The sequence below is a fragment of the Eublepharis macularius genome, chromosome 12, assembly GCF_028583425.1.
Source record: "Eublepharis macularius isolate TG4126 chromosome 12, MPM_Emac_v1.0, whole genome shotgun sequence".
NCBI classification, from domain to species: domain Eukaryota; kingdom Metazoa; phylum Chordata; class Lepidosauria; order Squamata; family Eublepharidae; genus Eublepharis; species Eublepharis macularius.
The window spans coordinates 78,665,778-78,726,725 of NC_072801.1; the positions used below are offsets into that span (position 1 = coordinate 78,665,778).

The window sequence follows — 60,948 nt, forward strand, 5'->3', positions numbered from 1 at the left end:
CACCCCCTTTGTCTCTTCTTCTTCTCTGCAGTCAAAGCCAGGGGCCAACCAAGGCAAGCAGGGCCAGGGCTCCGGTTCTGGAGAGCAGATGCTGCCCCGTGCAGCATGCCAGGACTCCAGACTGCAGGCGGAAAGGGGTGAAGCTGCATTGTCCGAACTTCCCCCTTTTGCACAAGAGGCTGTGCCTTGCCCCCTGCTCTTGCATCTGACCTTGGCTTGCAGTTTGCTGAGCCATAAGCCACACCCCTCCTCCAAGGGAACCCAGGCATCCTAGCTGCCAGCCCACCTCTCTTTCCCAGATCCTGCAGCATGGCCAGCCCAGAGCCAGGGGTGTGTGTGTTTTGTTTTTCGGGGGGGGGGGACTAGAAAAGAAAAGCCCTTCCTCTCCAAGAAGGAGCTCAGGGTCAGGGCATCTTCCTTGGCACAGTGTGCTGCTTGTCGCTGGGCAACAAGTTGCCATGGTTACCGTTACTGTTGCCCAGGGCGATGGCCAGCGATAGGAACACCTCCCCGTGGGGTGTGGTGGTCGTGAATAGAGATGTAACATTTCTGCAAAAAAATGGAAGGCTTGTGGGAAATTTTCCTTTATTTCCCCCCTCTTTTCTCCCCTCCCCCACTCTTCCTGGGTTTGGGGGGGGGGAGTACATTGATGGTAATTTAAAATATTTGGAGTATTTGCTTGCCTATCCACCTCAAGCCAGGTTATATCTTTAAGGCTCAGAAATAATATCTAAAACCAACCTCTCTTGACATTCTAATGTGTACAGAGAGAGCTCTCCGTGTTTGCAGAGAGGCCGGGGAGGAATTAATGTATTCATGACTTTATTGGGAGAGAAAATGTCTCGTTTTTCAACACCCCCTGTTCCTCTCCCCCCACTCACCCCCCAGCATTTTCAATGTTTCCTTACCAGGCTGGGTAGGGGGAATTAAAACAAAAGAAAAAAGGCTCCTCTCCGTGTGGGAGGGGGAACCCCAAAACAAAGCAAAAAGGCAAAAATAAAAAAAGCTTTGGAAGTTCTTTCGTCCTTTCTGCTTTTCTCCACAGGCGCTCATATCCCTTGTGGAAGGGGATGCAAAGGAGGGGAGCGGTTGGTTCCCTTAGCTTTATTCCTCTCCCAGCCCTCTCCTCGCCTCCCTTCCTGTACAAAATCCTCCATCAATCTGCACCCCCCTTCCTCATAATGAATCCTCCACCCCTCACATTGTTGTTTTTTTTTGAAGCAAGGAATCTCACCTCAGTCCTTTAAAGATAAATGAACAAACCTCACAATTAAGCCTTTTGGAACAGGAAAGAATTATACAGGCAATTGCAGGAGACGGTTCCATGGGTCAGACGGCGCGTCATTCGATGCAGGGTGGGTCCACAGTCAGCAAATGTGTGTCTCCATGGGCATGGGGGGGGAGAGAACAGGCCCCCCTCCACAGGAACCTTGTCCACAAGTTACAGTGAATGCACATACAATCTGTGCTCAGTGTACACTTCTTCTTTGTATGCACGTTGAGTGATTCTCATAAGGTAGGTTAGGCTGGATAGCCCAGGTGAGCCTGACCTCGGCAGATCTCAGAAGCTAATCAGGGTCGGCCTTGGTTAGTAATTGGATGGGAGACCTCCAAAGATATAACCTGGCTTGAGGTGGATAGGCAAGCAGGGCTGCAGAGGCAGGCAATGGCAAACCACCTCGGTTAGTTTCTTGCCATGGAAACCCCTCCAGGGGTTGCCATGAGTCAGCTGTGACATGAGGGCACTCTCCACCACCAGGTTAGGTTGAGAAGGTGTGACTGGCCCAATGTCACCCAGCGAGCTTCCACTGCAGAGTGCAGATTCGAACCTGGGTCTTCCCGATCCTAGCCCGATACACTAACCACCATACCACAGCGGCTCTCTTCCAGGAGCTTGGCCGATTCCAGATGACTAATCTTAAGTCGCTTCATGCCGCCCTCTTCCGGATCGCGACGGGGAAAATGTGAAATATCGCGTTTCCTCGCGCGAGTTTTGCGCGATGACGCGCAAAACTCGCGCGAGGAAACGCGATATTTCGCATTTTCCCCGTCGCGATCCGGAAGAGGGCGGCATGAAGCGACTTAAGGTTAGTCATCTGGAATCGGCCCTTCTTTGAACTTTTTGTAGCCATAAACTAACAAAGCTATCCCCCTTTTGGAATTTGAAACCTCAGGGTCTAACCTCTAGCCTTCACTCCCTTCCAAGGCCTGGCAGTGTGATGAAGGCATCCGCCAGGGGTCAGTGTGGCGACATGGGTGTCCTGGGTATTGGCACGCAGTTCCCACGGCGAACGCTGGAGTGTGCTCTCTGGCCTCCTCCCCCTTGCCTGGGGACTCCCACTTTGGTCGGCTTCAGCCTTGCCTGGCTCTCTTCTCTGCACCCTCCAGCCCTCTGTCCCTTTCTCTGCTCCGTATTGTTCCTCTCTCTCAAAAGCAAGCCTGACCCATCCCAGCTGCAGCAGGACGGGAGCAAGGCAAGGGGGCGTTTGATTGATGAGGGACCCTTTCTCCCCCCGACAGCTCTGCCAGCAGCTGCCATGTTGCTTCGGAGGGCCCCGTCTGTCAGGAGCAGCCCCCTCCCAGGGAACTGAAGAAGTCTGGAAGGGGATGGGAAGCAGACGGAGGGACCTGCAAGCAGAGGGGAAGAAGGAAGGCGGGCAGGGATCAGGCCCCCTTGAGAGGAGCTCAGCGGGGAGAGAGACCATTAGAGCCAGATAGGAAAGAGTCCAGTAGCACCTTTAAGACTGACCAACTTTATTGTAGCGTAAGCTTTTGAGAACCACAGCTCTCTTCGTCAGATGCAACTTTATCGTAGCATAAACTTTCAAGAACTACAACTCTCTTCATCAGATGCAACTTTATTGTAGTGTAAGCTTTTGAGAACCACAGCTCTCTTCATCAGGTGCAACTTTATTGTAGCGTAAGCTTTCGAGAACCACAGCTCTCTTCATCAGGTGCAACTTTATTGTAGCGTAAGCTTTCGAGAACCACAGCTCTCTTCGTCAGATGCAACTTTATTGTAGCGTAAGCTTTCGAGGACCACAACTCTCTTTGTCAGATGCATCTGATGATGCATCTGACAAAGAGAGCTGTGGTTCTCAAAAGCTTACGCTACAATAAAGTTGGTTAGTCTTAAAGGTGCTACTGGAGTCTTTACTATTTTGCAACTACAGACTAACACGGCTAACTCCTCTGGATCATTAGAGTCAGGGTTGCCAAGCGTGCGCCTTCCCCACAACTCCTTTCATACTGAGAGTGTTGAGCATTCTGGGAACGCTGTAAGGGGCACACTTAGGTGCTGCAAGTGAGCTCCAGTTGCATCTCTTGGGCGTTGCTGTTTGCTGTAGGCTGACATTCCCGACCTTGTCCCTGAGAAATCCCCAATAGGTTGGTGAGGAGCTCTGGGGCTCCCCAGAATCCAGTTTGGACAGCACTGGCTTAGACAGGCAATGGGAAAAGTATTTGAGAGGATGGTCTACTATGGGGGAGCGTCATCCAGTACAGAAAGGGGGTGGGGACAGACTGGAACAAGGAAGCAAGCAAGGCCCGGCTGGCATCTCTGGCGCCTGACAGCCCTTCCGCCATGCACACCGGTATGACCTAGTGTGCCTGTCACCTGCAGGTGACTCGGGCTCTGGGCAAGGTCAGATTGGCTTCCAAGTCCTGTAAGGTGCCCAACTCATTCCTCACACTGAACAGCTGGAGGCTGGGTGGGTGGACCCAGGGATGGCAGCAGAGGCAGGAGACCAAGCTGCAAAAACATGAACAAAACCCGTGCAATGATTAGGACCAACCCACCTGGCACAACCACACAGCGTCCTAATAGAGGGTATTTCATGGACTGACGTTTTCTACCAAGGAGACCAAGCAGCTTTCACTTGACCTGGCAGGACCTGCGTGGGAAGAGAGTGACAAGGCGTCACACCAGCCCGCCTGGCCACCTTCATGTCCCTACAGCCTCTGTTTCTTGTAGGGGACAAAGGGCAGCCCAGACTTTCGCCCACACCACGGCACTGCCACGTGGCAGCTGCAAAGGTTGCACTGGCGCAGTGACCCGTAGCCATGTGGGGCAGCAGCAGGAATTCCAAGGATGCCAATCAGCCACACTCTCCTTGTAGAGCGCCCACATTTTGTGGCTCCCAAATATGCCCCCTCCCAGCCTAGAAGTCCTGGCTAAGGTTGCCAACGCCAGCTGGAGATCTGAGGACAGTGCCCAAAGAAGGCAGAGTCTGAGGAGGAGAGGGAGCTCAGCAAGCCCTAGGATCCACCCTCCAAAGTTGCCATTTCCTCCCAAAATAGTAAAGAGTCCAGTAGCACCTTTAAGACTAACCAACTTTATTGTGGCATAAGTTTTCGAGAACCACAGCTCTCTTCGTCAGATGCATCTGACAAAGAGAGCTGTGGTTCTCGAAAGCTCATGCTACAATAAAGTTGGTTAGTCTTAAAGGTTCTACTGGACTCTTTACTATTTTGCCGTTACAGACTAACACAGCTATCTCCTCTGGATCTACTTCCTCCCAGGGAACTAATCCCTGGATGGTGGACATCAGTTACCAGGGGAACTCCAGGACCTACCTGGAGGTTAGAACTGTAATGCTGGTTGCCTGGCTTGATTGGTATTGCAGTCATTAGGTGCCACTTCCAGACCTGAGAAAGGAACCTGGAGCTAGGATAGGTGGCTTTCTAGCCCTCCCTTCTCGGGGGCCCCTTTGCTCCCTTCCCCCTTTTCCAGCCCACCTGAGTATCTCCCCTTTCCTCTGGCATCCCCACATGGCTGTATGCAAAGCAACGGACGGGCAGGCCCTGCCAAAATGCCTCCTTCTCTGCCTCTCTGAATGGGTGCAAGCGCCTCAGCCAACGCTGGCTCCATTCTGTAAAGATTGGGACAGAACCAGGAATCCAGAGCAGCAGGGAGGTCAGGCTGACCCCTGACCCCCCACCCCTGGTGCCATTGTCTCCCAAGCCCTCCGCTAGGGTTACAGGGTCAAGGCAGGATGGGAAAGCTTTAAAGAGGCGACGTCATGCGTATTAGGCCTGCCTGCAGTTGGGCTCAACCAGAAGGCAACAGATGTGTCGTTCTGGGTGCTGGGGGGCAGTTCGAAACCTCCCTCCTGTCTGTGAAGGCATTAGGCAAAGAGTGCTGGGGGGGGGGCACTGAGAGAGGTTGCTTCTGGGCCAAGTGCCTCCAAGGCCCTCTGTAAGAATGCACCCAGGTCAGCAGTCCTAATGGTTTGCCAAGTTGCCCAGTCTCGGGCATGGAGCACTAGCCCTCGAAGGGCAGCCTCTGACTTGGAAACCTGGCCCCCTGCCTCAAGACACGTGTGGGATATGTGGCTTTGGCTCTTCAGCAGTGGGGGAAAGGCACTTTGCACATGTTCAGGGCCCTCTCATTCTCCCTGCCATATTCCAAGGCATTAAAAACTGGTTCCAGGGCTATACTCTGACCTGCCTACCATGTAATCTCCAACCACCTCTGGGTATTGCATGTGGTGGGGGTGGAAAGTGACATCAAGTCATAACCGACTTATGGCCACCCCATCGGGTTTCCTAGATAAGAGGCTAACCGAAGTGGTTTGCCATTGCCTGCCTGTGCCTAGCAACCCTAGTCTTCTTTGGAGGTCTCCCATCGTTACTAACCAAGGCTGACCCTGCTTAGCTTCTGAGATCTGAGGAGGGTGGGCTTGCCCCGAGCATATTAGAGTCTTATTTGACCTTTATGCAAATGTTCCATGTTTGAAATGAATGCATGGAAGTTTGGGAACCTTTCAAACTAGAAAAGGTAAAAGAACATTTTCCCTGTCTGTGTCCCTTCTTCCACGGGCCGACCCACCTCCTAAGGCCCCAACCTGCACAAGGGATTCTGGTTTGGGGCCTCCCTGATTAATTCCCTTTGTCACATGTATGCCATTCCCCCTTCCTCAGGCCCCAGCAAGGTAAACTAACCAAGGGATGCAAGAGAAAGACCCCCAGTTCCTGCTCCTGGCCTTGCCCCCCCCCCCCCCAGCCTGTGAGGCTGCAGTGCCCACCCACCCCTTGAGAAAGGCAGCTGGAGCAGCCCCCACCCCTCCCCCCCCCCACCAAGCCAGTAGGTTTTCCCTCCCAGGAGAGGAACCCCTGGATTCTGGCTCATTAGCAATGGCTTGTTCCAAGTATGGAGACAGGAGGAGAAAATGTGACCTAATTGGGGAGTGACCCCAGCTGACCTCTGGCTCTGCGCCAAGCAGCTAAGCTGGCTGAGCTAATAGATTCTTCGCCCATCCCGCTCCATCTCTGGTTCCCCATAACCCCGCCAAGGCACCCTTCCCCAGCTAGGAGGGATTGGAGGCAGCGAGAGACGTGGCCTGCTGGTTTAGAACTGGGACGGGAGAGGCAGCCCCCCCCCTCCAAAGACGTTCCTGCCACCAGCGGATGGGGGGCCCATCAGGGCTTCTTGCATCCACCCTGTGCCCCTAGGCAAAGTTACCTGGAAGCCAGACTTCACACACTTCATTTGACTGATACACCAAGTCAAACTTCTAACCCACCTCTTACAACTAGGCATCTCCGAAATATCCGCTCTAAAGTTAAACTTCAGGATTGGCTGCTAAAAATAAAATTCCCAGCCTTGCTGGTCAATTGTAAAGCAGCCGTGCCAGGATTAATGCATGGCTTTTATCTAGATTTCTAAATCCAACACTCTGTACCGGTGGGTGTTTTGTGAAGAGATCTTGAACAACAGCAAGGACAACGTAGGATGCATATTTTAGTTGTTCAAACACAATGTATATTTCAAGTCGCCTAACTTTTGAAACGGAGGTGAATTGGGTTGTAAATTGCTTAGCTAGTTTCTTTTTGGCTTCTAGCACAGAACGAATTGTTTGTATTGGTGAATGCTTGAAACGGGATGGTATGTAAAGATTTCTCTTTCAGTCTGCCCTGGGAGAACCCAAGCAGGGTGGGTTTCTCGTCGGACCACCGGCGGAAGAGTCCTTCTCCCTCCCAATAGACCAACAGCAAAACATCAGTGGGAAAATAGCATGGGATGGGGGCGGGGAAGGCTGAAGCCTTTTCCAGATGTGCCATGGTCCCGACCCATACGGAACCCAACACACACACACGCGGGGATTCAGGGGAAAACAGAACGCACATTTGATGGTGTCCATCTGCACCATGATCAAGAGGACCCCGACCCATGTACCCTTCTCTGGGTCCGAAAAGGGCGTGGGTGCTGCCAGCTGTGGCCCCTCCCTCCAGATGCCAAGTTTCGCTCCTCAACTCTGATGGGGCACGTAAAGTTGGCTTCTCTCCTGCTCCCAATCCCAAAATAGCCTCTCAAGTCCTTTTCTTGTTTGAACACTGACAAGGTATCTGGATATGGCAGGAGACAGGCCCAGAACGTGGGGAGGGGGAGGGGGGTGGCTGGCACTGAAGTGGGACATGCCCGCCTGCTGTGATTTGAACAAACTTGAGTGTTGGGAGATTGTGCTGCTTCAGGAGAGCGGCTGCTTGCATGGCATCTCGGCTGCCTCCCCACCCCCAACGTTGCCATCAGCTCCCTTTGGATGGGCGGGGGTGGGGGAGGGTGGAGTTCTCCATTAGGTCTGTGTTCCATGGGACAGACACAGCCCTGGGGGTGGGGGGTGGGGGGCAGAGCACCGGATGCTGCCAGAATCCATCATGTAAACAGCCAGCATTGCTGATCCAAGTTCTCTGCTCAGGAAGGAGATGGGGGGGGGCACAGTCAGGTGGCGGGGAGCTGGCAGGCTGAGCTGCCAGGAGCAGGAGGGGGGGGGGGAGAAAAGCAGGCAAGCAACGAAGGGGTGCAACCTACAAGCCTCCCCCTGCCCAGCGGGCATCGGCTTCTGTCTGGGATTCACTGGCTTTGGGGTGGGGTGGGGTGATGAGATAGGAAAGGAGGAACCCTCGTGCCACTGGGATTCAAGAGAAGGTGTCCAGGCCAGGCGGGCGGCTGGGGACTGCTCTGGGACGGTTGTGACAGTCATCTTTTTTTACTCCTTTGTTTCCTCTAACAGCAGCAACGCCGTTCCTAAGAATGCATGAAATCCAAACACCAGGCATTGGCGGGCTGTGCTTTGGCAGGCAGTCTCTGCAGCTGGGTTAGCGTGCCAACCTCCAGGTGGTGCCTGGAGTTCTCCTGGATTAACAAATGAACTCCAGACTACAGAGATTAGATTCCTTGGAGAAAACGGCTGGTTTGGAAGGTGGCGTTCAGGGCCCACGGAGGTCCCTCCCTCCAAATCTCCAGGAATTTCCCAGCCCAGAGCTGGCAACCCTAAGTGGGTTATATCCCAACCCAGAGTAGGGGGATGGGATCACCGTTGTCTTGGAGCCCCTTTCCGCATGCAAGAAAAGGGACGGATTTTCCACAATTGGTCCTTTCCCCCCACCCCCTTCTTATTCTGTCTCCACCCAGAATGAGACAATGGGTCCCCTCCCACTTATGCACACACAACAGGTGTCAAAAAAGCCCCCATGAGTGGTGGCATTTGGCTTGAAAAGGCTGCAGGCCGGCCCTTGTCCACCTCTGCACTTGGCCACTGACAAAGGGAGAAGCCGGGCATTCGTTTCACAGCAGGAAAATAAGGAGAGTCCAGACCAGGCTGCACAAGAACTTCTATAATCAACATGATTCAACAGTAAAATTCCACCAACAAAGCTAAGAAACTCTCCCATCAAAAAAAACCAAACAAAAACTCTGTTAAAGCTGAAAAAGACCACATTTTTTTCTCTTTTTTTGTTTTGTTGTTTCCCTGCCAAAAACAGGAAAGCCCAGCCACATAGCCAGTCTAATACATGAAGTCCTGCCTCTTTCGAGTTTCACAAACTTCACACACGATAACGCTGCTTCAGAAAATCCACCAGATGTGGCCATTTGGGAATTGAGTCCATTCAATGTTCTCTTCTCCCCAAACTGGATGACAAAACCCAACACTCCTTGGAGAAATCCCCGTCAGATTCTTGCCTCGGTCTGCCTGGGGAAGGCAGCCATTTTGCTTCTGATGCTTTTGTCAACCAACCAAACAAGAAAAGGCTTCCAAAATGGCTGGTGCTGGATAAATATGCACTCAATCCTCTTCCAATATCCAATCCAGGGTTTGTGCTGTTAGTCGAGTCTCCCTGATCCAAACATTGGTAGAGAAACGGACTCCTTCATCTGATATCCAAATCAACCTCTGTCCACCCAGGGAGCACATGGTTAGGGTTTGGGGCGCAGAAAGCACAAGACAGATGCCCTTGAGCATCTGTGTCAGCGGAGGGGGGCAGGTGCTCAAGGTTTTAAGCCAAGTTTTGGAGCCTGTTTGTGTGGCGGGCCGACTTTGTCTCCATGACCCCTTTCCTGAGGGACTCGAAATGGTGGAAGGGTCTGATGCTCTTGTCGTCTGGGGGTACCAAAGGAGAGTCTCTTGAATGCTCTCCGTGCCAGAGGCTGACAAAGCCGGTAAGAAAAGGAGCGGGGTGGGGGTGGAGGTGGGTGGGCTGGGGTTGCAGAACCGGAGCTAACCTTCGCACCGCTTGAAAGTCACGCACCATTTCGAAATCTGAATCCTAAATTTCAAAACGGCATATTTGAAACGTCTGTTTTGAGGGGCACTTTACGGGGGAGAAAGGTAAATCTCGATAGATTTTTTAAGGCAATAATGGAATCAGTTCAGTAGTAAGTTTGCAAATGCAACCTTTTCCATCTTGTGTCTTTCTCCCTAAAATCTCTATCTCCCACAGCATTGTCTCATACATGTTATTTTTTTTTTAAAAAATGGATTACAGGAAAATAAATATGAATTTGTGCATGGGAAGTACTGAAGAAATTGCTGTCTGAAGGAATGCTTGAGAATGTTTGTTCCCAAATTCATTGTGACCTACTTGGGTGAATGGGTAACTAACCCTTCGGTGAAATGGAGTGTGACCTCCCCACTGAGGAACGCTTTCCACTATGAGGCCTGAAGCCAGAAAAGGGGTGCTGCAGCACCCCCTTAACCTCACCCACACCAGATTCCACAGTGGAATCAGTTGACTTGGGGTGAGGGGCAGAGGCACAGGAGGGGCTCAGCCCTTTTGCAGGCAGAGGGAGAGAGGAACGGGGTGAGGTCGGACAGGAAGGGGGAGGTCATATCCCTTGATCTGTCAATCCTAGCCAGGCCAGAATCCACTGAAAGGGGAAGATCACTGGGAGAAAAGGATCCATGTCCCAGTAACCCCAACTGCCGGAGGACGGCTCAGGCGTTGACCCCCGCTGTGCAGCGTCCGGGGCTAGGGGGGAAGGGAGGCGGGGTGGCTCGTCCCGTCCACCCGAGCTGTGCTGAGTTCTCCCCTCCCCGCTCTGGGGTTGGAGGTGCAAGCAGAGGGCACTTGGCTGCCCCTCCCTCTCATACTTTGTAGTAGATGTTGGCCGGGCTCTGCGGGGGCATCTCCTGGACGATGTAGACAGGGTGGCCGTAGTCCCCACTCACCTTCTCGTAGTGGGGGCAGAAGGCGCTGTCTGAAGTCCTGAGCGGGATGATGATGTCGCTGGGCTCCGAGCCGTTGTTGTTGCCCCCGCCGCCCCCGCCCCCCCTCTTGGGGCTGGTCAGGGTGCTGAGCGACAAAGGCGGGTGGTGCGATTCGCTGTGCTTGGCTCTCCGGCGGCGATAGCATAGAGCTCCGGTCACGGCAGCCGCCACCAGCAGGACGAAGGCGGCTCCCCCGGCGGCCCCTGCGATGATGGGCACGTTGGACTGAGGCAGGGGCCCGTTCTCTCCCCCCACCTTGCCTGTGGTGTTTCCTGTCGGGAGTCCTGTTTGGGAGTGGGGAGGGGGGGAAGCACTTAGTGGAGACATCTGAGAAGTCAAGAGACCAAGCCCCCATTTCCGTCTTCCCATTCCATGTAGCCCTCCAGTTGCTCCCAACAGCCCAGCGACCCTGCCTGGCTCCCCACTGAACAATGGAACCACTGCTCCACATATGGTGGATAGGCGAGGAGGGTGGTGGAGAGTGCCATCAAGGCATAGCTGACTTATGGCGACCCCTGGTGGGGTTTTCATGGCAAGGGACTAACAGAGGTGGTCTGCCACTGCCTGCCTCGGCAACCCTGGCCTTCCTTGGCACTCTCCCATCCAATTACTAACCAGGCCGGTCCGCCTTAGTTTCTGAAATCTCAGAAGCTAAGCAGGGTTGGCCTGGGTTAGAAATTGGATGGGGGACCTCCAAGGAAGGCCAGGATAGCTCCTCACATATGGTGAGAGGAGAGCTCCTATGAGGACTTCTGGTCCTTTATTATGCTCAGAAGCATGTAGGGTGAAAATGCTGCGCTGAGGCTGGACGGAGTGCACCAGCCTGGGAGAAGCCACCCTGCACCTAAGAAAACAGCACGCCAGAGAGCAAACTAGACTGAACAATCTGTTCCCCTAAAAGTAATACCGAGAAGGGTTATTTCCCACAGGTTATGTTTCCTAACCGCTCCCTATGGGCCATGAGGAAAGCAAGATCAAACTCGCGGCTTTTGATTCAACATGGAAGGGGGGGGGAGGGGAGATTCTCCTAGGGAATTCGGGCAGCGCTGGAGCCAAGAGGCCAGAGGTCAGCTGATCCATTCCTGCTTGGCACAGAGAAGAGAAGCCCGGAAAGCCTGGCTGCCCTTCCAAAAGAGGATCTGACTCCTTACGGGTACTCCCCCAATTGCCCTGTTTTCAGAGAGAAGCTGCTGAAAACTCTGCTAGCGCAGACATGTCCAAGCCTCCCGCTTGGCAGGGAAGGTGCTTGTTAGTGTCTGTCGACTCTGGTTAATGGAGCTAATTGCCTCCCCGATACCTCCCCTGGCCCAGCTCCTCAGGGTTCATTTCAACCATCAGCATCAATAAAGCTCAATCTGCACTCCACGCCCAGCTCCCTCGCCAGCCCCTGCTATGGAAGAGGGACAGAAGCGCAGAACGCTCCACACAGGCCGCTGGGCCCCGAAGCCAACCCCCTCCCTCGCCCTGCCTGGGCCCAGGTAGAAGGAACCCAGCCCTGCAGTCCTGCCCCCGCCCTCCCTGGCCACAGCCAATAGCCCCTCCGGATCTTCCACTTCCTGAGAGGAGCCTATGGACTCCACTGCCAGAAAGGCTAGGTCCTCTGGGAGCAGCAGGATTAGGTGTCTGGACATTGGGGAGTCCCTGGGAAATGGAATGCCAGAAGCCCTGTGGGCTGGGGTCCTGGAAAAAGACAGGGTGGGCTTTCCTGTGCTCGGGTGGGGATAGAGGGAGCCAGAATTTGGGACTTGCATATCCATTCTGCAGGAGCTTTTCTATGCACCTGTGTTTCCCTTGATTCTACAATAAAACATTTATAGACAGGGTAGATTTTCCTTCAAAGCAAACATTCCAGAGAGGCTCTTGCTGAAAACTGTCCTTGGGCAGTCTATCAAAGGGGCAGAAAAGAATGGTATTTCTTTTGGCCCTGGTGTTCAGGAAGGAGGCTACCCAGCTGCCCATGGGGCTGCTGAGCTCTTGGGTTCTCTGCACCAGGGCAATTGGGCAGGAAGGCACCCCTTTCACTAGGCATACCTGGGTTCATCTCCTTGCTGGGCTCGGCAGCACCTGACGTCCCTCGCTCCTTTTCAGCGGGCGTGTCTGGAACTGACTTCTGGGATTTGGAGCCCGTGTTGGGATCTGGGGGCAAGGGCAGAGAGAGAGAGCGCGCGCGCGGTGGGCAAACGTTGAGCCAGCAACAGAGGCAGGGAGAGCACGGCAGGGGCCAGGGGTCTGGAGAGGCAGCCTGCCCCCTCTCTCCCCCTAGGCAGTTTGGCCTGATCGCCACCTCCCCCCTCCCTGCTCTGGCACCCCAGGGGGGTGAGGGTCAGTGCTTGCACAGGGATGGGCTTAAGAAATGAAAACTAGGCTGGGGAGCTGAACTCCAGTCAAAGGAAGTTAGCTTTTGAGTCAGACAGAATTCTACACCAGGCACGGCACACTGGGCCTGAACCTTTAAAAGCTGGCACAATTTTAAAGGTGCAACTGGATTCTTTTTGTATGCAAGCACAGTATAGCTTAAATGGTGAAGGCTGGACAAACTGCGGGGTGGGAGAAAGACCCTGCAAATGCTCTGACTAGGTGGTGCTCTGACCTGGGCTCAAAGCGAGGGAACCGAATCCAAGCAGAGCTCCAGAAGCAGCCAATAAGGAGTGAATAATATGATCTGTTGTAGCCTCTGGTACCATTAAGGCCGTTTCCACACGTCTTACCTGCCTGCGGAACATCGTGCGAAAGACCCGGAAGACAGCGTCTTCTCATGCAAACTCGCGCCAGGAAGACGCTGTTATCCGGGAGTTTCGCACGAAATCGCGCAAAACTCCCGGATAACAGCGTCTTCCTGGCACGATTTCGCGCGAGAAGACGCTGTCTTCCGGGTCTTTCGCACGATGTTCCACAGGCAGGTAAGATGTGTGGAAATGGCCTAGGTGGTCAGCATAACCTGGGGAGCCCATCACAGTTGCCTTTAGGGGCTGTAGCTCACAACTGACCCCCCCCCCAAAAGTTGTGATGTCTTTTGCACAGAAGGTGACGCCTTCTTATCCCACCCACCCCTTCCTTAGCACACCAGAGCATCCCAGCCACCCACCCCAAAAGAATAACATTCAATAAGCTACTTTCTCACCCTGCCCCCACAGCTCAAGGCAGTTTTAAATACTCCTTTTGGCATGTTTTATTATTGAGCTGGAAAAGATTTCCCAACTTTGAAACGGGGGAAAATGTTTACAAATTTAAAACCAAATTTCTGAACTGTGAAAATTTCAAATCTGTGTGTATGTCAAATCACTGACAGAAATGAATTTTTTAAAAAAAACACTTTAAACAACAATTCAAGGGGGCAAAAAAAGAAAATTAACTTTTCAATCCAAATTTCAGATGAGAGGTTTGGCCTGCAAATATCGCCCCCCCCCCAATACACTTCACTTCCCAGTCCCTCCTTTCTAATGAGAAGCAGTTGGTCTATTTCTTGTCCCACTTCAGGGCATTCCGAACCAGGAGGGGGGGGTGAGATGCAGGTTGGCCATACAAGGCATTTGCAGCCCTGGGGCGGAAGCGGGGAGGAAAGGAGCCGAGAGCTGGTTTCCACTCCCTTTGCTCCAGCCCTCCGTGCTGTGCCTGCTGCCTCCAGCTTCCTTGGCAACACTGAGCTCGCCTGAGTAAGCCCTCAGGTGTCCTAGGCCTGGCTGGTGTGAGCTTTCCAAATCCAAAAGATCGGAAGAGGGAAAGCGCCAAGGATCATGGCGTCCAGAAGTCCTGACTTTGGCATACACACACACAGGGAGAACCATTCCACGAGACCCAACTCCTGTCTGTGAAGAACCAAGAATGGTCATTGCCAGGCCCCCCTGTGCCAATTCACCAGACTCCACCCCTTTCCCAGGGAACCCAAGAGTCCTGGTTCCCAGAATGCTCGGCTGTCATGGGGTAGACAACCACTCCTGTCCCAGAGACCCAAAGACCCTCACCCAACCCCCACCAGATCAACATCCAAAGCCCCAGCTTCTGGGCCCCCTCCCCTCCCGCCCCAGTCTCCATTTGCAGCCCTCTGGTAACTTACGCTGGCCGACTTTCAAGACGACTTTCATGCCTCTGGAGAGGCAGGCACCACCTTTCATGCTCTCCAGCCCTTCCTTTGTGCCATCGGACGTCGCTGTGGGACAGAGCACAGATCAGCTGTGGCCATGGACCGATTAGGGGGAAGACCCGAAAGGCCTTAGGTGGAGGAGGCCAGGAGCCAGAAGACCCTTGGATTCCTTCTCCCAGGCCAGTGTCCCCCCGGCATAGGGGTGGAGGAAGAGGTGGGGAGGGGGCGCATCAGACGCGCAGGCCTCCAAGAACCAGTTTAAATTCTCTTAATCGCCACATATCAGCCAAAGCAAGAAGTGGCATTAAAAGGACTGCGGCGATTAGGGCCACGGGGTGGCAGAGAAGGGCCCCCAATCCTGGCCTTGGGCTCCTTCCTGCCCAGCTTTCCAAGCACCCCCAGCCTCTCCCTCTCACCCCCCCCCGCCCCACCCTACTGCTGCAAGATGCTCTGCAGGGCTGCGCAATATTTAAACAAGACACTGCATGTTTGCACAGCGCAAGTTCCCCTCCCGGTCCAATAATATGCAAGAAGTGGCAGAGATGCGAGAAGCCCCTGCTCTGCCAAACCTCGACAGAGAGCTGCAGAGAAAACGTGCCCTACCCTGGCAGTCCCCAAGAAGTGGCACAGGGCTACCAGTTAGATGCAGACCTGCCTGGAAGTGGCAGTCTTGACTGCCACTGCAGCCCTTGAGAGGAGCCAGAATGTCAAGGTGGGACTTGGAAAGCCAAGCCAGGAGGAGAGGGGAAGTGCGGGCAAGGAAGGGGCAGGCAGGCAGGCAATGTCCAAGGTCCCACATCTGCTCAGAAGAAGACCAGAGAGCTGGAAAGCCCTCCATTCAAATCTCACCTGGCCACAAATGCACTAGGTGGCCTTAGGCAGGCCACTGCCCTCTCGGCATCTGCATAAAAATAACGCCCAAGGACATCTGGAGTCCGGCTCAGAGACAGTGAACTGAGCAGGGCCCGCACCCAAGTCAGTGGAGAGCCCCTGCTCGGCATGCAGCAGCCCCCTGGTGCAGACCCTGGAGGCGTCTCCAGGTAAAGGATCGCCAGCAGTAGGCACTGGGAAAGACCCTGGTGAGCCAGGAGGGACGCAAGCAGGGGGGCTTGTGGAAATGGTGGTAGCCCAGCCAATACTGCGACACCCGCCTAGCTGGAGTCCCAGGGGGTCAGAGGGCAGAGTTCACTGAAGATGCTCTGTCTAACCCAGTCGAAACCACAACTCGAGTTTCAGGCAGAGGCTGAACATGATAGAGAAACGGGCCAAGCCTTGGAGAGTGACGTATATGCAGGCCTCTCTCTCATATACACTCACACACTCCCCAGAAATACACGGCAAGAAACAAACACCCAGTCTCTGGAAGATACAACACAGACACACAGACACCCCACACAGATACACATGAGAACACAGACTATGGCTGCCAACCTCCATAGGGGGCCTGGAGATCTCCCAGAACTACTAGTGATTTTTAGACTAGAGATCAGTTCCCCTTGGAGGAAAGGGCTCCCTTGGAGGGTGGACTTTGTGGCATTGTACTTCACTGAGGTCCCTCCCCTCCTCAAACCCTCCCTTCCCCAAATCTTTGTGAATTTCCCAACCTAGAGTTAGGAGCCTTAACCCAGAGGTATCCCAGATCCCATCGGTGTTTAGGTTCCTGCCCTGAAGAACTGCATAGGGATATAAGAACCAAAATCTCTTCATTTTTTTTTCTAAAACAAAATCTCTTCATTTTTTCCCCGGATGACCCGGGAAACTACAGGCCGGTCAGTCTGACTTCTGTTCTTCGGAAGATATTAGAGCAGATTCTAAAAGGATCAATCTGTAAGCATCTGAAGGACCGCTTAGTGATCCGGGGAAGTCAACAAGGTTTTGTCCCTAACAGATCGTGTCAGACCAACCTGGTTTCCTTCTTTGATCGAGTGACGAGCTTACTGGATCATGGGAACTCTTGTCAACGTGATTTACCTGGATTTCAGTAAAGCTTTTGATAAGGTTCCCCATGACATTCTAATGGGTAAACTGGAAGACTGTGAACTGGACTATAGGACCGTTAGGTGGATGGGGAACTGGTTGGAGGACTGCACTCAAAGAGTGGTGGTCAATGGCATTTCATCAGATTGGAGGGAGGTGTCCAGTGGGGTGCCGCAGGGCTCAGTTTTGGACCCGGTACTTTTCAATATTTTTTATCAGTGATCTGGATGAAGGAGTGGAAGGGCTGCTCATTAAATTTGCTGATGATACCAATTGGGAGGAGTGGCAAACACCCAAGAAGATAGAGTTAAAATTCAACAAGACCTGAAGTGGGCGGTTGTGAACAGGATGCAATTCAACATAGGTAAGTGCACAGTATTACATCTGGGCCACAAAAATGTGAAGCACAAATACAGGATGGGGGATACACTTCTGGGTAGTAGTATATATGAAAGAGATCTTGGAGTAAGAGTGGACTGTAAACTAAATATGAGCAGTCAGTGTGATGCGGTGGCAAAAAAGGCAAACTCAGTCTTGGGTTGTATCAAAAGGGCCATTGCATTGAAATCGCAGGAGGTCATAGCCCCTCTCTATACTGCCTTGGTCAGGCCGCACCTGGAGTACTGTGTGCAGTTCTGGAGGCCTGACTTCAATAAGGATGTGGACAAAATTGAGAGGGTGCAGAAGAGAGCGACGAGGATGATCAGGGGTCTGGAGACTGAGCCCTACGAGGAAAGGCTGAGGGCCTTGGGAATGTTTAGTTTGGAGAAGAGGAGATTGAAGGGGGACATGATTGCTCTCCTTAAGTATTTGAAAGGCTGTCATTTGGAGGAGGGCAGGGAGCTGTTCCAGTTGGCAGCAGAGGATAGAACTTGAAGCAAGAGGCTTAAATTACATGCAGAAAGGTACCAGCTGAATATTAGGAAAAACTTTTTCACAATCAGAGTAGTTCAAAGGTGGAATCAGCTGCCTAGGGAGGTGGTGAGCTCCCCTTCACTGGCAGTATTCAAGAAGAGGCTAGATGAATATTTGTCTGAGAACCAAGCTACAAGTGATGCCTGACACAGGTTGGACACTTGTCTGCTTCCCTCAAGTTTTGATGGGAAATGTAGGCATCCTAGTCTTGAAGCTTGGCTCTCCGACTGCTGTCCAATGGACTTTTCAACTGTCACTTGTCCAACATTCCGCCAAGCTGCCTACATTTCCCATCAAACGTTGAGGGAAGCTGACAAGTGTCCAACTAGTGTCAGGTGTCACTTGTAGTTTGGCTCTGAGATGCTTTAGGCTCATCCTGCATTGGGCAGGGGGTTGGACTAGAAGGTCTGTATGGCCCCTTCCAACTCTGTTATTCTGTGATCTGTGATAAAATGGGCTTTACACAGGAGGAAATGGTCAACTGGCCCCAGCCTGGTGGAACGCTCTGTCCAATGAGACCAGGGCCCGGCGAGATTTATTAGCATTTCGCCGGGCCTGTAAGACGGAGCTGTTCTGCCAGGCATATGGTTGATGCCGAGCGGAGCACAGTATATGCCCTCCCTACTAGTGACACCTCCATCTGTCATACATCCCTGGCAAAATACTCTGGAGATAGCTAAATAGGGGGTCGTCTGGATTATGTGCTGCTGTGTTTACATACATACATACACATATATATGTGTGCGTGTATGTGTGTGAATATGTTTACATGTATTTTAATCTATGTATTAGGATGTTTTATGATTTTAAATTGTATATATGATGAAATATGTTTTTAAACTTGGTTGTGATCCGCCCTGAGCCTGCTGATGTGGGGAGGGTGGAATATAAATTAAATATGAATAAATAAATAAATTTACGTGCCTGTTGTGGCTGAAAAAGACAAAAAATGCCTCTATGGTTGGGCACTAGGATCTGACTGCCTGAAGAAAACTTTTCACAGGTTTTTTGTGACTGGCAGGGATGCTTTGGAATTTGGGCGGCTCTTCCGTTCATGACTGCCTGGTTCTGAGCTCTTATCCAAAGCAAGAGGCCTCTTGCCTCCGGCTGCCTCTTTTCTGGCCTGGGCTCTTCGCACCCCATGCCATCACACAGCAGCCCCTCCGCCATCATTTCTGGCTTTTCTTTCGTGGCTGAACTGATCCCTTACTTGACAGCGCTTGCTCGCACCGGCCACTTCTGCCGGCACTTTCTCCTGCTTCTCTCTCCGTTTCTCCGCAGTGCCCTTCACTTCGCTTTCCTGTGTCTCATTCATTTTGCTCTCATACACAACCACAAAATCTTGCATGACTAAGCCACATTCACTCGAGGAAGAATTTGTTCCAAAATCCACGCCGTCCTGAAGGTTGGAAACAATCCCAACTACCTCACAGAATTTTGGGAGTAATACCAAAGGACACAGGAATTATGCACAGGACAGAGCAGTTAGATCCATTCCACAGGGATAGGCAGACTGTAAATCAAATGGGCCCATGCATTACAAATGGCTCATAAAGGCATGCATGAATATTATGGGATAATGTCGTTCTTATAATGTTATAGGAATATGTCATAACAATAGGTCCAGAGGAGTTTGCCGTGTTAGTCTGTAGTTGCAAAATAGTACAGTCCAGTAGCACCTTTAAGACTAACCAACTTTATTGGATCATAAGCTTTCGAGAACCACAGCTCTCTTTGTCAGATGCATCGGATGCATCTGACAAAGAGAGCTGTGGTTCTCGAAAGCTTATGCTCCAGTAAAGTTGGTTAATCTTAAAGGTGCTACAGGATGATGAGGAATTTTTTATGACTCCTAGTTTAAAAGACCTAATTATGAGCAGATATTGGAGCTGCCCTCTAACACAGAAGGCAAAAGCTTTTCTTTGTAAGCAGATTCCTTCTGACACAGTTTAAAACACTGAACACTGCAGGAGACATTTATCTCTCTTGTTTTGTCTTTGCACTCAAGAATTTACCTTGGATAAGCACCCTCTCAGGAAGACACCTACTTATTCCTGTGTGGCACCAGACATGTCGCATGTTTATATTACAGAGAGAATTTACTGTCTTGTCAATCAGGCCTGTTTGGGTGCCATGTCTCCTCAAAAATTTGATTCTGAAGAATTGTTTGTACCTAGTTTTGTATAACAATTTATCTTTTATTCTGTAAACAATTAGCTTTGGAGAGTATATAAGATCCTCTGCAATGGCTGACCTTGATGCTTATGTCCTAACAAGGCAGAGCATCTGAGCTTTATTATTAATAAAACTCGTATTTCTTCATTGATCACAGTTTGGTGTCTTGATTGATGGAGGGTAACTGCTGTTAATGGAAAATAAAATTAAAGCAGATTACTTTGAAAAGAAATTTCCATAACACAGGACTCTTTACTATCATAGCAAGAGTTATTTTATACCAGGTTGGTGTGGTGACTAGGGTGTTGAACTAGGAACTGGGAGACCGAACTTACAGTGGCTGTTGTAAGAATAAAAATGAGCAAAGGAGAATGGTATAACCTGCCCTGAACTCCCTGGAGGAAGGGACAGAGAAAAATGTACCAAAAAATAAATATTCTAAGCCAGCTCTGAAGGACTGAGCACATCCCTCGATAGCCACTGGGCAAAGTCCCTCTTCCTTCCCCACAAGCAATGACTTTGCTTTATCTTCCATAATAGCTACACATTGCTCAGAGCCAGAGCCAGAGGGGAGAAGCAACCAGGACGACTCACTGGGCTCATGAGCTGCCATGTACAGCCTGAATCCATCTGGTGTGGCTGCACCTGCCACTGGATCATAGAGTAGGCCGCGGAGCCTCTCCTCTGCCCATGCCGCAGAGGGCAGGCCAAACACAGCGCCACCCAGTGGCACATCTGGCAAACGCCAGATTGCCAGTTTTGCTCTCATGCGCCCTTGCGAATGGGAGGGGTCAAAAGGGTCCGATTCAGCATAAGGCGGCTTCACGTCTTCAGACATGTTGAATGAATCAAGCCACGTGCTACATGGGGGAGAAGCTAGAGCCCTCCAGCAAACTACTCTGAATGCTGGGATCCATTCCCAAAGAACCACTAATATCGGCTACAATTCATGTTGCTATGTTTATTCTAAGTACTTTGAATGTCGTAGTACTTGACTCCACTTCACGTGGGTTTGTTCCTCCATGACGCCCTTTAACCACCCCCACAACTCCCCCAGGTAACTGGACTCCCCCTCCTCATCCAGACACCGGTCCTGGATGGGACAGGGTCTTGGCATCCATTTCCCAGTTGAATTAACATGGAGTGTGAGGTGATCACCTTGCAGAGACAGTGTTAGAGGGGAGGCCCAATGGTTCTGGTTCGGCAAAAAGAACTGGGCTGAACGGTAAAAAAAGGGAGGGTTGCGTGCAGGCAGGAGTCTCACTGGCAGCTGCCAGGGGCACTGGGAAGCCGGGCCCGTCGGTTCGGTTTAGACGCGCTTGGCTGAGCCCTTACAAAAGAACACGGCTAGCCAATGGGGGGCTACGTTTAAATGGGCCATAGACAGGATGGGCCGAGAGCCACCATAGGATGGGGCGGAGGTGAAGGGAGTGTGTACTGCCAAGCTCCTTCCCAGACAGAGACCCTCTCAAGGCATCAATAAGGGTAAAGTGCATCCCTTTAAGAAGAGCACGTCTGGCAGGGCTCAGGCTTGTTTGAAAGCCACCACCTTTATACACAGGGCTTTTTTTCAGCAGGAACGCGGTGCAACGGAGTTCTGGAACCTCTTGAAAATGGTCACATGGCTGGTGGCCCCGCCCCCTGATCTTCAGGCAGAGGGGGGTTGAGATTGCCCTCCGCGCCGCCAAGTGGCACGGAGGGCAATCTCAACTCCCTTCTGTCTGGAGATCAGTGGGTGGGGCCACCAGCCATGTGACCATTTTCTCCAAGGGCAACCCACTGAGTTCCACCACCTCTTTTCCCAGAAAAAAAGCCCTGTTTATACATATATGGACAAGTGAAGCTGTGTTATGCCAAACCAAACCCCAGGTCTACCCCAGTCAGTATTGTCTGTGACTGACTGGCAGCGACTCTCCAGAGTTCTCAGGTGTACGTCTTTCTCATCCTTTGCCATTTGATCCTTTTAACTGGAGATGGGGAGGAGGGGAATCGAACCTGGGACCTTCTGCATGTAAAGCAGATACTTCACCACTGAGCCACAGACCCTCTTCATTTGACTAGATGCCCTTCGCCTAGCCTGAGATATGTGAGATTTTGGCTGGAGTCATGCAGTGATGAGGAAGAAGTAATCTTTACATGCTCAGGGGTGCCCTGGTTTTCCTATCCCTTCACAGTCTCCTGGGCCAAGGCATGTTTGTGAATTCTGGCATCCCATAACTACCCAGTGCCTTAGAATGACATCTCAGTCTCCCACAAAGCCCTGAGCCTGAACTCGGTTACCCAGTGGCATCTTCCATAGGAACACCCACACAGACACACACCACAATAAATTTGGGATGTTTTTCTGTGCACACTCCACTGAAAGAAACAGCAGCTGCACATAATTGTGCTCTCACACAGTTTCATGCGCAGGAGAACTTCTGGCAGACCCCTGTTTGTCCCTAAGACAGGTCTGTCAGTGTTCCACCTCAGGGCCCTTCAGGGCATCCAAAGCGAGAAGAGATCCTCAAATTTGCTGTCCCCTTGCCTCATGGGAGGGCTACCTTTCCGCAGCCCCCAGAGCTTCTCTTCATCTTGACTGAGGTCCCTCCATCCCCTGGAAGTAGAACTGGGATTTTGATGACTATGTTATTAAGCTACATCTGGCCCCTGGATGTGAACGCATAAAAACTATTTTCCTGACGTCCTCAAAACCGGGCCAAGGGAATGAGAAGTTAAAAAGCACAAGTGATTATTTCACAACATGAGAGGTGCCCGGGCTCAAGCTGCCCGGATGTTGCACCCTCAAACCCCCAGTCTCTGATCAGGGGGTGATTTGGGAGGATTCTCCTATGAACAAAGGGAAGGGCTCTGATAAGCTAGTGCTGCTATTCAGTTTTGCAGTCCTTGCCCACCGGGCCGAGGTGCAGCTGTTTCTGGGGGGCCGCCACTTGCGTCGGGCTGGCCTGTCATTTCCTCTTCCATCACTTCCTGTCCTAGATGGCAACATTACCCTGCAACCTCTTCCTCAACCCCTCCTTCCTTCCACTCAGCTGTCTCACTCTCTCCCCTCATGCATGGCTGGGCATAAAATCTTTGAAAAAGGAATCTGGGTCAACGGCGCCTCGCCACCACTGAAAACCCACCACGCCGAATCTCCTCCAGGGGGTGCTTCCATCAGCTGGCTTAGAAGGGGGGGTCATGGGGGGGGTAGCAAACAAGCAATCAAGTGCCTTGCCCTGTGAGAGGAGCTGTGACCTTGAATTGCCTCCCCTTGTACAAAAAATTACCTTTCCAGATTCGCTATCTTCACAAACACGCACACACATGCATCCTGCTGCCCCACTGGAGATGCAATGGTTGGGAAGCAGGGCAGAAAGGGGGGCATGCAGGGCGGGCAAAGAGTTGGTCTCTTTCAACAATGTCTCCTTGCCGAAGGCATATACCAGGCTACAAAGCAGAAAGAACTGAAGACGGAAGAAAAACTGAAAGAGGAAGATATTTTGGTGTGCGCACGCATGTGTGTGTGGGGGAGAGGAAATTAGAGATGACTTCTCACAGTCCTCTGCAGCTATATAAAATCCACACATCTGTGCCCAGACGCACTCTTGCCCCACACATCGCTGAATTTTTTCCAAGAGTCCCTAACCAACGTCGAAACTGTTGCCTCTCAAGAAAGGTCACGCTCGGAGAAGAGCCTTTCATAAGCAACTCCCGGGGAGGATAGAAAGAAAGAGATGGAGAATAGAGACCCCTCCCCCGCCCCAAAAAAACACATAGTGAAGAGAGAACAGGATGGGGACATGGGGGAAAGACCGGCTGGTTACCACATCATGGTTGCCGCGGCACAGCCAAGTCGCTGGCTCGCGCAGGTTTGCCGGGAGACAGTTGCCATGGCGATGGCTGAAGGGCCACCCCAGGCATCCAGAGCTGATGTGACAGGGATGCTGTGGGGTGGGGAGGGGGAGACAGGATGGCAGAAGAGGACAGGAAAGCTCCATCCCTCTCGCCTTCCTTTCAAGATGAGTGTTGCCCCCGTGTGCCAGGTCCCAAATATTTCCCTCTCCCTTTCCCCCAGAGGGAAAACAGGGGCCGCCAAAATGGGCAATTCCAAAAATGGGCAATTCACCATCTCCTCGCTCTCCTTAAACGCTTCTCCTACTAGCGTCATGTAACACAGGTGATTTCTGGGGGAACTGCACACTTCGCCTCTCCCCTTGCTATCTCCCTCAGCTCTTCCTAGTTTTTGAGTCTCTCATTCTCTCTCTCGCACACTCACACACACACACTGTCTGGGTGGAGTCTTCTGAATTTGCCTTCAGCCCCACCTGGTGCCCACTAGAGACCATTGAGGGGCCTGCCGGAAAACACGGACAAGGCATCTCATGTCTGGGACGTGGGGATTCAAAGTTTTTGCCCAAGTGTGGTATTCAGCATGGGGGACAACAACCAATCCCAACTCTCAGCTGTCAAGCGTGGCACTTACTGATGATGTAATAATCCTGGTTGGTCTTGAACTCATGACCCCAGAGGTTGGGGCTGTACTCCTGGAACTTGATTGTGAAGCGCATGTCGAGTTCAGGCCGGTCGCAGGTCAGCAGCAGGTTGGGAGTGCGAAGGATCTCACAGCGCTCCGCCTGCTCTGTCTGGACCAGGTATAGCTTGTAATACTCATAGTCCTCCGTGGAGAAGGGGCCCAGAGGCACCGAGCGTGGGCAGATGAGGTCCAGGCGGTCGCCGATCTGGGGGTACAAGACGTAGCCACCCTCGTTCTGGAACCTGTGGGGAGGCACAACTGGTAAGTCATAGAAACACAGAATCATAGGGTTGGAAGTGACCTCCAAGGTCATCTAGTCCAACCCCCTGCACAATGCAGGAAATTCACAACTACCTCCCCCCCCCCACACACACACAGTGACCCCTGCTCCATGCCCAGAAGATGGCAAAACACTGTCAGGATCCCTAGCTGAACTGGCCTGGGGAAAATTGCTGCCTGACCCCAAGGTGGTGATCAGCCTTACCCTGGGCATGTAAGAAGGGGCAGCGAGAACTAAATACTGATGCAACCCTTCCTGCCCTCCCCCTCATGATCTGCCCAGGTTCTCAGAATCAGCATTGCTGTCAGATGGCCATCTAGCCCTCTGCTGAAAAACCTCTAAAGGAGGAGAGCCCACCACCTCCCGATGAGAGTCTGTCCCACTGAGGGGCCGCTCTATCTGTCAGGAGTCAATCAAACTGGGGATGTGGAATGGGAGGGGGCAGGAGCCCTGCACTACAGATGTGTTTGGTGGGTTAGTGGTCTGAGACCCCTTAGGGGGCTGGGAGTCAGGAGCCCAGAGCTTTCAAGGAAGAGGGCAGTCTCTTGCACTGGATGAAGTAATGCCAGGAGGCGGGAGACTGGCAGTGCGGATTTTCAGAATAAGAGAGGCCAAAGCCCATTCTTGCCTGAAAGTGCATTCTTGTATGACTATTCAGTATGATTACCTAGTTATGGATCCAGAGGAGTTAGCTGTGTTAGTCTGCAGTTGCAAAATAGTTAGTCTGCAGTTGCAAAAGAGTCCAAGTAGCACCTTTAAGCCTAACCAACTTTATTGTAGCATAAGCTTTCGAGAACCACAGCTCTCTTCATCAGATGCAACTTATTTGTAGCATAAGCTTTCGAGAACCACAGCTCTCTTCATCAGATGCATCTGACAAAAAGAGCTGTGGTTCTCGAAAGTTTATGCTACAATAAAGTTGGTTAGTCTTAAAGGTGCTACTGGACTCTTTACTACCTAGTTATGATTACTTAGCGGTCAGGGAAAGGCACTCTGCATAGGCAACAGGGCAGGAGCAGCTGGGCACATGAAGCTAAGCAGATCTGCATCTGGTCTGTGCCTAGGCTTCATGGAAATCCTCAAGAAGTTGCCCTGAGTCCCATCAGGGAAGAAAGGTGGGCTATAAAAGGAATAACCAACAAAAATGCCCCCTCCCTTTTTACTAGGACAGATATGCTTCAGAGCTGAGTTTAATCATCGGAGCAGGCTGTGCTGCTCAGTTAAGATCTGGAAAGGCACAGGAGACATGTACCTCCTGTCGACTGAATCGCTGGACACATGTTTCTGATTTACGCTGTCACATGTCAGTTTCCCCATCAAATCTATTGGAATTCAGACTCAGAGAAAGACAGAACTCGTCCAGTTACATTGGACAGACTATCGACGAGGCCAAAGGTCCTTCCTCTTCCACGCTGCCTGATCAGATTCCCCCTAAATCTTATGTGTGTTTTGGAGACCGTCTAGGGTCGGATCCAGTGGTTCTCTTCCATTCCTGAGAGGTCTAACGCCGTAGTTTGGTCTCTACCGAATTTTTCTAATAAGGCTGAAAGTGGTTTGCAAGCTTTCCTTCCGACAGTGAACAGCACGTTTATTTCATCTCGCTGTCCTCTTTGGTCAAACAGGGTTTGTAGGTTTTGGAGGTGGGGATTAAAAACCCGTGAATCCTGTTTGCCAGTGCCAAAAATGAGATGATTCTCACAACACAACTTCTTCCAAACCAACGGTCTGCAAACTGTGTTTCAAACCTTTTCTCAGTCTTTTTACCCATGTGTAGCTTGCTCTGCCTTGAAGTTATGAGATGGGCACAACAAACTTGCCAAACCCCATTCAAAGTGAACAGATTCACCCAGAATCAGACAACATAAACGTTATAAATATTAAGCCCCTTGTGGGTTTGCACAAGTTAATTTCACTTTGCCTTAGCATCTGTCTTCAATTTCATCTCTCTCTCTGCCCCCTCCCCAAAAATCAGTGGAATGGAACCCCCCCACCCCCACCCGGCCTTTGCAGCCTCCTGCCTGCCCCTCCCCGTGTGAGCAGCACCAGAGGACCGACAAAGGATTCCAACCCGGTATTCAAACCTGTTGACATCTGACCCCAAAGCCGCCTGTCCAAGCCCCCTGGGACAGATCAGCTGCCAAAGGAGATAATAGCTTGGGGGAGGGCAAGGGCCAGTTATTTTGGTTTGTGTGTGGAAGGGGGCGAGTGTCCATTGAGTTATCCTTGCTTGTATGAGGGGGGGGAAGGCCGCTACCTGGGTCATCTCGGGCAGTGGGAGAAGGACAGGAAAAGCCAGATAAGGTGGGTGTCTCTCCCGCTCTCAGCCTTCATTACTCAGATAGTCCTGGATCTTCCACCACGGAGCTCAAAAGTGCCGTTGCTAAATTCCTGGTCAGTTAAATCATTGATCAACCGGGACTGCATTTGGGATGAGAAAGCTGACCTGGTTTGTATCACCAAGTCCTGGGTGGATGAAACGGGAGGATTAAATCGCTCCAGGAATCTCTGTGCTGCAGGGAAGGGGAGATCCCACAGTCTACAGAGATAACATCGCCCGATTCAGGCACTTTGTCAGCAGGGCCCAAAGGCTGATGGTGTGTGTACCTTGTAATGGGGACATGGGACAGATTGCCGATGATACTGCTGCTGTCTGGCCCACTCTACCGCCGAGCATTCTCCCTAATTGCTGGAGGCCGCCATGGACATGGTGTTGAGACCCCCAAGATGTTTGTTACCCATGAACTTCGATAACCATGCCAAAGCCGGCTTAACAGGGGTCACCCAGGATTTCATGGCAGCCGTGCAACTATGGAACTCTCCCAGAATATCTTGTTGCCCTGGCGTGCAGTTGTAGAGCTGATAATGCTCTCCGTTTAGTTTTCTGTACTGCTCAAATGTGTGACGGATTGGAAGTGGGGTAATTTCATGATCTTAACAGGAGCTTGGAACCTCTACAGGAGTAGCAGATGTCGTAGAACGGTTCGTTCTCGGATGCTGATGGATCTGGAGTGATTCCTCGCAGCCCATAGGGAGTCCTCGCCATGCACCCCCTCTGAAACTAGGGCTGACCTCTGGAACACAGAGGTGACTGAGTAGCGGGCATGATCGCTCCTAGGCATCCTTTCCCTGTTCATGAAACCCATTACTCGCCTCCATATAACGATGGTCTAAGGATGGTGGGTAGCCCAGGAGAGCCTGATCTCATCAGATCTCAGAAGCTAAGCAGGGTTGGCCTTGGCTAGTAATTGGATGGGAGACCTCCAACAAAGCTCAGGGTTACAGAGGCAGGCAACGGCAAACCACTTCTGTTAATCTCTTGCCATGAAAACCCCACTAAGTTATCACTTACAAAGCTCTTCATGGCCTTGGTCCAGCATACCTACGGGACCGCCTCCCTCCCTGTGTTCCTCCACGGCAGCATCGCTCATCTGAACAGGGTCTCCTACAGGTGCCACCCTGCACATGGGCGAAATCAACAGCAGCCCATACACGGGCTTTCTCTGTGGTGGCCCCTACCCTGTGGAACGGCCTGCCTGAGGAGGTCAGGAGACCCCCCACTCTCCTGGCTGTCTGCAAACGATGCAAAACCAAATGATTCAAAAAGGCTTTTTACTCCGATAGGAAGGCTGTATTGTAGGGAAGGGGATCTCAGATGCTCTGCTGAAGAGTTAGGAACCACAGACCTCACCGCTATGTTGTACTGGGTTCCTGCTAATGCTATGTCTTTGTGGACTTGTATCTATTTACCCTATGGCATTGTTATGGAGGAAATGTTCCTGATTTTGACTGTACTAATCTCATACTGTGTAATTCGCCTTGAGTCTCAGTGAGAAAGGTGGGTTATAAAGGACATAAATAAATAAAATATAATAAATAAACTATGACTTGAGGGCAGGATTTCATTTTCAAGGATGATGAACCCAGCAGGTAAACAAGTTGAGAACAGAAAGAGAGATATTTGGGACATGCTTGACCAAAAAGGAGCCACAGCCCATTCTGGGCCTGTGTGACTGAAGCAAAATGGTCTTTTCTGCTTCCGAGGCACTTGAGGATAGCCATCCAGTTAAATTTTTCCAGAAGTGAATGGGCTTCTTCGAGTTATCCTCTGATGATTTAGTCTAAGAAAATTCTGCAGCCCGCTGTGACAAATTCCAAGATGCTTTGCTCACATGTTCACCAGGCGGAACGTGCTTTTTTTCATGGTTCAGTCTCAGGATGTTACGTTTTGGTGGGTGATGTTTTCAGCTCTTGTGGCTCAAAGACACAGACTGGCTGCTTGCGTATGTGAGTAACGCTTCCCTAAAATAAAGTTCCCACTGCCACGTTTTTAAAAAAGCCTTCCTTGGACCCAGAAGATCTGGGTAATTCTACGTCAGTTGAGAAATTCCCTTTCTGAGCAAAACGCTTGAGCAGGTGGCAACACTTTAGCTCCGAGAGGTCTTGGTTGAAACTGATTATCTTGACTCATTTCATAGAATCATAGAACTGGAAGGGACCTCTAGGGTTATCTAGTCCAACCCACTGCACTATGCAGGAAATTCACAACTACCCCCTCGACTGCCCCATTGACCTCTGCTCCATGTCCACTCTGGTTTTGGGTCCAGTCTGGGGACAGAAACCAGCTTGGTTGCCCTGATGGATGGCCTTCACCAGGAAAAGAAGAGAGCGGTGAATCCCGTTTGTCCCCCTGAATCTTTCAGCACCCTTTGATGCCATCAACCACGGTATCCCTTCGGAGAGGCTGGTTGGGTTGGGTATTGGGTACTGCCCTTCCACAGTTCTGGCCTCATCTGGCCGACTGGTTCCAGAAGGGGGTGATGAGGAACTGACATTCAGCCGTATGGCATTTATATTGCAGAAACCTGCCGGGAGCCAACTTTATCCCCAGTACTTTTTAGCATCTACCTGAAGCTGCTGGGAGGGTTCACCCACATAGTTTGTTTGTTTGTTTGTTTATTTATTTTATTGCATTTCTAGACCACCCTCCCCGTCAGACGGGCTCAGGGCGGTGTAACAACATACAATTTGTAACATACAGTTTAAAAACAATAAAAGTATTATAAATAAACATTAAAACACTATTCCACATACAATAAAATTTCTCAGTTGGCGGAATAGGCAATAATATTTCTCAATTGGCGGAATAAATATTAAAATACAGCATTTTAGGCACAGGGCTTGGCTCTTGCATCATGCCCTGCGCCACACTTATGAGCTCCTGCATGGGATGTGGACAGTCTTCAGTGGTATGGCTGGCGAGAGGACAGCCCAGCCCCCACCAAATGCCTGGCGGAACATCTCCGTCTTGCAGGCCTGGCGGAAAGATAACAAATCCCGATGGGCCCTAGTTTCCTCAGACAGAGTTCCACCAGGTTGGAGCCAAGACCGAAAAGGCCCTGGCTCTGGAAGAGGCCAGATGGGCCTCCCTGGGGCCAGGCACCATCAGCAACTGCTTATTAGCTGATGGACTAAAGGGTCATCAACATATGGACAACCAGCAATTCTCGCTATTCTTTCCATCAATGTCACTGAATGTCTGAAACAGGGACGAAGTTGTAAAAGCAGAGCTTTTTTGTGGCCACATCAGTACTGTGAACAGGCACCATTTTTCAGGGCTCTCTCAAGTCCTGTGGGAGGAACTGGTGGAAATTGGTGCCATCTTATATTTGAGTACTGGCAGGTTTTTTTAAAGCAAAAAAAAAAAAGCACTGAGTGAAAGGCTAGAAGAGGGACAAAAAACTAAAGCTCAGTCCAGATAAAACCATTGAGCTGTTGGCTGGGAAAAGGGTTGACAATCTCCAGGTGGGAATTACCGCTGATCTCCAGAAGACAGAGATCAGGTCCTCCGGATAAAATGGTTGCTTTGGAGGGTGGACTCTACGGCATTATACCGCCACGGAGGTTCTTCCTGTCCCGAAACCCCGCCCTCCCTGGCTCCATCCCTAAATCTCCATGAACTTCCCAGCCCGGAGTTGGCTCCCTTAGTCAGGACTGGGAGGGGGGGGCACTAATTAAGGCATTATCATCTAATTGCTCATGATTGTATTTTCAGCTTAGGCACTCAAGGCACCTTAAAGGATCCTCTCTTGCCACTTCGGGAGTAGCTGGAGCAGATTCAAAGCTCACAGGGACGTCACATCCTGATCTACAGATGGAGAGCTCCTTTACCAGCTTAGACTCGTTTACCAGCTGCAGCTTTCCCTTAAGAAACCAGATGTGGCTGTGGTGCCCCATGGTGTTGTTTAAATGGGTGTTTAATGATGATTTGTTTAAGTCAGAAATGTGGCACATGAATCCTTCGGCTAAACAAACAAGGGCCAGTGGAGGAGGAAAGCCAGGACTTGTGGGTTCTAGTCCTGGCTGTGAAACAAGAAGGATGGCAGACTGGGAGAAAGAGCAAAAGAAACCCACTTCTGTTGCCCTCGATGCACGGAAACATCTGCCCCACAAATGATCTGTTGGCGTTTGAGATTGCGTAAGACCCCTTTCTGGGTTTTGCTGTGCATGGTGACACGGCTGCCAGTCTGGAAATTGGCATGCTGGACAGATGAGCCCAGCCCCAGAGGCAGCCCCTTTAGCAAAGGACAGTATCCCAGCAGAAAGATCCTTGGGGACATGTGACTTTCTTCGAAAAGTGGCATCACTGCTGATGAATTTCGCTTACGTTCCATGTTTGCATCGTGTTAACAAAACTTCTGTTTACGTATTTATTTTACTTCTTTAGAGGCTGGGTACTCCCCACTCAACCAGAGAAGTGTTAACATGGCCCTTTTAAAAAATACGCAGTTATCAGCAGGCAAGGCTACCCCCTGCTCGACTTTTCAGCGGTGCCCTGCCACTTGAGGAACTGGTTCCCTCCCCCACACTTAAAAGATAGGCCAAGCAGCACAGCGGCACACCACTTTTTTTTTCCAAAAAAAAACATGGGAATGCATTGCCCCACCACTGGCACAGATTCTCGGGCTAAAAATAAAATCCATTTTATTTTGCTGTCTGGAAAGTCCCTGGGAAACACATTAAGAAATATCGACCCTCTACAGAAAAGGAACCGGTGCCCTCTCTGACAAGTCCAAACCTTCCATGCTTGATAAGTTTTCCCAGCAACAGCTGCAAGGCACATGCAACACATACCCACTGGAGCAATGCAGCCCCATGTCTGCATGTGCACACGCGTGAGCAACACCACGAAGAACCCCCCCCCCCAGGAACCTAAACTAACAGCTCCCCCACCCAAACACACACATCAGGCCATGAGAAAAGAGGTCTTTGACTGTCCTTGGAGCGCATGGCTCCATCTCATGCTCAGGCTGCAAGAAACGCATGCCCCCAAAAGGCTGACACACCCACCAGGCACCCGCACCCTACCTCACCCCTCCTGGCTCCTGCAATATGGGGCACGGCCCAAATTTCTCCCAGTGCTGCCAAGCCAGTCATGCAGAGGAGAGAGAGGCAGATTCGCTGAGGAGATACATGCGAGATTAAGGCCTGGGTTTCCCCCATGACCCAGCTACCTTAGAGCTCCGGGCAGCAATTTCTGTTGGGGAAATTAAGGGGGTGGGGAGCTAATAACACACACCTAGTATTGAGGCCCAATCCAAGTGTGTGTGTGTGGGGAGCCCAACAGCTGCTTTTTAGCCTCGGGGGGGGCGGGGAAGATGCAAGCGCTGATTCAAGCACACAAGCAAAGAGAGGGAGAGGGAGCCCTAGCTCCAACCCCTAGGCCCTATTTCCTCCTAAAGAATCCAGAAGTCCCCCCCCCCTCATTTCTCCTATCAAGCCTGTCCCTGCAAAGACTTCAGGTCCGGGCCAAACCACTCCCTCCCCTCCCTAAGAACCCAGGTGTCCTGCTCATTTCCTGCTGCCAAGCAACGCCAGGGGCCCCTGTAAAACCAAGCCAGAGACCCCTTAACACCCAGACCCAGAATGCCCAGCTTGCCAACCTTGCTAGTTCTCTCCCGCAGAGAAACCAGGAGGCAGCCTCTACCCTCCACACACACACTTTCTCCCCCAAACGTGCCAGACCCTGCCTCCTTAGCCCTTTCAATGAAGTCCTTCTTCCCTCCCAAAGTACCTATGAAGCCCAAAGGCCACATGCAAAGTTCCCCGACTGCGACCCCTCCCTTTAGGCCCCGCTGCTCCCCCCACTCCTGAAAGGGCAGGATGCCTACAGTTGCCATAGCAACGCATGCCAACGTGTGGTGGAGGGGCCTCCTTTGAAGGAGGGCAGGGAGGGGGTAGCCGGTGGGGTGGACACAGTGGTGGTCCTGGGGGCGCTGCTGGGCCATTCTTTACTACTGGACCTCGGTACAGGCCCCAGTGCGTGTGCAAGGAGCTGACTGGCTGTGTGTTGGGCCTTGTGGCTTCTTGCCCTGCAGGAGGGTGACCCGGCTTCCCCCCTCCTGTAACAGGGTCACGGGCTCAGCTGGAATTGGGGAAGGCAGGGAGGAGAGAAAATGAAAAGTGACAGCTCAGGAAAGGAGCTAAGGAGCCAATGGGAAGAGGGGGGAGGCCGCCCTGTAACCTTTCCTGGAAACTGTTCTGACCCACTGGGCTCCCTACAACCCCCACAGAGCTGCTCCTGGGGACCCCGGAGTCCGGGCTCTAACATGCATCCCATCCTCCAGTCCAACAGAGATGGCCCCTCCTGTTTTGAGCCCCCCTTCCTCCAATTCTCAGGGAACCCAGCTTCCGGCCACTACTAAGACACACTGGCCGTTTTCACACTGCTTACCTTCACTCACAACAACGCGGAAGATTGCGCTAAAAATGCGGAAGATCGCGTTTTCTTGTGCAAGGTTTGCACGACATCACGCAAATCTCGCGTGAGAAAACGTGACCTTCCGCGTTTTTAGCACGATCTTCCGCGTCGTTGCGAGTGAAGGTTAGCAGTGTGAAAAGGGATTGCCTATTCCTTTCGTGATTTCATACCGCTCTCCATCCAGGCGGCACACCAGGCAATGCAGAAATTTCTCCTGCCTCCTCACAACTCTAGGCTAGGTTGAGAAAGTGTGACCAAGCAGCCCCAGGGTCATCTAATTCTTGGGGATCTGAACCCAGGTCTTCCGGGGCCTAGTCCACCCACAACTGCCAACCTCCAATCCAGAATTACAACTGATCTCCAGGCCACACAGATCAGTTGCCCTGGAGAAAATGGCTGCTTTGGAGGGTGGACTCTTTGGTATTATGTCATATTGAAGATTCCCCCCCCCAACTCACCCCTTCCAGGCTCCACCCCCAAGATCTCCAGGAACTGCCCAACCTGGAGCTGGTAACCCTAACTCCAGCCTTCTAACCATTGCACAGAGGGGGCTGGTGCTCGTTCCCTTTCCAGAAAGCCCGGTTCTTCTCCAGCCCAGTAGAACCCAGTTGCAAAGGTACCAGCGATCCCCTCTTCTGCCCCCCTCCCAGCAAATCCAGGCATGCCCCCCCCCCGCAGTGTCCAACAGGAATTTAATCTCCTAGTTAAAGATTGGAGGTCCCACGCCTGCCTGTGCAGCGGCTCACTCTGTGCCCTGTTCCAGCTCGCTCAAGTGAGACGCCTGCTGATTCCTATCAGCCCCCGCTGGGGGGGACAGACCTGATTGCCTCAGCACCTTCGTCTTAATGAAATAATTAACTCCCCCTGACCTCCTGTGCCCAAAGACAGAGGGGGGAGGCCTGCAGCGCACAGAGGGGCCCTTGTTTGGAGCCGCTGCTGGCCTGGCCCAGAGATGCAGCTACATCTGGGCTGGAGCAACCCATGTTGTGGTTCAGAGTTGTGCTTGCCTCTGGGGCCGGAGCAGCGCTTAGCTGCTAACCACCCAAACTGCTGGTGCTGAGGCCTGCACAGAAGTTACGTGGTCTTTTATGTCTAATCCGAGACACATGCGGCTACACCACTTGCGTTTACTCTGGGGCGAGAGAAAGGCGCCCGGCACATGCTCAGAGGTACTTGTAACGGTTTTGGGTTCTTGTGCCAAGCCCACTGAAGGTGTGGCTGGCATTTAGAAACGAAGGGAGGGAGCAGGCCCTCAAGCGGAAGTCTCCGGTCTGGCGGGGCTGTCCTGTGATCTCTTGCTTGAGGCTCGGCTGCCACTGCCTCTAGAAAGGAGCAGGTCAGAAGCTCGAGAGGGGAAGACCAGGAAGCCGCCTCCTCAGGACTCCTGGGTCCTCCGAGCTTCTCTCCGCTGCACTTCTTCCCAAGCCACTGACATTTGGTCTCTCTGAGGTTTCCTTCTTCTGGCAATAATTAACATGCTTGGAGGGGGAAATTGGCCCAGCTTCCCTGGATGGGAGGAGAGGTGGCCGTGTCAAGACAGCACCACCAACAGCCAGCCCCAGTTCTGCTGTTCAAGACCCCCTCCATCCACACACCTCCCACACCGAATTCCAAACCTTCCTCCAGAGAAGGACCAGGACTTGAGAAACATCTGGCTGGGAAGACATAAGACGATCCCGGGAAATCCTCTCCTGCTCTCCCCATATAGAGCAGAAACTCAAATCCCAAAGGGACCCCCCCCCAAGTTAATCATAGACTGCCCTTCAAAAATCTCTCTGTGAGCCCAAACAATTCCTAGCTCAAATAGTACAGTAACACCATTAAGACTAACCAACTTTATTGTAGCATAAGCTTTCAGGAACCACAGCTCTCTTTGTCAGATGCTTCGTCAGCTTTCAAGAACCACAGCTCTCTTCGTCAGATGCATCATTAGCTTTCAAGAACCACAGCTCTCTTCGTCAGATGCATCATCAGCTTTCAAGAACCAGTTTTCTTCGTCAGATGCATCGTCAGCTTTCGAGAACCAGAGCTCTCTTCATCAGAAGCATCATCAGCTTTCGAGAACCACGGCTCTCTTCTTCAGGTGAATCTGACGATGCATCTGACGAAGAGAGTTGTGGTTCTCGAAAGCTTATGCTACAATAAAGTTGGTTAGTTTTAATGGTGCTATTGGACTCTTTACTATTTTGCAACTGCAGACTAACACGGCTAACTCCTCCGGATCTAGCCCAAACAGGTCACCAGTCATGTATCTCACCTACCTAACCCGTGAGAATCCAGGCATCTTCCAGCTTCAGCCCCCTCACTCTACCACCCGCACAGAGAACTCCGCTCCCATCTCCAGGTCCCTGACACTTTGCAGCCACACCCAACCCGCTAGGCTGCACTGTCTAGCTCTGTTCAGACAGTCTCAGAACTCTGGTCCTCAACCGTGCCGAGGCTGACTTTTCCTACATTGGGGATGCAAGGTGGGTGGGTAACATCTCCCCCCACCACCACCACACATACTGCCTTTGCTTTGGCCTTTTATATATTCATTTTCTCTCTCACTTACACACACACACACACACACACACACACCTGTGCCAAAGCCCTGGGACTTTTCTCGCCTGAACTTGCCTTCCCACCTCCACTTTCTCCACCTCCACTCCTGCTCCTGAGGCCACATTCCCTGCATTTCTTCGCGGTGTTCCCTTATTCCAGGGAGCTTTCAGATGGAAAAGACAGATGCGCCAGGCCTAGGTGTGACCAAGCCTTGCAGGCCTGGCCTCCTGTGCACACACGCACGCACGCACACATTCAGAGCCCTCCAAAGTTGCTTCTAAATCTCAGGCCCCACCCCCACCCCGCCACCCCATTCCCAGTTCTTCAGGCTGCCCAGATCTACAGATTCCTTCCGCCACTGCCTCCCAAATCTGGGCTGCCTCTCCCGGGCTCCCACTAAGCTCTCCATAGGCTACATTTGGCCCCGCATATATGGGTGTGCCTGGAATCAGACAAGCCTGCCTGCTCCGCTTGGTTTCAATCCCTGTCCCCCCCCCACCCAATAATCTTGGCAGGTTTCCCACTCCAACATGGCAGCTTTCTTATGAGGCAAGGCCCCGGGCCGTGGATGTGAGGTGCCATTGAAGGCGGCAGGGAGGACGCCTGGCAGATCTGACCTTTCACGGGCACAATCCACCAGGCACAAGCTTGTGTGCACCACTTTGAATGACAAGCAGCTCCTCCCTAAGGTTGCCAGCCTCCAGGTGGTGCCTGGAGATCTCTCAGATTTACAACTGATCTCCAGGTGCCAGAGATCAGTTCCCCTGGAGAAAATGGCTGCTTTGGAGGGTGGACTCTACGGCATTATACCATTCTGAGGCCCCTCCCCTCCACAAACCCCGCCCTCTCCAAATCTCCAGGTATTTCCCAACCTGGACCTGGCAACCCTACGCTGGAGGGCCATGCTGATTGTGCCTGTTCTTCCTCCGGCACCTAACATCCCAGTCCGCTCTGGCTGGAGGGCTTGGGCAAGGTGGAAGGGGAGGTCAGGGACAGTAATCAGGGCGGAGTCCAAGGGGCAGAGGTGAGTCAGGGCCCAGACCGCCAAGGTGGCGCTTCTTCCAAGCATACGGCCCCTTCCCACGTGGGGGTGGATGGAGGCAGCCTGGGTGGCATCCCCGATGCACACCCTCTCGGCTTGATGTGTGGTTTTAAGCCCTTAAGAGGTTAAAGGGATGATGAAGGGCTTTCGGAAGCAGGGTTGGGGGAGGTGGGCATGCCTCGTCTTGAGAGCAGCCGCAAAGGATCTCAGGGGCGTGGACGTGATGATAACCCTTTGCAAAATGCAGAGATACTGGCAGGAGGCTGGGAGAGAAGAAAGAGCCGTTGTTGTGCCTGGCCAGGGCAGGAAAGATGTGAGCGCTGCTGAGAGGGAAGGTCACCAGGCGCCAATCAGAAGCCAAACTCCTCGACAACCTCCCAGCTGTCCTTCCAGAAGCAGCTCTCCTGGCCTGGCCAGCAATCAAAGGCCTGCTTTGAGAAAGGAGGCTAGGCCTGCACCGCCCTGACCAGCCAGCTAGCAAGTTCCTTTGCCCCCAATCACTTGCTAAAGACCTGATTTGGCCCAAGGGCTTCCAGTTGCCGCCATTCTGCTGTGAAAGGCTTGGGCAAGAGTTTGGCTTCCATCCATGCATGATGTCAGGGCAGCCGAACCGCTCCCCGTCATATCCGGAATCTTCACCCAGAGCTGCATTCTGCAGCCCGTGTGTTTATTATGTCAATTAAGCAGCTCTGCATAATTTGAGACAGTATAGTCTGTTCCCAGTAATCATGGGACGGGACAAAGAGCTTATGCAGAAAGTACACTGGAGCCCGACTTCCTCGAGCCCCCTGGCAATTCTGCCCCACCCAAACCTTCTGCCATTCCACCCAGCACTGTCAGGTTTGCCAGCTATAGGTTGGGAAATTCCTGGCGATTTGCGGAGTGAAGTTTGGAGAAGGCAGGGTTTGGGAAGGGAACGCTGTGGACATAAGACCATATAGTCCACCCTCCAAAGCAGCCATTTCCTCCTGGAGATCTGATTTCTGGAGCCTGAAGATCTGTTGTAATTCTGGGAGATCTTGGCAACCCTAAATTGCCCACACCATCCACAGTTATAAGAGCTAGAAACTTGCTTTTAAAAAGAAAAGAACAGGGCGAGGGTGGGTGGGTATTACTAGGATGCCCAGTTCTAAAACTGGAACCTGTTACTAAAGATCACACTTATTCAGTACAGAAATGGAAGTATGGAATGTGTGCATACACACATACACACATGTACACACAATGTGTTGGTTGTGGTTACTGTGCAAAAAGGTTATGGATGGGTTTTGCTCTAGGCAGCAGGCAAACCCTTTCCAGGCAGTGGCTGGTGGGCCATTCACCAGAGATGGGTGGGGAGGAAAATCTACTGAGGCCCACTGCTGTCTGCTTTCATTGCACGGGGAAATGATTGCCTGGGAAGTTTAAACCCATTCCTAACCGGCTGCTTGTGTTGTTCTTAACTGTATTGTAAATTGTGTTTTAGGGGACTGTTTGGAATCTGCCTGCTTCTTCATTGGCTCCGCTCAAGCCAAGGATCCAAAGGGGTTGGAACTGCACAGCGTTACGGACGGGCCCAAGAGAGAAGGGTTGCATTCAGAAGCTCAGAGGCAGCCGCCAGGGAGGCATGAGATGGCTGCCCTACAAAGGTCAGTTCTGAGAAAGCCGGGACTTCCAAAGAAGCCAAGCTGGCTACGGATGAAGGAGACAGAGACCCAGTCACAGGAGTTTCTGAGGTTTTCAGCTGAGGGTTACTTTGGAGTCTCCATGTTGGACACCATCTCTTCCTGTTTCCAGCACTGCTGGCCCTGGAAATAGGAAGAGGGGGCAACCAACTCCATCCCAGTGTGGCTCTGCTTCTTTTAAGGGCTTTTGGGCTGGAACCATTTTTCAAGAACAACGGCCTGCTCGCCGGTGCTGTAGTCCAATGGGCTGGTGCTCCCTGCTCACTGTGAAGCAGCTGGAGGGCCAGCCGAAAAACTCCTGCAGGCCAGATGTGCCGTAAGTTCCCAAACTCTGCTTGGATGCTTTCTTCCCACCCCAGGGAACAAAGCCAGGGGGCCTCCGTCCCATGAGTCAGTTTGGTAAACTCTGAGCAGTGAGGGCAAGAACTGACTCTAAAACCCGAACCCCAGGAGGCCTTGACGGTACTTGCCAGAAATAGGGACCTTGCCCCCACAAATTGCACCGCAAGCACAGAACTGACAGGCAAAGAAGGATGAGGGCAAAATCCATCTGACTACAAAATATCTAAAAGATAACAGAGAGAAGAATGCTCTCCGGAATGCTAAAGTTCATGTCTGCTGGGTTGAACTGTCTCATGGGGAGGGAAGGGAGAGACACAAAACTCTGCTTTGGGGGGAAATTGAAAAGAGTCCAGTAGCCTAACCAACTTTATTGTAGCATAAGTTTTCAAGAACCACAGCTCTCTTCATCAGATGCATCTAGCGAAGAGAGCTGTAGCTCTCGAAAGCTTATGCTACAATAAAGTTGGTTAGTCTTAATGGTGCTACTGGACTCTTTACTATTGTAATTTGTGTTCATCTATTGAAATGTTAATTTATAAGAGGATGGTGCATTGGGCATCAAATATATTTCTCTCTGGAGTGAATAAGTGTTTCCTTCATACTCTGAGATCTAAACTATTCAAACTCTGGCAAGTTCCAGGGTGAAGAAATGTTTTTGAGCATTGGCATATATTAACCTTGCATCTATAGTCCCTCCCCTCCCCTCCTTAGCCAAGGTAATTCCCACCCACCCCCCTTTATAAATACATTTACTGAGATGGCTGACATCTGAAGTACCTGAGCACACAGATCCGTATCGATTCTTCCAGCAAATTATTGGTTGCTGGGTCACCACCTGTCCATTTAAGATAGTGGGGGGGGGGACGGACTGATGCATTTTAGAGTGGAAATAAATGGACCATTTCAAATCTGTAATCCGAATTCAGAGGCTGGCGTAAGAAAGAAGGTTGGTTATTCCCATTGGCAGTCTTACCCCATCCTCCCTGCATTCCGTTCTGCCGTTAACTGAGGGTCAAACTAGACGAATGGTGGAAGAGTCATACACCACCATCACGACCCCAAAGCAGAGAGCAGAGAGGGGGATGCAGATAAAGGCTGCATGACTGAGGAGGGAGGGGTGAACCCTTCCCCTGAACTGGTTTCCCAATGCAAATCCCACCCACCCCTCCCACTCTGTTGCTATTTGCTCCACAGGGGAAAAACAAAGACTCATCAACAATCTTGTTATTGGGGCACTACCGGTAACTTATCACTGATTTGTTCCTGGAATAACCACTCCCAATCACAGTTTTGTGGCTTCTGTCAAATTCCCCCACAGTAGCTCAGGGCTTCATGCAGTTTAGGCTGAATACATACAGCACAACAAACTGAAGTTTATTTGTGACAGGCACAGCCCTGGTTTTATGTTAGGGCTCATGCCCTCCTCCGCCCCTCCCGCCCTCTGCCAACCAGCACGGCAAGACCGAAGAGTCACCTTTCCTCATTTATTAAAACTTTACAGGTTGCCTAATGAGCCCGAGGCAATTTGCAAGAGTTTCCTTCCATCTCCAGTTTTACTGTGCCATGCAAGAAGGGAAGGGAGGAGGGATTAGGACGGGGCAGGAACTAAACCAGGTTGAGCCTTAGAGTCTTGCTACACAAGACATCTTACACGAGGATGTTCACGTGTAGGGAGACACAATGTTAGCTGGGAAGTGTAGTTTAAAAAGATCTGATGGAGATGGCTCCTCAGAGGGTTTGTTAATTTCATCTTCACCTCTCCCAAGGGGAGGTGAAATTGACAGCTCCTTTGGGAAGGAGAAAATGAAATTAACAAACCCTCTGAGAAGCAATCTCTGCCGGCTCTGTCTTTTAAAACTACTCTTCCCATTAACATAGTGTCTCCCTACACTTGACTCGTGTAGAGAGACTCTGAACCAGGATTTTAAAAAGCCCACCACCACCTAATAGTTCTGAAATCCCTCTCTCTTGAGCTTCAGGACTTTCTGCCATGAACGTTGTGTGAGTTGGCTGTGCACCTCTGTAAATGTAACTTCCATTCATTTTAACTAGGCTTTCACACGGCAACTTCCCTGCAGGTTTTATGAGTAACTGAGAGCTACCTGAGTGTCTTCAGTCCCAAGACGGGGATGGGGGCGGGGAACAGGGGAGATAAGAGATGGAGGAGCTGGGAAGGAGCTGCATGAGCCAGGGGCTAGGGTTGTCAACTGCAGGACGGGAAATTCTTGGAGATTTGAGGGTGGAGCCTGGGAAGGACAGGGTTTGGGGAGAGGAGGGACCTCAGTAGGGTATAATGCAGAGTCTACTGTCCACATCAGCCATTTTCTCGAGGGAAACTGATTTCTGCAGACAGGAGCTCAACTATGGCCATCTCCACACCTGGAAGACAGCATCTTCTCATGTGAAATTGTGCCCGGAAGACGCCGTTATCCGGGAGTTTTGTGTGAGAAGGCGCTGTCTTCCGGGTCGTTCATGCAATGTTCCGCAGGCAGGTAAGATGTGTGGGAATGGCCATATTCCAGGAGATCTCCAGGTCCTACCTGGAGGTTGGCTACCCTACTGGAGCATGATGGATGGGGGAAGAGAACAAATAGCCAATTAAGTGGCTGGAGTGTCAGATTTGGATCCGGGAGACCCTTTTTCTGCCACAAAGTTTCCTGGGCGATTTTGCGTCAGGCATTCTGACCTACCTCACGGGATTGTTGTGAGGGTTCCACAAAGGAGGGAAGGACCATACCTGCTGCCTGAAGCTCCTGAGAGTAAAGCGGGGGGGGGGGATCGGAATCAAATTAATACATAATTTCTACAGGCTGTCATCCACCCAAGCAGAATGTAGGTTAGCCCTTAGTTCTCATCTCAAGATTTTGTAAAAATTGCGGTTAGTAATTGGTTAAAAATAGTTGCCGTGTGCCTGATAAATCAGCCAGTAGCTTTTTAAAAATAATGTCCACTATTTCTAAAAACAAGTACTTTGGACATTGTTGAGGGCAAGCACCTTTTTCAAAGAGGCGCTCCTCTTTCTCATTTGAGAAGGAAGTCCTATTTCAAAATGCCACAGGTATGCATCGCTGGAACACAAAGGCAGGGTGGTTCTTCCGTCTTTAAAATGATTTTTCTCACATGCAAATTTATGCAGATTTAATCAAGCGATTAATCAAGAGCTATGATTTCTTTGATCACATGACAGGCCCTCATCGAGCCCCATGAAAGAAGAAGTCTAGAAATCCTGAAATTTCAGGTCAAACTCCCAGACTCGGCAACTCTAGAAGGAAAGGCGCCCCTTGTGACCTAAAATGTCTCGAGGCAGATCTGGGCCAATTTAGCTCCACCATCTCATCTTGTTTGGCTTTAGCCCAGGGATGCCAACTCTGAAAGCTAGAAATCTTGGGCAGCAAGGGAAAAAAAGGGGGGGATTTTTATTTTGGCCGCATATTGTATACATGCCTTGCGGAGGGGTGCGGGGAGCAGCACATGCAGGCTGGCAACGGCTGCATTCATCTCTCCCTCTGAAATGTAAACTCTCGCATAACATTTTTCACACCAAACTGTTCCAAATTGTTCATGACCTAATTAAGAAGAGCATTTCCAGCTTTCTCTGTCTGCTTGTCAGCAAAAATTACCTCAGGACGGCTGGCTGTAGCCTACCTTGAGAAGGCCAGCCTCCCTGATCTCAAAGAGGCACGTTGCATCCCCTTTCCCTTGGTGCACTATATTTGGTGGCCCAGTGAGCAAAAAAAATTTCCAAAAGTTTGTCTTTATAACTGAAAAAACATACTCATGACAAATCAACAAAGGGCTGCCATTTTGTTGTGCCCTTATCTGCTGCCTGACCCTGCTAATAATGCCGGCTCTAAGCAAGAAGACTTTACACCCAGAGTTGATGGCATTTTTGCAACAATTTTGCAGTAATAGGCCACTAAATTAACAGCAATATTCACAGCTAGTCCCAACTCTATATTTTAAGAAAATTGGGCATTGTGGATGCAGAACAGATGATGTTTCATAAATGATACCATACCATTATGGCGAGCCTGCTGATGCGGGGAGGGCAGAATATAAATCGAATAAAATAAATAAATAAATTACTAAACTGAGCAAGATGCATGGCAGAGGACAGCTGTACATGAAACCTTGCAACTCAAAGCCATTTTCATTAACATCTCCTTGGTTTTTAAATTTCCCCTGTATCTATCATTCAGCTGTAAAGGCCATCAGCAAGTATGGAGTCTTTCACTGAAAATCTGTTTCTGAACTCCATATAAGCAACAACCACGTGACACAATCACCCTGTTCACAAGTAACACTGACCACATGTACACTGGGTGTATATGTGAGTTCACCTGTTTCTAAGAAAGAACCAATACAAGCTTACTTATAAATGACACCAGAGACTAGTACATGGATAAACATGGTCATATAGATCGAGAGGAGTTAACCACGTTAGTCTGTAGTTGCAAAATAGTAAAAAGTCCAGTAGCACCGTTAAGACTAACCAACATTATTGTAGCATAAGCTTTCGAGAACCACAGCTCTCTTCGTCAGGTGCATCATCAAGGTCATCTGGACTCTTCACTATTTTGGATAAACATGGGGTTTAAATAACATTCTGGGGGCACATGTGTTGAACTTAGGGTTGCCACTCTCCAGGTGAGGCCTGGAGCGCTCCCAGAATTACAACTTATTTCCCAACAGAGATCAGTTCCCTTGGAGAAAATGGCTGCTCCAGAGGAAGGACTCAATGGCATTATGCTCTGTTGAAGTTCCTCCCTTTCCCCCCAGTCTCCATCCCCAAATCTCAAGGAATGATCCAACCTGAAGTTGGCAGCTCTAGCTGAACATAACATGAGAATTACTCAATGCCTATACAAAGAAAAACCAAGTGCGTATTGTTCATGGACTGCACGTGTGTTCACTGTAGGTTGTGACCAGGGATACGGTGTATGGCTAAAAGATGTTCTCTACCTCAAACACCTACACGTTTTCCACCCTACTTTATAAAAACGTGGCCTGCCAGCTGTACGTTTCACTGCTGTATCCCCGGATCTGTTGCTGAAACTTGCACCAGCCCATATAGATTAGCGTGGCAAATTACTCGTCACCCGAACAGTTGCCTGTTGATTTAACAAGAGGGGCCTGATTTTTAAGTGGTTCAGGAGAATCGATCGGCAGTCGGGTCTCTGCTCTCGTGCAAGACGCATGGTGCACAGGTGACAAGATGGGCACTTCACCAGCCCCCTTCCCGCTTCAGTTTCCAAGGGGCTCTTGAATCACACAAAGGTTGGGAGGAGGGAGAGCAGAGAGACAGAACGAGAGAGAACCGATGAAAAGCTGGGGGGGTTAATGGTACAAATAAGGGCCCCATTTTTCTCATTCTTCCTACACAATAGGGGATGATTGACCGATTGGACACAATGCTGGGATGATTTGGCCCCCCAAAATCAAAGTGGGGGGAGGAGACTGGTAATTTAGCTTGCTTGGCGAACCCCCAGCAGAGCGGGCAGTGGAAACCTTGTTTTTCGAGAGCTTAATTTGAGCCCTGCTATTTGCGAGGGTTCATGAAAATAGATACAATTTGGTGCCCTTTCCCTTCCCTTCCCTTCCTCTGAGGCAAGAAAAACGGCTTCGGCCAGGCCCCGGGAATCAAGAAGAGTGGAGATGCACCCAGTTAAATTTCGCTTTGGCTGGATCAGGCGGATGAGTTTTGTTAATCCTTTTTCCAACAAATGTTAAGATAAATATATTCCAGCTTTTAAGCGAAGCTCTAGCTGCTGGTTCTGATTGATACGATTGTATCGTGTTCGTTTTGTAATTTTATGTAAATTGTGTTTTTTGGAGGAGCGATGCATATTTTTGGTGGTTGCTCGTAGAAATCTCACAAATAAAAACAGTGATGCTTAGGGCATTACTGATTGCCTAATTTGACTCGGGAGAAAATTTTCCTTCCTTAACCCCAAAGGCCTGCATCGTCCTACACTCGTGTTTACTTCGCTGTCCAGCCAGATGCTTCTAGAAGCTCACAAGCTAGCCCTGATGGAGGCAGCCAGGATAGTTTAATCCTTCTAAAAAGCAGTCTGAAGTAGAGATCACCAAATGTCAGGGAAATGAATTCCATAAGCTAAGTTTGGGAGTACCTGCTTTACTCTCTATTTAGGACATTGGGTGCCTAAGGGCCAAGCCGGAGGAGATGGCATGGCGGGATCTCCCAGTTCGTTTTCAGAGCTTCCAAGAAGCTGAAGGGACAATCCAAACAGTGTCAGGGAAGTGGTTTGAGCTGAGATTTTTAACAGGGCAAACAGAAGATGGGGGAGCAGGAACTTGAGAATGGGAAACTGTACAGGCTTACATCCAGAGGAGTTAGGCGTGTTAGTCTGTAGTTGCAAAACAGTAAAGAGTCCAGTAGCACCTTTAAGACTGACTTTATTGTGGCATAAGCTTTCGAGAACCACCGCTTTCTTCGTCAGATGCATCGTCAGATGCATCTGACGAAGAGAGCTGTGGTTCTCGAAAGCTTATGCTACAATAAAGTTGGTTTTCCAGCTTCAAGAAAGTCATGGGAGATCTGGGCCTGGGTCTCCCACCTTCTTGTCTAGTAGAACCCTGTGATTAAAAAAAACAAAACCCACCCCTCCCACTAAAGATGAGATGCAATCGAGCAAACAAGTTCTCCCGCTGCACAAGCCCCACTGAACCGATCAGAAGAGCATAACTGTGCCCACAGCACCGGTTCATGTTAATTAACAGGAGGGGACGGGAACCCTTTGGAAGTTCTCCAGGCACCCAAATGCCTTGAGCTGGCCTTATAATGGAGGTGGCGGGGGAGAAGCAGGGTTCTTCCTTTGGCTTGGCAGCACGTGAAAGCGAAGGTCACACCAGCACCATCTTTGCGGAGTTTGATTAGGGGCGTTAAATTATTTGCTACCTTAATTTTATCAGGAATTTCAACGTTGTAAGCAGAGAATTCTTTAGAGACGCCACTGCAAAGACAGCTGAGCCCTTCCTGGCTCCAGGGTACCAAACTGTCGATTTTAATAAAAGGGAAAGCTTAGATTTACTGGGCACCTCAGCAGATATTTCCGTATTAACGTGGAGTAGAAAAGGACATATAATCACTCACATTAAAAAACAACAACAAGAAAAAAGAAAAATCTCTCCTTATCCACACACACAAACACATGCATAAAAACCCTTTGTAGAACATGATGATTTATGGCCATTGCAATTTCCACAGGGTCTGGAGTTAGAAGTCGTGATGGAGACGAAAATATGATCTCCATAAGCCACAACTGCATTGTGGAACACAACTACAGCATCCAGAGAGCTTTTCACAAGAGTCCCTGAGAGAGTCTTGTAGCTTCTCTGTAGTTAGTTAAGCACAAGAGGTGAGTGAACGTAATGCGGTTTTAAATGGGCAGGAAACCAGATTTTAAAATCAGCTCAGAGCTGCACAGGAAGGGGGATTTACGGTCACATGTCAATTTTCATGTGCTTTCTGTGGCACCTGTGAGCAGATGCGCACCACCTGAAGCGCATTATCAGCCCTCCAACCACCATTACCACCATAGATCTTGACGTGTTAGGCACTTTAAAAAGCTCTTCTTTAGGGGAAAGTTCAGTTTTTAAAAAATGAAATAGTTTATTCAGAAATGCAACTGTTGGATGAGCTTCTTTGTGCTAGCTCCACTTCTCCGACCTGCACTGAGTGGCTGCTACCCACTTACTGAGCCAGGTACCATAGAGCTGAACACAGCAGGGAGGGAAATTCACTTGTGAACAGCAGGCGCAAGGCAAATATGCAGGAGCAGTGAAGACCCTGAAGATTCGTGGATGAAGATAGTAGCTGCTTGCAAGCCCTTATGGAAAAGTTACCTACGCTGAAAATCCTGGTGATTTGCAAGAAGAGAATCCTGCTTTTCCAAAGTTTCCAGCCCTTCTGCAAGTGGCTTGCACCTGCCAGCAAACCCCTGATATACAGTCAGGCTTCCTTGTGAAGAAATTGGAAAGAATCAAAGGGAGCAGAACAAAGCTTAGATGTCTAGAGGTGACACATCTGACATTTTTATATCACCCTTCCTCTAAGGCAACTCAGGGCAGCACACATGTTCTCCTCGCCTCCATTTGATCCTCTTAACAACCTTGCGAGGTAGGCTAGGCTTAAGAAGCATGACTAGACCACGGTCATCCAGTGTGCTTCAGAGCCAAGTGGAGATTTGAACCCGTGCCTCAGTCCTAATTTGACCCTTTAACCACCCTGGTGTATATGAGGAACAGGGGATAATTTAGTACATTTGCCAATGGAAAGGCTGAAAAGATCCTGGGAATTAGTCCTCTAGGACTCATGGAGTCCGCTTGGCTCTGGCTATAAGACAACCTTTTAAGCTTCAAGGGCAATAGAGGCCGGAAACAGTTGCCCGGTGGCAACATGGTGGACTCGTCCCCTCTAGGGAGGGTGGGAGGGAAAGCAGAAGTGGCCTTGCAGGGAAGCAAACGGAGGCAGCGAGCGCTGGCAAAGGGGATTTGGGATGTCATCAAGAGCTGCAGAACGGGCGGGCAGGCAGAGAGCTCTAGTCCAACACCATGATCTTGCTCATCCCCTGTCGTTTTCAAGGCAACTCCTGCTGGCGATCTTTCTGGGAGAACGTAGGGAAGTTTTCTGCTCCACGTAGCAAACTGTCCTGGGCTCTGTTCGCTATTTGAAAGAGACCCAAAACGGAGGCTAGGGCTCCTGTGATCTCTAGCTGCTCTCCAGGACAACAGCTCTCTATTTCAGGCCTGGTTAACTACCTGTATCCCAATGACGCCTTCTGTTCTGAAAATGAAGGCTGTCGACCAACTCAAGCTTTTTTTTTTTTTAAATCAATTTACTATCTGGCTTTGAATCGATTAGTTAATAGGCTGATTGGAGGCAAATTTCATCCTCTGATTAAAACGTTAGTCGATTAATCATTCTGGTTCACTGAGTAAACCTTGAGGTCCGCTGACAAACGTCCAAGAACGTGCTCAACAGAGCAGCGGTGTGTCTGTCCCCCTGTAAACGTGCATAATTTCTCTCAAGGCTGGGCTCAAAGCGTTTTGGACCACCCACCCAGGAATTCTGACAGGCGATTCCATTCAGTAACATAGGGACGTCAGGACCTCTCCCCAAATGTCGTAACTCTGATTAACAAATGTTGAAATAGGAAAACAAAAAAGGGTTTGTGACGCCTACAACGATGCAACCTTCAGAAAGGCACATCAAGGCCTGTGAGAAAACTTTTGCTACGTAAACAGCAATGTGTCAGGGCCAAAAAAGCATTTGATTCCGTGCTGAAATTTGTAAGATTGATTTTTTTAAAAAACTAGAAGGCAAAACCAGTTTTGCTTGATTGCTCCAGAGAGAAAACACATCACTTTAATTTTAAAATATCTTATTCATCACAGTAGCCCGAGGGATTGAAAGAGAAAGAAAATAACTGAACATGTAGAAGAGTGTAAAAAAATTGAAACACTTTGGGTGTTTTTTGAAGGATGACAACCAGAGTTTAAATTTCTCTAAGAGAAAGGCATTGAGGTTTATGTTATACCCAGTAATCTTGAAAGCCTGGATCTTGCACACGTGAAAACAGGATAAAACTGTTTGGTAGTGAAGAAAAGATACTTTACACATGCCCTGAGACACTATTGACTGTTACATCATATATCCCATGAGTCAGCCATAGGCACTGAGTTCAGATGCATGTTTTGGATAATGCTATATATTAATTCTTTTATGATGTTATTGAATGTGAAGATATGCCCTTTTTTAAAGAATCATTTTAAGAACCTTTTTTAAGAATTGTTTTATCTGAAGTCTGGAAAATGCTGGGTAAAATGCTTTTGACTTTTGGAAAAAGACTACGTTTGTGACTTTTTATAATAACTGCTCGAATATTAAAAGTGTCAGACTGTCATACACAAAGTTTGCTTACACACGATAATGGAAATATATGATTGCTATTGTGGCCCTGTCTACTTGTATACTCATTTAACATATTATTTGATTTTTTTTTAAATCAATACTAGGAAGACAAAACCTGAGACAGCTGTAGATCAGATATGAGTAACAGAGAGGGAAAAAATCCAACAAACCAGAATGTTATTCATTCCAAGAGGGGAGAATAAATTCATTAAATGGACTTTGGCTTACTACCCTGACTCACTCTGAGTCCTCTTCTGCGAGCAAACAGACACACAGATATCCCCTACAAAACAAGGTTATGGGGGTGGGCTCCAGACTAAATTGGCAGTTTCCATTGATTTCCCCTTCACACTGCAGATCCTCTGAATGCCGTTTCTCAGGGTCCCCTATCCGCCCAGAAGCAGTATTTCACAGAGATCAGTGGGAAGGTGGAAAGATTCATTCTGTCACTGGAAAAGGTTGTTTGGATCCAATCCCATGATAGTCACCTACAGCGCAGATGTTACAACGCAGTAATGTTTGTAAAGTGCTTGGAACACTATGAAAGTGCTTCATAAATATTGTTACGCCAGAGCGTACACGGGATCGACTCCCGTGTGCCTGAGGTGTGCAAGTGAACAGGAACATAACAGAGAAACACATGTAAGTGCAATCACGTGCTCTACACATGTATTTTGTCTTGTTTGGCTCCATGTGAGTTTGGCTCCATGTGAGTTTGGGTAGAGGGAAAATTTAGGGAACACCTACAGCAGAAAATTCTGGATTTTTCAAAGTGTTAGGAAAAACCAACCCACAAAGACAGTTTCTCCAAAGGAAGGGAGATAAAATCACTAGAATTTAAAGCTGTCTGAATACGATGCTGCTTCTCTGTAGCCTCCCAAGGAAGATTACAGTCTCGAACAATTATAGGTCTGAGAAAGACAGCAAAGGGCGTCCAGCCTGACCCACCTCAACCACACACACCGGGACTGACTCTCTCGAGCTCAGATCACCTCTATGAGATTCAGTTGCAGAACAGAAGAATCGAAGGCTATGATCAGCGCAAATTACAGTCTACCTCAAGCACGGAGGAGGGAAAACCAAGGACCTCCAGGGCCAGAGGTTCTCATGTGCCAAAAAGTCAAGTGAGTTCTCAACACAGGTGGCTCTTCAATTCTAGAAAACAAGACCTTGCGGCCCCGCCCTCACCTTTTGAAAAAAACTAAACAGACACTACAATTACTCAAAGAACAACTCTGGTGCTTAAGATGTTGGGATTTATGCATATCAGAAAAAGGAACTAGAATGGGGCGGGCAGGGGGATCCAAAGAAAAAAATTCTAGATGCAGGATTATCAGCGCGACAACACCTTAAACAGCATGGCATGCTTGCTAAGGAACGCCACAAGTATCCAAGGAAGATGATACTTTGCAAGGAGCCAAAATGCATATGTGTCTGCTGGTCTGCATTTCTGTTACCTGCTGGCCTCAAACAGGTTAAGATAATGGCTTGTATTAGATCACCTTCAGGTTGGAGGTGGGGAGTGTAAGCTTCCTAGCTATTCAGAGCTCTTGATCTAGTGTAAAAGAGAAAGTCATAATGACAAAGACCTGTAGGCAGCTCTCCAGTCTGGTTCTTCCTACATTCACAGTGAACTCCTAAGCAGAGTTACTCCAGTCTAAGACCACTGGGCTTAGACTGGAGTAACTCTGCTTAGGACTTCACTGCCAGGGTCGGGTGCAGTAGATGTTACCTCAGGTTCTCAGCACAGGGCAACTTTATGAACTTGACTACAACTGGCTCACAAGAGTCCTGAGATGCATGTTGCATATATTCCTGGTAGGGAAACTGAGGCAGTGAGAGAGAGCGCGCGCGCACAGCTTGCCCAAGGCCCCACACAGGTTTATGGCATGGCTTGAAGAGAGGCCTCCCATCATTTGTCCGTGGGATCTCACCCGGCTCCATACTGACTGAACGGCACTCCAGGACTAACAGGACAAATATCCAGAAATAATTCCGTGCATTTCAAAAACTGAAACCCTCCCAATGCCCCCGCACCCTTTTCCAACTAGAACAAGTTGCCCATGAAAGGTTATATCATCCGCCAGGTTTGACAAACGTAATGGGCTTTCTTGTCCGGGACTCCAGGCAGTGTCTGTGGTTTTAAGCCGCTTCACTACGCAGTCCTTCTCTACAAGGAACCCTGAGAAAGAAGCTAGAGCCCTCTAACAGCATATTCGCAGCTAGCACCCAAATGACCGTTCTGAGGGGGGCCTTGCGGGAAAGATTTGCTCCAAGTCTCCCACTGGAGCCAACAGAAGATACTCCAGAGAACGGGGTACCAATTGCTGTGCAAAAGACCCGGGAACTCCTGTCATTACAAATGGATGAAGTATCCGCACCCATCAGGAAGAAAGAATAATTTCCAAGTGTGTTTGCATGTGAAGATGAGCCCAGAGTGCACATTGCAGGAGATCTGGCTAATAGCAGATACAGAGGGCTGGCGGCAATCAGGGAAGCAGTATGGGTGGGAAAGAGTTAACCTGCCCCCTCCCTCCCCCCACATCTCTAACCTGATCCAATTTAGGGCACCTGCAGCTGCTTTGCGGGCATGATGGAATTTCCAGGCATGAATCTTCCACATAGAACAGGTAGATTGGGCTTAAGGTAAGACAGGAAGAGGCCCCTTCACCCAACCCAAATGGTGCTGGGAGGATGAAATCATACCATGCTCTGGCCAGTCTTTACAGCCCAGAGCTTAGGGATCCTGTGGAATGCCGCAGGAGTTCTAACACAAGACTGAATAGACTTTCACCACTCAGTGCCAAAAAGACAGGCTGAATTCTGTGTCTGGAGCTCCCAGGGATTTTAAACTCAGTTCTCTGGATCGCAGGCCTGCACTTGGAAGCGTAGAATCATAGGGTCGGAAAGAACCTCTAGAGTCATCTAGTCCAACCCCCTTCCCGTGTAGAGGAGTTAGCCGTTAGTCTGTAGTTGCAAAATAGTAAAAGAGTCCAATAGCACCCAACTTTATTGTAGCATAAGCTTTCGAGAATCACAGCTGTCTCTGATGATGCATCTGAAAAAGAGAGCTGTGGTTCTCGAAAGCTTATACTACAGTAATGTTGGTTAGTCTTAAAGGTGCTATTGGACTCTTTTACTATTTCCCGATGCAGGAAATTCCCAACTGCCTCCCCACCCCACCCTCACTGACCCCTGCTCCATGCCCAGAAGATGGCAAAAAAAAACCCCTCCAGGATTTAATTTAATCTGTTTGGATATTAATTTTTTTAAAAATCAAAGTCCCAAACAGAACTTCCAGGTTAGGCTAGGTCCTGAGACTGCATATGAGAAGGGGGCTCGCAACTCAACCTACACTTGGCAATTTTCAGAGCAAAGTTCTGTACTCTGAAGAACTGGATTCTGTGGCTGGCATAAATTTGCACCTCCTCATTTATTTTAAATGCTTTGATTATATTTTGGTTAATTGTGTGTGTGTGGAGGGGAGTTAGATGAGATGCTAAACGGGCGATGCCGACAGTTCCTTCCCAGGGCTGCCCTCCAGCTTCAAAGAATTCAGTAGCCCAAACGCTTCTCAACTTTTCTGTGGTCATAAGGACTAGATGCTTGCTTTTAAAACATACCTACAAAACACAAAAACGACTAGTTCTCAGGATGTGAGTTTTGTCTGAAACAATCTGGTCATATTTTGGGAGTGATTTAGATGTGGTCTGGTTGTCAGATGTGCTTCTGGGAAAGCTATCAAACCACGACCTCAACCCCAACACAACTCTGGGTCTGAAGAAACCACATTCTGGCAAACTAGTCTGGACTTGGGATTTGGCCTCCATATCCATTTCTGGAATATCTAAAATAGTAAAGAGTCCAGTAGCTACTGGACTCTTTACTATTTTGCGGCTACAGACTCACACAGCTAACTCCTTTGGACCTATGGAATACCTAAAGGGGGTGCGTATTTTTCCTGCTCGTTCATGCTTCAGGGTGAAGTGTAGATTTCAGCTTCTTGTTAATTGCAGAGTACAAAATAAAGGGAGTTTTTCCAAACTGAATTAAAATCTTGTGTGCGGGCAGGTGTGTGCTGGGGGGCGGCCAGCATTTGAAGATCTCTCAGTGGTGACGGAATACACAGGAAACGGCAAATACACACCATATGACAATTTGTCATAACTAGTGATCACATGCGCTTCTCTTTTGCTGTGTGTACATGCTGCCTTCCCGGAGGGCATATGTCACGTGTACACAGAGAAACATGTACAGGGCTTTTTTTCAGATGGAATGCGGTGGGACAGAGTTCCGGCACCTCTTGAAAATGGTCACATGGCTGGTGGCCCCGCCCCCTGATCTCCAGACAGAGGGGAGTTGAGATTGCCCTCCACACCATGCAGCACGGAGGGCAATCTAAACTCACCTCTGTCTGGAGATCAGGGGGCGGGGCCACTAGCCACGTCACCATTTTTTGCCGAGGGCAATTTGAACTGTTAAAAACTCCCCCCTTCTTCCAGCTGACCCAAAGTGACATCATTGTGCAGTCCTGGGAGCGTGCGCACACTTTGCACATGCGCATGCGGTACCAGGGGCACCACCTCCCGCCAGGAGTTGCCCCCTGTGCTGGCATCCCACTGAGTTCCACCACCTCTTTTCCCAGAAAAAAAAGCCTTGAGCACGTATGTGAAAAAGGGGTCACATGTGCCCATGGATATAGGGGTTTCTGCATTTTTGCAAGTCTACAAGATCGGTCACAGACAGAGAGGGTTTGTGCTTGGAGAGAATAGGCTGACATCCTTGTCCTGGCCTTGGGTTCTCTCGGGATAACGTTTCTAGCCAGATTGCTGTGACGATAAAAATGTAAAGCTCCCTTTTGGCTGAAAAGCACAGGAAAGGATCGGCAATAGATCAGGAAAACTGCACTTTGAAACATTTCGCACAGAGTTCACCCATCATCACGCACGCCCGTGATTTCTGCTACGTCGCCATTGAAGGGGAAATATTTTTTCTCCTCCCATCTCAGCCATTCTGGACCTCAAGATGAAAGAGGAGCAGGCTTTAATGTGGGAAGGCACTTCAGCTTCTAGAGGAGGCAGCCAGTGAAGCACCTGCCTTTGAACCAACAGAGCAACTAATGAACCGACTGCCTTTACACAAAGGCGAGGGTTACAAAAACCTCAAGATGGGGGCCTTGCTGCGAGATGGAAGGGAATGCCCGCAAATTTACAATTTAAGTTTAACCCACAGATTAATAAAGAATAGCTTCTGGATTGCATCCGGGCTCACAGGAAGAGCATCCCATAGTTTGGATTCAGAAGGAAGGCTGCCTTTAAAAGATCTTCATTCCTTGCTAAGTTAGACACAGTCCCACAGTTAAAATTTGCCCTCTCAGATGAATCACCTAAATATTTTCAATTCCAGAAGGGCTCCAGCCCACAAAAGATTCCGCCACAATAAACCTGTTAGCCTTTATGGTCCCACAAGAGTCCTTCGAAGTTATTTTTAGCTCTCAAATGTACTAATTCAAGGTTGCAACCCTATTTCTTTGTGGAGGAAAGACCCCCCCCCAACCCAAACCTGCATGCTCCCCCCAACATGGGCCCTCCAGTTGACATCAAACGGCGAAGCGAGAGCTGGCAGCTTCACTCCCCAACCACCAGATGCCACAAAAGATGAACACAACCCATGTCAAATTCCGCAAGTTGCGTCTCTCTCCAAACTTGTCTTCAGGGAGGCCGGGGTGAGTTAATGCCAAAGAGAAAGAGAAGTGAAGGGAGCCTACAACAGCAAGATAAATTGACATTCCCTCTCTCGTTCAAACCATCCGTCCTCTGCTGAGTTGGGCAGAACATTGAGAAGCGTTGCTCTGTGTGTGTTCTCTCTGGAAATAACTTTTCCAGGAAAGAGCCTCCTCCGGTTGCTTGGTTTTAAACAATCCAAGGTGATTCTGCAGAAGCAAAGCTCCTAGACTATGCAACAATGGAGTGGGGGGGGGAGCAGCTACCCGACCTTTTTTGCCGACCCACCAGTAAGGTTTCTGCACCCTTCATCTGACCCATCCCCTCCTCCAAACTGACAAACCAAAATCTGGTCCTCTTCCCCCACTCATTCCAACTTTGCACACAAGATGAGATTTCAACATAACACACACACACCCCACAAAAAGCAACCGCTGGAAAGCGATGAGGTGGCAGATTCAAGAAAGGTTTGTGCAAAATAATCTTTGAGGGGCACAGTCCGGCAGGAAGCTCTCTGGTACTTACACACACACCCCACACACACACACACACACTGAAATGTATGAGGAACACACATTCACATCTCCCCACTCACATTTCAGGGGTGTGCGCGCCACAGAACTTCCTGATGGACTGCACCCCACGGCCGCCACCCCCCCCATTACTGTCTCCCACACCATGCAAAGAGAGCAAAGGATGGGGGCTCGGCCAGAAGGCACAATCTCCTCAGGGTCTCACTTTGAAACCAAATTAATCCGAAAAATTATTAATTGGGAACGCCTGTCGCTCTGTTTCTATTATATTCTACATAGTCAAGGTGTGGGGGAGGAAGTGTTTGGAAATATTATCTTTCCCCTCCCTGCAGTTTGAGGAGATTGTTAAGGTGAAGGGAGGGAGCGAGGGAGGGAAGGTAAGAAAAGAGGAAAAAACACTCTCTCTTTCACATACACCATGATTTAGGCAAATAGACCTATTAAGCTCTAATATATATTTCTGTTGCTAGGAAGCGTTCTCTCACATGGCGACAGAGCAGAAATTGTGGCACTTATGAATCACAGTTTTTATGTGCTACATTTTCTGACAAACAACTACCACCGTGCCCCCCTCCACCAAAGCTACCAACCTTTCCCCAGAGCTACCTAAAAAAATTGTAATCCTGGATCCCAGCTCCCAAATACATCATCCCAGTCCAGCCTCCTCTCCCCCCACACTGCCCCGCCTTTCAAGAAATGTGTATGGCGGACTTAGATTTCAGAAGTTATTGGGGGTTTAGCCACAATTGTTAACAGATGGAGTCATTTCTGGGTTGGAGCAGAGCTGTGCGTGGTGTGTGTGTGTGTGTGTGTATGAGAGAGAGAGAGAGAGAGAGAGAGAGAGAGAGAGAGAGAGAGAGAGAGAGAGAGAGAGAGAGAGAGAGACTGTGTAAGGAAGAGGATTGGACGTGGTCATCCCGTCTCTAGACTACCTCCAGCACCACCAGGGGAAATGGGCCGGCATGAAAGCTCCAGTTAAAGGAAAGGCCGAAAAACCATTCTTAGTTTGACCTACTAAAGCTCTGATCTGGAAAAATGGCTGTGTGTGTGTGTGCACGCACAATTTAAGAAAAGAACATCGAAGAAGTTACTTCCACGGCTCCCTTCCATTAAAAAAGCAGCTTGCATAGGAGAACTTCCCACTGGGGTATACTCTAAAAGGTCTGCACGTTAAAAAAAACCATAATCCACATATACAAAAGTGGAAGGGGGGAGGGCAGAAATGATTCAGGTTTCTGGTTGCTTACAGGCTTCTCCACTCCAAACTCAATTGCATCGCGGACTGGATATCCCATCTTGTTGATTACAGCGACTGTGTAATCCGCCTTGAGTCCCAGTGAAGAAGGCAGACTATAAATGAGGCAAATAAGTAAGAGCGAAGGAAACACCCAAAGATATAAAGTCACGGGAGCCATGGAGAATTTCAGAGTGCAATCTGCACAGACCCACCAGAGACAAGAAGAGGAAATTACAGCCCTGACACGCAATATATATTTTAGCAAACAATTAACAAGTGGATAGATCTTTTCTAGTAGCTAGTTTGAAAAAGGCCCTGAAAATACACACAGAGAGTGCATAGATGTGTCATGCTTAACGTCCAGACTCATTGGCCGTGGTCTTTATTACCAACACTTGCACACACACACACACTAAACTGAGAGTAAAATCCCATCAGGATAGCTTATTTTCCATATTTGGGAATTCCACTGAATTCCAGAGGGTCACTTTCAACAAAATGTGTAGAGGAGAATGCTCCGCGACCAACTTTTAGGTGTCAGAGTAGCTCTTTTACACACCAGCACGGAGATCAATCTGCCCGCGTTCAAAGGCGTGCCTGCTTTCCCTTGTAGAATCACCTATGGACTCCCTCCCGGGTGTCACGGCTTCTCCAGGGGAATAGGGGCGGGCGGGTGGGGGGACAGGATTCACAATGATCGACACTATTGCCTTCTGTTGTTTTTTTTTTAAACTGCAAACCCAAGAATCAACTTTCCGTCCACTTTCCCCCACCTCTCCGCCCCTTCCAATTTCTCCAAAGCAGATCTCAAAAGTTTGTCCAAAAAAAAAAAAGAGGCAAGGCAAGGCAACGTATGAAATTGTAGCACTTGGCGCTAAGCTCGACTTCTGGCCAGTTCCAGAGTTTCTTTCTGGGCGGCTTCCCTTGAATCCGGCCGCCGCCGCCGCCGCCAAAGCGCAGCGCAGCGCTGCCAGGAGTCGCTCTCCGCGAGATGCCCCCGAGCCGGCCTTGCCCCTCAGCGGACGCGCCGCTCCTGCCGCGCCAGTCCTCTCCCCGCCGCCCGCCGCCCCCACCCCGCAGGCAGGCAGGCAGGCAGGCAGGGCAGGCGGGGGACCGTCCCTCCGTCCGCGCGTCCAGCCGCGCTCCCTGCCGGCCCCGCGCGCCGGTCGGACTCACTTTTTGTTGGAGGTGTTCCAGTAGATGGGCTCCAGGCTGAGGCCCTCGACGAACCAGAGCTCCAGCCAGGAGAAGAGCAGCCCCGCGTAAAATCCCAGCCAGGCGCTGCCCGGGGCCATGGCTGCCGGCCGGGCCGCCGCGACTCCGGCGCGCTCCTTTGTTGTCCTCCCCCGACAGGCGCGCAGGCGGATGCCACGGAGCAGCCACGGAGCAGCCACGGAGCAGCGACTCCCGCGCCGGGGCGGCGGCGGCGGCGGGCGCGAGCGAGCGAGCGAGCGAGCGAGGCCGGCGGTCAGCAAAGTTTCACAGCTCCCGGGCTGGGGAGCAGCCGCTGGCTCGAGCGGCCAAGTTTGCCCGGCGCGCAGAGCCCCGGAGGCGGAGCGGCAGCGGCAGCGGGGCCGGCCGGGGGGCGCCGCGCCGCATCTCCGCGGCTCTCGGGCGGGCGGGCGGGGCGGGGCAGGGCGGGCGAGGGGGGCGGCCCCGGCCCGGGGCGCCTCCCGCCGCGCCCGGGAGAAGTGTCCTCCGCCGCGGCCCGGCTCCCTGGGGCGGGCGGGCGGGCGCGGGGGCGCCTGGGCGGGCTGGGCTGCGGCTGTGGGGCTGGCCCGCCGCCCCGCGACGCCGAGCAACGAAGAACTCCGGCGCGGCAGGCGAAAGAATGGCAACCCGGAGGGGCGACTTTGGAGGCGAGGAAGAGGGAGGAGAGGCGGAGCGGCGAGCGCGAAAGACCGGAGAGGAGAGGCGCCCGCCGCGCGCGGGGAGCGGAGCCAGCAGATGAAAGAAGATACGGACGCCGGAGCGGAGCGCGCAGCCGCCCGGGGGCCCGGCCCGAGGAGCCCCTGCCCAGGCTCCCAGCAGGCGCCGGCGGAGAGAGGGGCCAGCAAGCCGGGGGGGGGGGAGCGAAAGCAAACGTGGCTCTCCCGCCCCCCCCCCCCAGGTGCAATGAGCAGAGGTAGATAAATGGCCGAGATGGTTTCCCGTGGAGTCAGCACAATTATTTATAGAAGGAAGGGAGAGGAGGCAGGCGGCCGGCGAAACTGGTGGGATTTGGGGAGCGGCTGCTTCAGGGGGGCATCCCTAGGGCAGACCCCAGTGGGCAGGAGCCATTGGGAAGTTCACCCGGTCGGGGGGGGGAGTTCTGTGCAAGAAGCAACCTATGGGGCTGCTCAATGGGAAGGGAGCCAGAGAGACCCCCAGTGGCCCCTTCCACTGACTTCCTGCTCACCTCTAGGGGAAGAGTGCTGGCCCACTGAGCCCCCCCCCCGTCATTAATAGGACCAAGTGGGCCACCCATCCCTGTGTCAGAGTCGCAGGAAGTCCCCCCCCCCCAAGGTGACAGCTTGGGGCAGGGGCGAGTCTGGTTTGAGATGCTTTGGAGGTTTCTCTTTCCCTGTTAGCCCTAAAGAGGATGTGGCCCAAAGTCGCTTGCTTTCTTCCTAGCAAAGCTCCAGTTCCTCTTAAGGGCTGCCTGAGAAGCCAAAGTTCAGTAGAACAAGCCCTCGCCATCTCTGCCAAGAGGAAGCTGCACCTTTGGGATTTCTGCCTGTCCACAGCCATTCACAATGCAGGAGTCCTGGTTGATAATGGCAGAAGGTGTCGGCCATAACCTGGTTCAGGAGCAATCCAGCACTGTGCATATTAAAGCTGCTTTAGATTATGGACAGAACACCATCCGGGTCAGATACGCAGTAGTCAGAATTGCATTTCAGTTGTGCTGATGAATGTTGGTAGGTGGAGGAGTGTGCAGGCCTTTGAGGTCTGCAGAACTCTTCAGAGGAAGAGAGCTGTGCTACTCAAAAGCTGGCACACTTTTATATCAATGAGACTTGATTCAATAACAAGAGGAGAAGGCAAGTTTTTGAGGTGTCAGGAGTGCCCTGCTGAGAAAACAGAGCCCCGAGAGACTCAAGGGCTAAACTGTTGTTGCTCTAACATCATGCTCTAAAAAACACGATTCTTTTTTTCTCACAGACATAAGTTAAAAGATCCAGAGGAGTTAGCTGTGTTAGATGTGTCTGACAAAGAGAGCTGTGGTTCTCGAAAGCTTATGCTGCTATAAAGTTGGTTAGTCTTAAAGGCGCTACTGGACTCTTTACTATTATAGAAGATAAAAGTTTCTAAACTCCCCTTAAAAGAAGCCCCAAACCCAGCCAACTGCTTGGGCTGTAAGGTCTGGATTCAGGCAGAGGCACCGCTCTGCTCTGGGCCAAGCAAATTACTTAAAAAGAGAGAGTGTTCCTGATTATCTGCCGCAGAGCGCTTTCTCTCCTGCACGGCAGCCCATGCATCCCCTCATTGATAGTAACGGGGAAATGGGGAGGGGGGCCTCAGTGTAGGGCTTGCAGAGACCCCGAAAGGCTCGCCTGAGACCTCAAGCCTTTGAAGACCCGCACCCCTTTTGCCCGCAGCTCCACATGCTCTGCAAACAGAAAGCAAGCCAGCTTTTTTGCAGGTGCAACGGACACTGCCACGGGATATTACGAATGCTGTTCATATTGGACTAAACAGAGAGAGAGAGAGAGAGAGAGAGAGAGAGAGACGGAGAAATCAAATCAATCTCAGGCCATTAGCTGCATCAACAGCATTAAACTAGGAGAGTTAATGGATATTACTTCATTCACAGAATATCCAGACGTTTTCTACTCGCGGCAAGGAATCCTGAGCGAAAAGGACAATGCCTAAGAATCCAGAGAGGAACACACATGGCCTCTGAGCCAGGGCCGACTGCACTCGTCCCTTACAAAAACAAGCGGGAGAGAAACACATGAGAAATGTCAGCTCAAAGATTTGCACAGAGTCCGAGGGTGGCAGAAACCCCCACTGGGGCAGGCACGCAGGCCCTGGCCGGTAGACATGGGCGTGGCACACGGGAACCTGTGCAGAAGAGGTGGCACTGGAGAATCTCCTGGAGAGGGGAGGTGTGCCAAGAAACCTCCTGCCAGTATTGCCCCCTGCGACCCTCTAGCCAACTGTGCTTATGGGGGGTAGCCCCCCCTAAGAAAAACAGCCGGTGGGGTGGGGGGAGAGGACAGTTGAACAAGATGCAACCCTGGAACTCATTTTGAACACCAGGAAGGGCCACAGTAAGTACTGCTGCTCAGACCACTTGCTTGCAAGACGCTCTCGGTGGCGGCCACGCTCTTTGCAGAGTATCTTTGCAGACACGAGAACTAGAGACATGCTTAGAAAGAAAGACAGGCTCACAGGACACAAAGCATACGCAACCTCAGATTATGTTTCTCTGGCATGATCCTAGAAAGCCTAGTCCAGCCCTTGAATAAAATGCACAAGAGAGCCAGTTTGGTGTAGTGGTTAAGAGCGCAGGACTCTAATCTGGAGAGCCGGGTTTGATTCCCCGCTCCTCCACTTGAAGCCAGCTGGGTGACCTTGGCTCAGTCACAGCTTCTAGGAGCTCTCTCAGCCCCACCCACCTCACAGGGTGTTTGTTGTTATGGGGATAATAATGACATACTTTGTAAACCGCTCTGAGTGGGCATTAAGTTGTCCTGAAGGGCGGCATATAAATCAAATATTATTATTATATTATTATAAGACCAGGTCGGTGGG

At 50.6% G+C, this 60,948-nt stretch overlaps 1 protein-coding gene across 1 annotated transcript; it reads right to left on the reverse strand.

The window, feature by feature from the left end:
* Positions 1–8,601: 8,601 nt before the first annotated feature.
* EFNB3 (ephrin B3) lies at positions 8,602–58,103 on the reverse strand. The gene is made up of 5 exons (XM_054995186.1): positions 57,385–58,103; positions 24,101–24,393; positions 14,542–14,634; positions 12,519–12,623; positions 8,602–10,771 (listed from the first exon to the last, which is right to left on the reverse strand). Exons 1-5 carry the CDS (start codon positions 57,501–57,503, stop codon positions 10,365–10,367), a joined length of 1,017 nt encoding a protein of 338 aa, XP_054851161.1. The 5' UTR covers positions 57,504–58,103; the 3' UTR covers positions 8,602–10,364.
* Positions 58,104–60,948: the final 2,845 nt, after the last annotated feature.

Bases quoted from the DNA above. Each gene is read 5' to 3' on its own strand.
- EFNB3 (XM_054995186.1), bottom strand. From the start codon at position 57,503: ATGGCCCCGGGCAGCGCCTGGCTGGGATTTTACGCGGGGCTGCTCTTC. The intron at 14,635-24,100 runs GTAAGTGCCACG...TCTGTCCCACAG, and splicing joins CCAGGATTATTACATCATCA to CGACGTCCGATGGCACAAAG. The intron at 12,624-14,541 runs GTAAGTTACCAG...CCTTGCCCCCAG, and splicing joins CGTCTTGAAAGTCGGCCAGC to ATCCCAACACGGGCTCCAAA.